Source organism: Pseudophryne corroboree, chromosome 1 (assembly GCF_028390025.1).
Source record: "Pseudophryne corroboree isolate aPseCor3 chromosome 1, aPseCor3.hap2, whole genome shotgun sequence".
Classification (NCBI taxonomy): domain Eukaryota; kingdom Metazoa; phylum Chordata; class Amphibia; order Anura; family Myobatrachidae; genus Pseudophryne; species Pseudophryne corroboree.
In genome coordinates, this window is record NC_086444.1 from 442201462 (window position 1) to 442273550 (window position 72089).

At 41.7% G+C, this 72089-nt stretch overlaps 1 long non-coding RNA gene and 1 pseudogene across 2 annotated transcripts; one reads left to right on the forward strand and one right to left on the reverse strand.

Annotated features, from left to right (window-relative positions):
• The first annotated feature begins 6800 nt into the window (after positions 1-6800).
• Positions 6801-31624, forward strand: LOC134898589 (uncharacterized). Of its 2 annotated transcripts, none has more exons than XR_010172333.1 (4): positions 6801-7035; positions 7893-7957; positions 8041-8122; positions 31011-31624. It is a non-coding gene; the product is annotated as an uncharacterized LOC134898589 (long non-coding RNA). The 2 variants fall into 2 exon arrangements; XR_010172384.1 differs by lacking the exon at positions 6801-7035 and adding an exon at positions 7046-7294.
• A 22031-nt stretch (positions 31625-53655) lies between these two features.
• Positions 53656-53774, reverse strand: LOC134944618 (5S ribosomal RNA; annotated as a pseudogene).
• Positions 53775-72089: the final 18315 nt, after the last annotated feature.

Here is a 72089-nt window from a genome sequence, read left to right on the forward strand (position 1 = left end):
CTATGACCCTCCTCCAAGCCTCAGTTAGGATACTGTGCCCGGACGAGCGTACACAATAAGGAAGGATTTTGAATCCCGGGTAAGACTCATACCAGCCACACCAATCACACTGTACAACTTGTGATCTGAACCCAGTTAACAGCATGATAACAGAGGAGCCTCTAGAAAAGATGGCTCACTACACAATAACCCGATTTTTTGGTAACAATAACTATGTACCAGTATTGCAGACAATCCGCACTTGGGATGGGCGCCCAGCATCCACTACGGACTACGAGAAATAGAATTATCGGTAAGTAAATTCTTATTTTCTCTAACGTCCTAAGTGGATGCTGGGGACTCCGTAAGGACCATGGGGATTATACCAAAGCTCCCAAACGGGCGGGAGAGTGCGGATGACTCTGCAGCACCAAATGAGAGAACTCCAGGTCCTCCTCAGCCAGAGTATCAATTTTGTAGAATTTTACAAACGTATTTGCTCCTGACCAAGTAGCTGCTCGGCAAAGCTGTAAAGCCGAGACCCCTCGGGCAGCCGCCCAAGATGAGCCCACCTTCCTTGTGGAGTGGGCATTTACAGATTTTTGGCTGTGGCAGGCCTGCCACAGAATGTGCAAGCTGAATTGTACTACAAATCCAACGAGCAATAGTCTGCTTAGAAGCAGGAGCACCCAGCTTGTTGGGTGCATACAGGATAAACAGCGAGTCAGTTTTCCTGACTCCAGCCGTCCTGGAAACATATATTTTCAGGGCCCTGACAACGTCTAGCAACTTGGAGTCCTCCAAGTCCCTAGTAGCCACAGGCACCACAATAGGTTGGTTCAGGTGAAACGCTGAAACCACCTTAGGGAGAAACTGAGGACGAGTCCTCAATTCCACCCTGTCCGAATGGAAAATCAGATAAGGGCTTTTACAGGATAAAGCCGCCAATTCTGACACGCGCCTGGCCCAGGCCAGGGCCAACAGCATGACCACTTTCCATGTGAGATATTTTAACTCCACAGATTTAAGTGGTTCAAACCAATGTGACTTTTGGAACCCAAAAACTACATTGAGATCCCAAAGTGCCACTGAAGGCACAAAAGGAGGCTGTATATGCAGTAACCCTTTTACAAACGTCTGAACTTCAGGGACTGAAGCTAGTTCTTTTTGGAAGAAAATTGACAGGGCCGAAATTTTAACCTTAATGGACCCCAATTTCAGGCCCATAGACACTCCTGTTTGCAGGAAATGTAGGAATCGACCCAGTTGAATTTCCTCCGTCGGGCCTTACTGGCCTCGCACCACGCAACATATTTTCGCCAAATGCGGTGATAATGTTTTGCGGTTACATCCTTCCTGGCTTTGATCAGGATAGGGATGACTTCATCCGGAATGCCTTTTTTCCTTTAGGATCCGGCGTTCAACCGCCATGCCGTCAAACGCAGCCGCGGTAAGTCTTGGAACAGACAGGGTCCTTGCTGGAGCAGGTCCCTTCTTAGAGGTAGAGGCCACGGATCCTCCGTGAGCATCTCTTGAAGTTCCGGTTACCAAGTCCTTCTTGGCCAATCCGGAGCCACGAATATAGTGCTTACTCCTCTCCATCTTATCAATCTCAGTACCTTGGGTATGAGAGGCAGAGGAGGGAACACATACACTGACTGGTACACCCACGGTGTTACCAGAGCGTCTACAGCTATTGCCTGAGGGTCCCTTGACCTGGCGCAATACCTGTCGAGTTTTTCCCAACGGTTTATAATCATGTGGAAGACTTCTGGGTGAAGTCTCCACTCTCCCGGGTGGAGGTTGTGCTGAGGAAGTCTGCTTCCCAGTTGTCCACTCCCGGAATGAATACTGTTGACAGTGCTATCACATGATTTTCCGCCCAGCGAAGAATCCTTGCAGCTTCTGCCATTGCCCTCCTGCTTCTTGTGCCACCCTGTCTGTTTACGTGGGTGACTGCCGTGATGTTGTCCAACTGGATCAACACCGGCTGACCTTGAAGCAGAGGTCTTGCTAAGCTTAGAGCATTGTAAATGGCCCTTAGCTTCAGGATATTTATGTGAAGTGATGTCTCCAGGCTTGACCATAAGCCCTGGATATTCCTTCCCTGTGTGACTGCTCCCCAGCCTCGCAGGCTGGCATCCGTGGTCATCAGGACCCAGTCCTGAATGCCGAATCTGCGGCCCTCTAGAAGATGAGCACTCTGCAACCACCACAGGAGGGACACCCTTGTCCTTGGTGACATGGTTATCCGCTGATGCATCTGAAGATGCGACCCGGACCATTTGTCCAGCAGGTCCCACTGGAAAGTTCTTGCGTGGAATCTGCCGAATGGGATTGCTTCGTAGGAAGCCACCATTTTACCCAGAACCCTTGTGTACTGAGACTTGGCTCGGTTTTAGGAGGTTCCTGACTAGCTCGGATAACTCCCTTGCTTTCTCCTCCGGGAGAAACACCTTTTTCTGGACTGTGTCCAGGATCATCCCTAGGAACAGAAGACAAGTCGTCGGAACCAGCTGCGATTTTGGAATATTGAGAATCCAATCGTGCTGCCGCAACACTACCTGAGATAGTGCTACACCGACCTCCAACTGTTCCCTGGATCTTACCCTTATCAGGGAATCGTCCAAGTAAGGGATAACTAAAATTCCCTTCCTTCGAAGGAATATCATCATTTCGGCCATTACCTTGGTAAAGACCCGGGGTGCCGTGGACCATCCATACGGCAGCGTCTGAACTGATAGTGACAGTTCTGTACCATAAACCTGAGGTACCCTTGGTGAGAAGGGTAAATTTTGACATGAAGGTAAGCATCCTTGATGTCCCGAGACATCATGTAGTCCCCTTCTTCCAGGTTCGCAATCACTGCTCTGAGTGACTCAATCTTGAATTTGAACCTCTGTATGTAAGTGTTCAAAGATTTTAGATTTAGAATCGGTCTCACCGAGCCGTCCGGCTTCGGTACCACAACAGTGTGGAATAATACCCCGTACCCTGTTGCAGGAGGGGTACCTTGATTATCACCTGCTGGGAATACAGCTTGTGAATGGCTTCCAAAACTGTCTCCCTGTCAGAAGGAGACATCGGTAAAGCCGACTTTAGGAAACGGCGAAGGGGAGACGTCTCGAATTCTAATTTGTACCCCTGAGATATCACCTGAAGGATCCAGGGGTCTACTTGCGAGTGAGCCCACTGCGCGCTGAAATTCATTGAGACGGGCCCCCCACCGTGCCTGATTCTGCTTGTAAAGCCCCAGCGTCATACTGAGGGCTTGGCAGAGGCGGGAGAGGGTTTCTGTTCCTGGGAACTGGCTGATTTCTGCAGCCTTTTTCCTCTCCCTCTGTCACGGGGCAGAAATGAGGAACCTTTTGCCTGCTTGTCCACGAAAAGACTGCGCCTGATAACACGGCGTCTTCTCATGTTGAGAGGCGACCTGGGGTACAAACGTGGATTTCCCAGCTGTTGCCGTGGCCACCAGGTCTGAAAGACCGACCCCAAATAACTCCTCCCCTTAATAAGGCAATACTTCCAAATGCCGTTTGGAATACGCTTCACCTGACCACTGACGTGTCCATAACCCTCTACTGGTAGAAATGGACAACGCACTTAAACTTGATGCCAGTCGGCAAATATTCCGCTGTGCATCACGCATATATAGAAATGCATCTTTTAAATGCTCTATAGGCAGAAATATACTGTCCCTATCTAGGGTATCAATATTTTCAGTCAGGGAATCAGACCACGCCAAGCCAGCACTGCACATCCAGGCTGAGGCGATTGCTGGTCGCAGTATAACACCAGTATGTGTGTAAATACATTTTAGGATACCCTCCTGCTTTCTATCAGCAGGATCCTTAAGGGCGGCCATCTCAGGAGAGGGTAGAGCCCTTACAAGCGTGTGAGCGCTTTATCCACCCTAGGGGGTGTTTCCCAACGCACCCTAACCTCTGGCGGGAAAGGATATAATGCCAATAACATTTTAGAAATTATCAGTTGTTATCGGGGGAAAACCACGCATCATCACACACCTCATTTAATTTCTCAGATTCAGGAAAACTACAGGTAGTTTTTCCTCACCGAACATAATACCCCTTCTTGGTGGTACTCGTATTATCAGAAATGTGTAAAACATTTTTCATTGCCTCAATCATGTAACGTGTGGCCCTACTGGAAGTCACATTTGTCTCTTCACCGTCGACACTGGAGTCAGTATCCGTGTCGGCGTCTATATCTGCCATCTGAGGTAACGGGCGCTTTAGAGCCCCTGACGGCCTATGAGACGTCTGGACAGGCACAAGCTGAGTAGCCGGCTGTCTCATGTCAACCACTGTCTTTTATACAGAGCTGACACTGTCACGTATTCCTTCCAACAGTTCATCCACTCAGGTGTCGACCCCCTAGGGGGTGACATCACTATTACAGGCAATCTGCTCCGTCTCCACATCATTTTTCTCCTCATACATGTCGACACAAAAGTACCGACATACAGCACACACACAGGGAATGCTCTGATAGAGGACAGGACCCCACTAGCCCTTTGGGGAGACAGAGGGAGAGTTTGCCAGCACACACCAGAGCGCTATATATATACAGGGATAACCTTATATAAGTGTTTTTCCCTTTATAGCTGCTGTATGTTTAATACTGCGCGTAATTAGTGCCCCCCCTCTCTTTTTTAACCCTTTCTGTAGTGTAGTGACTGCAGGGGAGAGACAGGGAGCTTCCCTCCAACGGAGCTGTGAGGGAAAATGGCGCCAGTGTGCTGAGGAGATAGGCTCCGCCCCCTTATCGGCGGCCTTATCTCCCGTTTTTCTATGTATTCTGGCAGGGGTTAAATGCATCCATATAGCCCAGGAGCTATATGTGATGCATTTTTTGCCATCCAAGGTGTTTTTTATTGCGTCTCAGGGCGCCCCCCCCCAGCGCCCTGCACCCTCAGTGACCGGAGTGTGAAGTGTGCTGAGAGCAATGGCGCACAGCTGCAGTGCTGTGCGCTACCTTGTTGAAGACAGGACGTCTTCTGCCGCCGATTTTCCGGACCTCTTCTGCCTTCTGGCTCTGTAAGGGGGCCGGCGGCGCGGCTCCGGGACCCATCCAGGCTGGGCCTGTGATCGTCCCTCTGGAGCTAATGTCCAGTAGCCTAAGAAGCCCAATCCACTCTGCACGCAGGTGAGTTCGCTTCTTCTCCCCTTAGTCCCTCGATGCAGTGAGCCTGTTGCCAGCAGGTCTCACTGAAAATAAAAAACCTAATCTAAAACTTTCACTAAGAAGCTCAGGAGAGCCCCTAGTGTGCACCCTTCTCGTTCGGGCACAGAGATCTAACTGAGGCTTGGAGGAGGGTCATAGGGGGAGGAGCCAGTGCACAGCAGATAGTCCTAAAGCTTTCTTTAGAGGTGCCCAGTCTCCTGCGGAGCCGCTATTCCCCATGGTCCTTACGGAGTCCCCAGCATCCACTTAGGACGTTAGAGAAACAGCTAAAATAACAGAATGCTGTCGCCCATATAATCCTCCACCATTCTTTCAATGGTGACAGCATCATATGCAGTGACAGCAGACATGTCAGTAATCGTTGGCAGGTCCTTTAGTCCAGACCAGATGTCAACACTTGCTCCTGACTGCCTTGCATCACCGGCAGTGGGTGAGCTCGGAAATTTTAGCCTTTTCCTCACAGTCCCAGTTCCTACAATCAAAAATCGGGTGTCGACCCTGTAATAAATGTATTTGCTGCAAATATTTAGAAAAAATCCCTTTTTGTACATACTGCAGACAATGGTTACACCTACAGATTAAAAAACAGTGTTAACTGCAACTCAGATTTTGTTATCTACAGAATCACATGCGGCTGCAAATTGTTATATGTTGGGAAAACCAAAAGATTCCTAAAAGTACGTATACAAGAGCACTAACGTAACATTAAAAATAAGATCAAAATCTCACAGTCTACCAAGACATTTTGCGGAATGTCACAACTCAGAGATTAGGGATTTCTCATTTACCATTTTAGAACAAATCAGACCTAACCCCAGGGGATGGGGGGGGGGGGGGGGGGGGTGATAGGGAATTGGCACTTTCAAGAAGAGAATCCTTTTGGATTTTTACCCTTTCCCCAAAAGGTTTAAACAAGAGTATAGACAGTGTCTCCTTTTTGTAAGCACTGTGATACTGTAGTAGTCATCTAATGAACATCTATTGTTATAAATTTGTTACACCATGAAATTTGATGTTGTCTATGTAAAACCATGAGTGAGTGCTGACTTCTAAGTGGATTCTTATTGTTTAATTTTTTTTAAATGAATCTACAATACCTACAACTAATGATCATATGATTAGATATAAAAAGATTTGTAGTCTGATTACTGTCATAGAACTTCTATCTGTTATACATATAAATAAAACTATTTTGATGTTAATAAGATAGTTAAAGATCCCTTCCTTCATAGTCCCCATTTATCACACTGGCTAGCTGTTTGACAGCTTTGTATAATGGTTGCCTAGCAACACTATGAATATGTGCTGCGGGCGTGACCATTTGTAATCAAAGGACGTTCTTAACTGTGAAATTCCAGGTATGACATTTACACCCCAGTTTGGGAGGGTGGGGCGTCTACTCAGTACATTTCATGTATATGTCTGTCTCCCGCTGTGGGGGCGTGATACGGCTTAGAAGCCCTGTCAGTGACGTATGCGCTACACTTTGTGTTGGGACACGCACGATCACTATGTGGGTCCAGAGGTGATGCGCGCGCTCCATCCGGGGGGGGGGCGCTCCATCCGGGGGGGGGGGGGGGAGGTTGCACGTGCACATGTAGGGGAGTGATTGCTCTCCAGTGCGGCACAGGTTTCTCATTACAGTTGGAACGCACACTTCATGCAAGGGTGGAACACAAACAGGAAGCACGTTCCCGTGCTCCTGTTTAAAGTCCACCGTGAGTTTACAGTAGATGCTAGAATCAAGTGGGCTAAGGGACCTTTTCCGTCTGGGGGAGGAGTCACAAAACAAGGGGGAGGAACAAGGCCAGTGGGATAGTTCCTCTACTATCCACGCCAGAATCAACCGTGAGTTTACATCCCCTTAAGATGTGATTCTAATACTCTATTAAGTTTAATACAGACTAGAGGGTGGTAGATCCATATATTCCAGTGGGAAGTAATTTAGAACATTGGAAGAACCAATTAATTAAACTCCATTGATTACTAACAATCTTAAGTGATATAATATAACAATCCAGATATAAGGAGCCTTTTTTGAGCTCCTAGATCTTTCCTCTCTCCCTGACTGACGTGAATGGTTAATCCAGTGATAAACTGCAGTAGAGTAAGTTTTTATTAATGCCGCCTTTGTTTTCCATTTTGTATTCTGACCTCACTCATGGTTATATATGATATATATGTCTGTACTTTTGGTGGTTGATATAATTATATGTAGATATAGTCTCTTGTATATATCAGATTATGGTACTTTACTATTTTGACCGTGTTTAGTTATGAAATGCTGCGGTTCTCAGTAATGGTACATTTGTAAATGCAGTGGTTATCGGTAATGCTACATTTTGTAATTAAATACTAGCTTCTTGTATTTATCTAGTTCCTTGGCAACATGAAAAATGTGTGTATTGATTATTTATAGAATGATGTAATCATTATAGAATTCAATACACCTAATAAGATTATCCAATCTGAGTATCTTTGTTTATTGAATGCTGTAGCTATTTTTGTTATACTGCCATACAGCCAAACATATAATAAATTATTGGCTAAAATCCATGCATGCGTGGAATACTGACCATTTCTAAAATAAATATAAATATGGATTAATATACAACAATGCGGAATTTAATGTTTTAAAAGAGATTATGTAAGGATTAGTATTATAATTCTATATAATTGAAGAAATATTGTCTCTGTCATTTAAGGTGTTATCCACTGGACTTTTTTTCTTGTACACATTTCTACATATAAATCAGTCATTTATGCTGTGGTATGTATGCTATGAATTTATTTTTTATATTAGTTTATAATAAAATCGATAAACATTACGTATATGCTCTTCTCCCATTATAGAGAAGAGGAAGCTTTTTTCCAAATTGTTTCCAAGATTTCCGATTGGGTCTGGTTTGACCTTCTGTTGCTGATACAGACCTTGGTATGGATATTTGCTTATTTTCACTAATACATTCTCACAATTACACATTATACACATTATACACTCCCTCTCTTCTTTAGTCTAGTGGGATCCTCCACATTTTTTACATTGTCTAAATCCAGACCTTTTATTGGGGACGTCTATCATGGATCTCCTATAGGTACGAATTGATTGTTATTTTTTTAATTTTGGATACACATATGCAAAACATTCACTTATGTATATATTTTCTTTTGTAGAAGTAGGAACCGTCTCCAAAGTCACTACGGTTTGGGAAATATAGTGGTTCACTAAAGTTTTTGAGCAACCCACATTAAAACTTTAGGTTAGTAAGAGTTAATGACATATTTTAATATAATTATTATTGATAAAGAAATCACATATTCACTTTCTTTATTACAGAGGTAGTAATTAGCCTCAAAAATTACTATGGTCTGAATCATACAACTAACAATATTGAGTCTGACCATTCTGGTCCGAACTTTTATTGAAATTTTAGGTTAGTATTAATTGTTTCACTATTATTGATATAATAGTATATGAATATACATTTACTAACAAAAAATAACAAAAAATAAATTTATATTTAATAGATCTATCTATATGTACCATATTGGTCCTTTTTGAATCCAAAAAAATCTGGTAGTTCCCCTTGTGGCTCTCCATTGGCTAAGGCTTTAGGTGGGTACCTACTCTATAAGTATGTCCTCCATAAACCCATCCTATACATTTTTTTTACATTTTTAAAAATGTTTACATTTCTTTCACCCAGACATTATTTTATCCCCTGAAGAAGTCCATCAGGATGAAACGTGTAGGGTTCATCGATTATTGCACACTATCATCTTGCTTTGAATACCCTCCTTTGAGCTCACACCGTTAAGGTGAGGAGGCTATCCCACTGTACCATCTAAGCAATTTGGTGTGTGTCTAATTGATTATGTACGTTTTAAAAGGCATGTTTTGTAATATCATGCATTCGAGACGTTTTAATCAAAGTTCTGTTATTAATTGGTTGTATCTTTTGTCGGGTGAATATCTTTCTCTGATAAGTGGGTTTCTGTAGGCCCCAAATGGGAAGTCACTAAGAGGAACAGAATTCAAGAGAACCTTCGATCACGATTCGTGAATTGAATTGAATAATATTCAATCTATGTATATGTTATAGCGCACTCTGTTTTCCATTTTATATATATATATATATATATATATATATATATAGCATGTATAATCCTGCACTCGCATCAAGAAATAAAGAACAACGGTGGGGTGCTCCTAGTGGGAATCTCCATACAATGGTAGACCCACAATATTTAGACAAGAGTCCAGCAATGTGGAGGTGCACTCATCCAATCAAATGATTTCCAGCAACTTCACTTTTTCACAATAACTTTATTTCAGTCGAGATTCGGCTTATTTGGTCGACGTTTCGATCCTCAGTTTAGGATCTTTATCAAGATAAGCTTCCAGTTATACACAATATTTTGAAAGCATCATATATTGATTACTGAAAAAACAAAGAATAAAATAAAAATACATACAATGAAAAGAAACAAAAAGCAAAAAAACATCAGTGGACCACCACGCCCATCAGGCTAATTATCAGAAGTGCTCATTAGACACCATATGTGGGTCAAAAACTCAAACCCATGTCACTGTGTATAATCACCATGAGTGGACACCTACACCAGAGGCGTGAATCACCATGCATTGATACAAAGTATTCAAACCTATAAAGTATTATACAACTAGCTTAACGATGTCAATAACATCGTACACTTACTCAGATAAATCAATATGTCAGGTTCAGACAATGTAAGAAAGAAAACAGACAACTGCTTCTACAGCGCCTCAAGTGCAAAAGGCTGATAATCAAATTCCCTGATACATGCGCGGCTGAAAACACTATGTGGGTGTTGGGTTGGGGAATGTAGAAACAGAAAAAATCAGCTGCGCAAAGTATCAGGGGAAAGGGCAGTGCAAATTATAAGAGAGCCGATGTATGTATAAATTAATTTATTAGCTGAAAATGCATAAAAATAGCATAGTTAAAATGACAATATATTAATGAATATAAAGAAAGCACACCTTGACTCAGTTTATCCGTTTAAACAGACACCAAATTGTGTCAGTTCTCTAAATAAGCGTCCCCAGATAGATGTAAAGTCCAGCTGTTATTGGAAAGCAATAAGTGGTAATAGCCGTGAGGTAGGATGATGAAGATGGATGTATGATACAGCAGATATCTCATATAATAATTTTAAGGAGTGATCCAGTATTAATTGATGTTCAAAATACCTCTCCTTAGGTGGGCTGGTCCAAAGCCGAGCGTCCTCGGCGATGTGTCCTGCAATGCCCACTGTGCGGATGCCGCAGGGGAGAGGGAGCCGTGGATTCACTGTAGATTATGAGCCGTGTACTGATATGGCCGGCTGGCGGAAAGCCGTATATTGCTGTGAGCGGCTCGAGAAATCAGGTCCGTGGCTATTCTGGAATCACTGTACAAATGAATAACGGCTAGCGGGGAGCACAAATCCGCTGATGCTATCAAATCGGATACCTCGGCAGGTGTGCAGACAGGAGGCGTGGCCTAACGCGTTTCGTCACGTGACCCGTGACTTTCTCAAAGGAGTATATACTCCTTTGAGAAAGTCACGGGTCACGTGACGAAACGCGTTAGGCCACGCCTCCTGTCTGCACACCTGCCGAGGTATCCGATTTGATAGCATCAGCGGATTTGTGCTCCCCGCTAGCCGTTATTCATTTGTACAGTGATTCCAGAATAGCCACGGACCTGATTTCTCGAGCAAGTTGCCAATTGTGTATGTACAGTATCTACATACGTGATTTTATACTTTTGAGAATATTGAAGACTATATGCTTGCAGTTTTATATACATTGACTGTTGGTAAAATAAATAATTAAGATTACAATTACTTGCTTTATGTGTTTTCACCCACACCAGTGTATAATTTGACTATTAGTGCAAGGTGTTACATTGTGGTTTTTTTTAGGGCTGCAAATATAAAAAAAAATTTTTACATTTATGCTTGCCAGGTCAACAACATAAAAATCATAACTTTGCTTCTAGTTGTGGTAGAACTTTCATGTTAGTCGTTTTTTGAAGCTAAGGGACCACAGGTTTCATACAAAATAGTTTTAGATTTTAATAATGACATTTACATTTCAAGGTCACATGATGTGACATTTGACCTTAAATATCTAGTGTACATTTAATTTTTTTGTACATAAAGTATGTTATACAGTTAAATACAATGTCTCTTTGGAATATGTTTCACTTTGGGATGCCTTTGGGAACAGGCGGAAAAAAAATCTGAAGATTATACATATCACATTCAGTGAAATTCCTGATTGTGACTAAGATTTCGGCAGTGGCAAATTTCCCATTAGGCACATGAGGTACATGGGAGGGGGGGGGGGGGGCTTGTGTAGGTACTGTCATCCCAAAATGTACCAGTAACTGTAAAATATTTCCACTGTACTGTACCACATGCCTTCTTGATCAGAGTGTAAGTGGGTAGGCTGTCCTACTAGTAAATATGTACACATACAGTAATTAAAAATCATAGTTAGTGGCTATTACTGTTGTGCCTAGGGGCAACCTCACCCCTAAATCCATGCCTGGATTTCTGTACTATAGAACAGTGGCGTAACTAGAAATTTTTCTCCCCAAGCCAAAAAATTCTTTGGTAACCCCAACCTCCCATAATTGGCACTAGCAAAGTGAAGAATTTGCACGCACCAAAGGCGCATGCGCCAAAAAATGGTGTGGCTTCATTAAAATGGGTGTGGATTTGCTGAAAGTGGCGTGGTGTTGAACGAAAAGACTACCTTATACCCCAGTTTGCAACCTGCACACCAAGACATTGGCGACCACATTATTTGTCATTATTCCTCATTATAGTAATGCCCCTTATACATTTTGCCACACACTGCAATGGCCCTTAGACATTATGCCACACACCATAATGCCTGTGACACATTATGCCACACCGCAATGCCCGTTATAAATTATGCCACACACTGCAGTGTCCCTGAGACATTATACCACACACCATAATGCCTCTGACACATTATGACACACACTGTAGTGCCCCTAAGACTTTATGCCACATACAATGCCAGTGATACAGTACACCACACGCCGTCATGTCTGTGACACATTATGACACACACCGCAATACCAGTTATACATTATAACACACAATGCAATGCCCCAAAGACATTATGCCACATACAATGCCCGTGATACAGTATTCCACACACCGTCATGACTGTGACACATTATGACACACAACGCAATGCCCGGTATACATTATACCACATGCCACAACGTCCGTGATATATTATGCCACACACCGCAATGCCCATTATATATTGTGCCACACACCGCAATGCCCATTACCCATTAAGCCCTACAGTAATGCTTCTAATTACTTTTAAATTACTTGATCATTGCCATGGGTTTCATGATCTTGGTTCCATGCATGGTGCCAGGGGTTTTCATGCTCAGGGTGTCATGCTCGTTGCCAGAGGTTTCATGCGCTGGGTGTCAAGCTCGTTGCCAGGGGGTAATGCACTGGGTGTAAGGTGGAGTGATATCTCCCAAAGCGCTCCCCACTTTATAGTGTGCCACAATCACAGCTGCCCGATCCTCCTGTTGCTGCTGCTGCCGCAGCGCCAGGATAGCGGAGTGGCAGGGCTGCAGGGTGCCGCCGGCTACGGCCAGCGCTATGCGCTCCCATGGGTCCCGGCAGCTCTTAGACACTAGAGGTCAAGTATGACCTCTAGCATGTCTCCTCCATGGCGGCAGCCATTTTGGAAGGGACAGTTAGCATATTTACATGCAGACGACTAGTCCGCATGTCAATCTGCTCTGAATCAGTGGTGGCACCCCCGCAGCTCTACGCCTCCAAGCCTCCGCAGTGGCTGCGGGGGCAGTAATTACGCCACTGCCATAGAATGATGTATAATGTTATATCTGCCCCCCCTGCAGTGCACATTGTTTTGCTCATTAGAGAACAAATTTACTGCTGTGATCAGGTCTGAATTAGGGCCATGCTGTGGCACACTTGCCTACTTTTCAAAAAACATTTCAGGAGATTTTGAAAGCAACACCTACAGTATGAGCATGGTGTTAAAGTAGACATGTACTGCTCTGTCTGAGAGCCGTGTAAGAAAATTGACTTACTGTAAATACAAATGTAATTGAGCCTCAAAGTTGTTACATATTTTCCACATATAATGGGTATACGAACCCTTATTTTAAAATGATGATCCCCCTTGAAAGTATATACTTTATCTTTGATTTCTTTATTTTTTTCAACCCTATTAAAGCTACTGTACATAATGGGGCTAAGGGGCAATCAGGGAGACTGCTAGACACTTCAGGGAGTCAGGGGTATTGCTACAATTTGGCAAGTGGCAAGTATGAGCTGCAGAGAATGGGGCGTTGTCTCCTCTGATGGTGCCAGGATGGCACTTGAAGGCCTTGATGTAGCAACAGAAATCCTGGGAACAACTTTCGTAAGCGCAGAAGACGGGCCTAAAAAATTAATGCAAAAAAAACATTGTTTTTAAAATTAATTAGCTGTCTAATCATCATTCCCATGCCGCTGTCTTGCTGCAGGTCTGTGGGCAGACTTCTTCTAAACTGGAAAAAAAAATAAACGTGATTGCAATAAAAAGTAAATGACACTAAAAAAACAGTTGAATAAACAATTACTAAAACCAGGAGCGGTTTTAGGTGTGGGCAAGCAGGGCGACCGCCCGAGGTGGTTCCGGTATGAAAGATAGATAGTGTCTAGTTAGACAGTCAATAGATAGACACCATATGTTAGACAGACATTAGGTCGACAGGGTCAAAAGGTCGACAGGGTCAAAAGGTCGACATGGAAAAGGTCGACAGGTCAAACTGTCGACATGGAAAAGGTTGATAGGTCAAAAGGTCGACATGAAAATAGTCGACATGAAAAAGGTAGACACCATGTTTTTTGCATTTTTGTGCTTTGTGTGGATAGTTTTGTCATCTGGCACCCCAATTGCAGATAGGCATACCCTCGCGGGGCTCGCTTCGCTCGCCACGCTGCGCTCGCCACAAGGTTTATAACCAACTCTATGCCGACATGGATAGAGAAAGTATGAAATAATCCAAAAACATGTTAAATTAAAAAAACACATTTGTCTATCTTTTTTATGTCGACAATTATCATGTCAACCTTTTGACCTGTCGACCTTTTCCATGTCGACCTTTTGACCTGTCGACCTTTTCCATGTCGACCTTTTGACCCTGTCGACCTTTTGACCCTGTCGACCTAATGTCTTTCTAATATATGGTGTCTATCTATTGACTGTCTAACTAGACACTGTCTATCTACTAAACGGATAGGGCCCAAGGTGCTGTGGACTAAGGGCACGGCCGCAGGCACCCAGGTGCAGCAGGCGCTGTGGGCTGCGTGGGTGCCCGCTGCAGCCGACACCATTGAGGGAAACGGTCAGAAGCTAGAGGTCCCACTTGACATCTAGCATCTGTCTCCGTACTCTCCAGACTCTAGAGGTCAAATAGGACCTCTAGCGTCTGACTGTCTCCCTTATTGGTGTCGGCAGCAGTGAGCACCCACACAGCCCATGATGCCTGCTGCAGCCGGTGTGCAGGGTGCAGTATGTGTGCAGCTGGCTGGTGGAGAAGATGCAGAAATGCATCTTCTCACATGTAGACCCTGTGGCAATAAGCAGGAAATCCCTGGCAATGAGCATGAGATGACTGCCAATGAGCATGAAACCCCTGGCAACAATAAGCTAAACCCTGGTAATGAGCATGGAACCCCTGGCAATGAGCATGGAACCCAGAACATGAAATCCTTGACTATAAGCATGAAATCTTTGGCAATGAACATAAGACACCTGGCAATGAGTATTAGACCCATGGCAATGAGCAGGTAATTTAAAAGTAATTAGAAGCCTTACCTTTGGGCAAATTTTTTAAGGGACATTATTGTATGTGGAGCATAAAATGGAGTCAATGACACACCTCGCAATGAGCAGGAAACTCCTGGAAATGAGCATGGAACCCAGAGAAGTAAACACTTGGCAATTAGCATGAGTCCCCTGGAATAGAGCATTGGACCCCTGACAACAAGCATGGAAACGAGAGCAGAAAACCCTTGGCAACAAGCATGAGATTCCTGGCAACAAGCATTAGATCCATGGCAATGAGCAGGAAATTTAAAAGTAATTAGAGGCCTTACTGTGGGGCAAAATTTGCAAGGGACATTATTGTATGTGGAGCATAAAATGGTGTCACAGTCATAACTGCATGTGGCATAATGTGTAATGGGCATTACAATGTATGGAAAATGTGTGGCATAACGTGTTCTGGGAATTACGGTGTGTGGCAAAATTTGAAATGGGCATTACAGTGTGTGGCATAACATGTAATGGGCATTATGGTTTGTGACATAAGTTGGAATAGACATTACAGTGCATGTCATAAAATGTGATGGGCATTATGGTGTGTGCCATAACGTGTAATGGGCATTATAGTTTGTGTCATAAGTTGGAATAGGCATTACAGTGTGTGGCATAATGTGTAATGGGCATTACGGTGTGTGGCATAATGCCTAATGGACATTACGGTGTGCAGAATAATGTGTAATGGGCATTATGGTGTGTGGCATAATGTGTAATGGGCATTACTATAAGGAGGAAAAATTATAAATAATATAAAAGGCATGAATCAGGGTTTTTTTCTCTGTTTTTGTTGTTGTATAAGGGGCTCTAACTGGCGTAATGTGTATAAGGGGTACTACTGTGTGGTGTAATGTGATTGATGGACACTACTGTGCGGTGTAACGTGAATTGGTACAATTATGTGGCCACACCCCTTTCCCATGAAGCCACGCCCCTAGTTTTTTACGTGCACCAATGGCACGCACTAACCCTGTTTTGGTGAACAGGTAAAGTAAGTGCAATAGGGTGCGCTAAATGCGGAAATAGGTGAACAGATCTGATTGACCTTTGTGTGTAATATTAAAAGTTGATACTTCCCTTAATATCACCTATATGCATATACTTCTTGAGTCCGTTCCACATATAAAAGAGAATAAATAGATGCATATAGTGTAGTATATTTCAAATGGGACAAAATTTAATACAATCAATTCTCAGATTTAAACATTAAAAGATGCACATAAAATGCAAAATTTTAATTCCTAAAAACACTTATTTTCACCCAAATGCGGGGTAATAAAGGTGGAGGATTACCAGATGAAAGTGATCAGTGAGCGTATCAGATGTAACCTTAGGGTAACTGGCTCCGGAACCGGGTTCCCTCGTCCACGTCCCAATCGTCTGGTCAGCCTTACACCTGTTGATAATTCAATGGGTACTCCACTCTCCTGCTGCTACGCGTTTCGGGAATGTCCCTTCATCAGGCAGTGAGAGTGAAGTGAAAAGCTTGCCTTTTTGTACCCTCAGCCTGGATTGCTTCCAGGTTAAAGGTTAAAACTTAAAAATTATTAACATATACCAAACAATGTCAAAAAGTTTACCTATATAAAAAATCCATAATTAAAAAAATCCATAATTAAAATTGCATAATAAATGACAGGACTATCAATATTTAAAAGCCAGAATGCAGAAAATCACGCTATATTAACCGGAAGTGACGTTAACGTGACCTCCGTTTTTTTCTATAGTTAATAGCATCGTGAAATAGACCTCATAAATTAATACAACAAAAATGAGTCCAAGATTGTCCAAACTGTTTACTAATTCTTAATTACAAGAAGTCCTGCGAGTGTATAGGGAAAAGTTCAGTTTTTCGATGTTGCTGGAACGCATTTGGAATGCAAAGCGACTTCCGGCGGCATACTTCCGGTCCGGTGGAACGCACTTGAAGCGCATCAGATCTTTGGTGATGTACTTCCGGTTGCGGCAATCAGGAAAAGTTCCGTTTTACGATGTTACTGGAACACATTTGGAACGCAAAGCGACTTCCGGCGGCATACTTCCGGTCCGGTGGAACGCACTTGAAGCGCATCAGATCTTTAGTGATGTACTTCTGGTTGCGGCAATCAGCGTGTAGAAGCGGAATAACTTCTTATTAGAAGATTACCCTGTTTGTCCTTTATGTCAACTAGAGTCCATTAAGCAGTCCTCAAATTCTGTATATACTAAACAGGGGACAGAAATCGTCCAAATTTCGAAAGTTTTTTTCATGCTGGTATTTCCTGTATTTCGGTTCCATTTTACTTGTGGGCTACCATGCCCATACTGCAAACTTAAATAAAATAACAATTAGACTCTTGTTACATGATAATATGAACTAATTAATGATTAACACTAACCAGCTTATAGGGACTACTTTGAAAAGAAAGGAGGTGAAAGACAATTTAAAAGTTATACCGAAATACAAAAAAATTGGAAGTGAGATCTATAGGAACCACTTTAACTCAAAATCTGAGTTGAGTCCATACGGGGTGAGGCTTTTAACTTTATGGATCCATTTCATCTCACTTTTAGCCAAACGTGTTGCCTCATCTCTATACCTCCAGTTGTTCTTAACATTCTCTATAGCTAAAAAGCGGATGATGTTATTGGTGGAGCAGTTATGGACTTCTCTAAAGTGATTAGATAGAGAATGTGTAATTAGGCCCTTCTTGATGTTACGGAGGTGTTCACTTAGTCTAGTTTTCAGTGCCCTGCTTGTTCGGCCTATGTAGACCAGGTTGCAGCTACATTCAATTAAATAAACCACGTTGGTGGTATGGCATGTCATGAAATGTTGTGATTTATATTTAATATCCTTCACTGTAAATTCTTCATATTTAGAACTTTCCGATTTGATTTCTCGACAAGCCTGGCACGTCCCGCATCTAAAGAAGCCTTTATTCCTTATCGGATGGTAGTCCTGATGTGGCAAGGCGCTTCTAGTAAGTTTGTCTTTAAGATTCGGGGCTTTTCTATAAATGAAGCGTGGTAATTGTGGTAATACACCTTTTAAAACTGGATCTTTTAAGAGAAGGTGCCAGTGTCTACGCACTATGGATTCCATTTTCTTGTGTTGGCTGTTGTATTGTGTGATAAAAGCAAACTGAGTTTTTGCCTCCTTTTCTTTCCCCATTTTCTTCTTGCTCTCCAGAAGTTCAGCCCGGTTTTTTTGGAGGGTTTCATTTTTGAATTCTATTAGTTTATTTCTATCGTAACCTTTATTTATGAAACCCATTTTCATGGTGTCTATTTGTTCTTCACATACTGTTTTTTTGCTACAATTCCGTCTGAGTCTCAGGAATTGACTCTTAGGGATGCTGGTGAGCCAATTGAGATGATGTTCGCTAGTTGTTGCAATATAATTATTTGCGTCCGTCGGTTTTCTATAACATTTGGTCTCCAATTTTCCATCTTCGATGTATAGCGAAAGATCTAAGAAGCTTAATTCTGTTTGGCTACAGTTAACGCTTAATTTGATGTTAAGATCATTGGAATTAAGTTCTTCTGAGAAAGTACATAAAGCTTCTTTATTCCCTTTCCAAAAGAAAATGACATCGTCAATATATCGATACCACAAAATGAGCTCTTTTCCAAATGTTTGGTTGGTTTTTATGTTCTTTTCTTCCCAGTAGGACATAAATAAATTCGCGAAACTTGGGGCGAATTTGGTCCCCATTGCGGTTCCAATGAGTTGGTTATAGTACGACCCATCGAAGTAAAAATAGTTATTTTTGAGTATGAATCTTATTCCTTCCAGCAGAAATTCTTTCTTATCCTCAGAGTAGTCTGTTTTATCAAGATAGTATCTGACTGCTTCAATACCTTTTTCATGTATGTTTGTGTACAATGCTTCCACATCAGCCGTCGCCATCCACATTCCCTCTGTCCACTCAAATGTGTTGATTTTCTGAAGTATATCGGTCGTATCCTTGAGATGGAAATCTGTCTTTGATGTCAGTGGTTGTAGGTGTGAGTCAATGAATTCCGACAGGTTAGCCGTGAGGCTACCCACGCCTGCCACAATAGGTCTTCCTGGGGGATTTGCTGGATCCTTATGTACCTTAGGAAGTACGTAGATGGTTGGTGTGGTTGGATCCAAAACATTCAGGTACTCAAATTCTTTCTCAGTGATTGTTTTCTTATCTAGGTGTGTCTTTAATAATTGGTTAAGGGCAGTTTTCATTCTGTTAGTGGGGTCACTTCTTAGTTTTGAATATGTGCCGCCATCTTCCAATTGGCGGTAGATTTCTTTTATATAGTCCGTCTTATTGAGTATAGCCACTCCCCCTCCTTTATCGCACGGTTTAATCACAATGCTGTCATCTTTCTGAAGTGCCTTCAACGCCATACGTTCCTTTTTTGTCAAATTCCACTTCTTTATTTTGTTTTTATCCAGTTTTTCCATATCTTCAAGGACTGATTTATGGAAGCTATCAACTAAACTTCCCTTCAAATGTTTCGGATAGAACGTTGATTTTTTCTTAAATTGTTCTTTCGTACTATCCGTCTCTTTAGGGTCCGCCTGATTTTTTGTCAGGAAGAATTTTTTAACTGTAAGTTTTCTAATAAACTTTTCCACATCTATAAATACATCGAAGGGGGAAGGTTTGTTTGTTGGTGCGTATTTAAGCCCTTTAAGTAACAGTTTTTCCTCTATATCAGTGAGGTTCCTATCACTTAAGTTGAAGATTTTTCCTTGTATTAATTGAGTAGTTTCAGTTTCCATAGTCATCAATGTTGGATCCATAATTTTAGGTTTGTTTGTGGTTTTTTTCCTCCTTTTTTTAACTACTCAATTAATACAAGGAAAAATCTTCAACTTAAGTGATAGGAACCTCACTGATATAGGTGATATAGGTAATGAAGATCCAACTATTGAATATGGGGATGAATTGCATAAGTTGTTGAATAGAGCATTTAACAAGGGAATTATATGCAAAGATGAGTTCGATTATCTGTACAATAGAAAACCTCGAGTCCCAGTGTTCTACCATTTACCGAAAGTCCACAAAGGTGTATTCCCGCCCCCAGGTAGACCCATAGTGGCGGGAGTGGATTCCTTAACGTCCAATTTGTCTCACTTCATCGATCTAAAATTACAGCCGTATGTGAAAGAACAGCCCTCATTCTTGAAGGATTCAACCAGTCTCCTTAGGATACTTAATGAATTCCAATGGCAGCCTACTTATAGATGGGCAACAATTGACGTCCAGGCCCTGTATACCTCCATCCCACATTCTAAGGGACTTGAAGCTGTCAATGACATCTTAACTGAAGACAACAGTGTGGTCGTGGAAGAAAGAATCTTTCTATTGGAAAGCATAAAATTCATTCTGAATCATAACTACTTTGAGTTTGAAGGGGAATATTACCTACAGGAACAGGGCACAGCGATGGGGACCAAGTTTGCCCCATCATATGCCAATATCTATATGGACAGCTGGGAACGTGAGACCATCTATGCGGATAGTAATTTTCGTTGTTCAAACATCAAATTCTATAAGAGGTATATCGACGACTTGATCCTCATTTGGGACGGAGGGGTGGAGAATTTGGAAGATTTTGTTTCGGAGATCCAAAATAATGCTTTTAATCTCAAGTTTACTTCAAAACAACACCCTGTAGTTATCGATTACCTAGATGTTCTATTAAGTATTGATGATAAGGGCATTCTCAATACCAAAACATTTTTCAAGGAAACGGACGCAAATAGTTTCATACCAGCAGACAGTTGCCATCTGTCTAGATGGAAAACCTCGGTACCTTATTCACAGTTTGTGAGAGTCTGGAAAAACTGTAGCCGTTTAGAAGAATACTGGGAACAGTCTTCCGTCTTGGTTGAACAATTCATTGATAGGGGCTATAATGAGACTCACCTAAAAAGTGACCAGATCCGTGCATCCAAAATTGATAGGAATAGCCTATTAGAAGCTAAAACAAACAAGAGAGAAAAATGCCCCACTGAAAGACCTTTCATCACGCAGTATAACCAAGAGAGTACCAAGATCAAGTACATCATGAACCGACATTGGCATCTTCTTCTAAAAGATCCATTATTGGGTCCACATTTATCCACTAGACCCAATATAATTTTTAGGAAATCTAGGAACCTTAAGAGCATACTGGCTCCCAGTCAACTACAGAAAGGCAGAGACAAAGATGAGATCCTGGTTGAACATCCAGTAATGAAGAGATCAGGGCTTTTTCCGTGTAACAAATGTAAATGTTGTCGCTTCATAGACAAGAAAGGTTTCTGTTGGAGAGATGACAGCAAACGTATCTTCAAGTTGAGGACCATAGTTACCTGCAATACCAACTATGTTGTTTACAAAATAGACTGTAGTTGCAAACTCTCTTATATAGGTAAAACTAAAAGATGTCTTAAGATTAGAATACAGGAGCATTTACGAAATATTACTAATAAGGTTCAAAATCATAGTCTACCACGACATTTCCAGGAGAAACATAATTCTGAAGTTTCAGGTCTTTCATTCACGGTCGTTGAACACATTTTGTTAGATAAGAGAGGAGGTGATAGGGATAGACGGTTAGCCCAGCGTGAATCCTTTTGGATTTATACATTGAATACCCTTATCCCTTTTGGCCTAAATGAAAGTATAGATATGGTGGCATTCTTGTAGGGGTTCATGTATAGATTTTACACATTTCATATTTTATACTTTTTGTAATAAGTACCTATTTAATTATTTTTGAATACCAAGATACCATTTAATTAATGTCTTCTTGTAAAAATGGAGCCAATTTTTGGGGATGGTGCTTTAACACCTTGATAGGTAGTTCTTATTAGATAGGATATTATTAAGTATAATATTATTCATTGAGTAATATTTTCCATTCATCACTATTAGAGTTATTGGGGTATTTGGGATATAATAGTGGGTGTAGTTTAATAGTTTAATAATTTAATAATTATGGGGTGTGTCAATGATTATATTTATTGAGTATATTTATTAATTATATTTATTATATTTATTTTATTATATTAAATATACATTTTACACTTAATATATGTTTATTATCACACTAATGATGTTATGTATACACTGATAATTAGTAAAAAAAGGATAAAAAAAAAAAAAAAAATATATTACATTTTAATTTTTTTTTTTTTTTTTTTATTTAATTTTTTTTTTTTTTATAACATTGTATAATTAGTCCTTCACGAATATCAACCATATTAGTTATAACCTCAGCGGTCTCCTAGGTTACAGAGGGGAACGCGTCTATTGGCCGTCCGGATCACATGTCCACTAGTTCTATTGGTGAACATTGCTGTCAATCATGAAACACCTAGTCCCGGTCCTTGCTGTCAATCATGAAACACCTAGTCCCGGTTCAAAGATGCATCATGGGACACATTCATCCTTCCAATCACTGCACTAATGGGAAGTGATGTCATCACCTTCCCCCTATTTAAGGGTAAAAATTAGAACACAGTTTCATTCCACTGGAACTGAGCTGAACACTGCTGATCTGCTGGAGGGTAAGGACTATTTTATGTGATACTATGTAGGCATCACCCTAAAATATGGCTCCATTTACTATTTTGATTGGTCTGTAATTATTCCCACATCTTTTATGGTATTATGTTACTGTGAATTAGAATTCATATAGACAATGAGGGAAGTTAATTGTAATACCAGTACTATATATATAAATAAATAAAACGGTTTGAGTCTAAGATTTGTGTTGAGGCGGTTTAGATTGGTAGATATTCCCTATCAAAATTCTGCATTTTTAATGTCCTAGAGAATATAAATTTACTTGGTAAGCCTCTTGAATTTATATAGACCAGTGAGATTCTCTCTCTAATTGGCTAATATCAATAATTTTATCAGGTCACACATCTATATGAACCCTTGTTAGACCTGTGTATTTGAACTTGTCAGTCAAGCATTTGAAATAAAAGGTATGTGTTCCCATTCACCAGCACACTGATTGATTTATAAATTAGTTATTATGTACATATCATGTGGTTTTAAAGTTACTAAAACTAATATTTCCCTAACTAGGCCCAATCTATTTTTCATCTATATATCCCACTGATGTGTGGGTAGTATTCAAGTATCCTGAACGCCTATGTGTTAATTCATGTGACAGTCTATCAATTTTTATCAAGCATTCGAGGTATGTCATATGAAGTTTCCTTGACATGTTCTGATGTTCTCATTCTTCTTCTATTTCTTTCTCTTTTCTTCTGTGTATAATCATTAACCTTTGTGACTCATTGTCAACTTATTTGAAAGTACTTTACTGTAGTAAGTGTTCCCGATTGGTGTAGATTTGCACTTTATTATCCAGCTCTGTTTTTGCATGTTCCTGTACCTTTTTCATCTATTGACATGTTCCCATTTTTTATATCTTTATTTTTGTATATATGTATAGTTAGTGGAATATTCTGATAAATTATTTTACGCTTATAGATATACCCCTGATGAAGTCTTTGAGCAAGACGAAACGCATTGGGTTTTTCTATTTGTCACACCAATCTCCAAACTTGCTATAAGGAGAAGGAGGAGTCTGTAAAAGTTATTCTACTTGTCCTCTGTATAATTGTTCGGTGTCATTTGTTAAGGATGGATACTTAATTCATTGTACCATTGCTTGTGTTTTTATGTTTTAATAAATTTTATATGGAACATGTTAATGTGATTTTTATGCTCTAAAATATTGAGCAAACATATATTAATATACGTCTAGAGATTCCTGCTGAATCCTATTTATTATTGGGAGGAAATACATCCCAAAGGCGCCTATTCCTCTATTGCTACATATTCCTATTTTTAGTCCCTCCTAACAAGGGACTTAGCGGAATTTGGGCAGCCATATCTAATTCCCCATTTTCTTGTTGTGTTAAAGCGCAGAGGGAGAGTATTTGTCTTTGTGTATAGTGCTTTTTTGTTAGTTACTCTCCATTTGCTGCTAGGTGATATGCCTTTATTCAATGATCGTAAGAGTAGGAGTCAGAAATGCAAAACCATTTTCTTAGAGGACATGCAAGACATTGAGCAAACGGAGGATGATGATGAATACTTTCATCTACTTAATAATATGGAAAAGCTGGCTACCAGGGAGCTTAAAAGTTGGTATGACCTCATTACACTCGAGAAATATTTAGAAGTTGGACGTATTCCCAGAGGCTTGAGGTTAAATAAAACCCCGATTATGGGGTCACAGAATGATGATTTTAATAAAAGTTGGAATAAGATTTTGGATGAGAGCGCAGCCAGATTAGTAGAATTGATTGTGAAGGAGAGAAAGAAAGAGTTGGGAATTTTGGAGGAAGATCTAGCTAAATTGGAGGCCCTACTTACTAAATTCAATGAAGATGAGGAATTCAAAAGGGATGTGGCGGATCTCCAGTATAAACTTGATTCATTAGAAAAAGAGATTATTCTGCGTAAGCAAAAAAAGTTTACAAGGGATAAACTCGATTATGAGAGTGGTAAAATACACGATTGGAGTAATCATATAAATCAGAAATCTGATCAGAGAAGATTCCCTGACCAGGGTGGTTGGAGAAGAGAGGCTGAGATATTGGATGACGAAGTGTTCCATCGGAAACGGGAATATGCCCCCTCCCACCACCAAGGCCAACGAGGAGGCTACAGTATGAGGAGGAAAAGTTCATATACCTCCCCTCGTCGTAGATACGGGAGGATTTCCTCTTATCGTAATCAGTATTCCCCCACAGGGAAACAGCAAAGGCTTGCACAACGTAACAGGTATGAACAACTTAGACACGAATCCCCCAGGAGCAAGGCTTTTTTAGGGGAGAGAAAAAGAACGGTATTACCACATCTCCAAGAAAGGGAACATCTCCACACCAGGTTAGATTCCCCACAAGGTGTGAAAAGACAACTTTACCCAGGAGAAGAGGGACAAGAGGTGGAAGAAAGATCACCAAACAAAAAACGAAGAGCGATCAACTTCACTCAAGAACCGACGAATCAAGCATCATCAACCTTTCTAAGAAGGAATTATCAGCCCCACAGATCTCGGTACTAAATAAAGGTCTAAAATTCGCACCTAACCAGCATGTAGACAAGTTTAACCTTTTTGTGGACCTTAATAAGTACGTACGCAGTCTAACCTTGAAAAGACATTTTTTGAAAAATCCCACACCCAAATTGTCATACGAATCTAAGAACAAACCTTTGGTAGCACCGCCATCTAGGTATTATCCTGTTGAGTCGAGAGGGAATCATATCGATTTCTTCTTTGATGCAGTTAAGGAAGATTTTAGGAAATTAAAAGTTCAGAGTGATAAGTATTGTGGTAATCTTAATCCGCAGGAGAGGCATGCCGTCAAACAGCTTAAGAAAGATAACGAAATAGTTATCAAAACGGCAGATAAGGGAGGAGCTGTGGTCATTCAGGAGAGGACAGCCTATATTAAAGAAGCCATGACTCAAATTAGAGATGCCGCAACATACAGAGTATTAAATGAAGATCCAACTATTGAATATGGGGATGAATTGCATAAGTTGTTGAATAGAGCATTTAACAAGGGAATTATATGCAAAGATGAGTTCGATTATCTGTACAATAGAAAACCTCGAGTCCCAGTGTTCTACCATTTACCGAAAGTCCACAAAGGTGTATTCCCGCCCCCAGGTAGACCCATAGTGGCGGGAGTGGATTCCTTAACGTCCAATTTGTCTCACTTCATCGATCTAAAATTACAGCCGTATGTGAAAGAACAGCCCTCATTCTTGAAGGATTCAACCAGTCTCCTTAGGATACTTAATGAATTCCAATGGCAGCCTACTTATAGATGGGCAACAATTGACGTCCAGGCCCTGTATACCTCCATCCCACATTCTAAGGGACTTGAAGCTGTCAATGACATCTTAACTGAAGACAACAGTGTGGTCGTGGAAGAAAGAATCTTTCTATTGGAAAGCATAAAATTCATTCTGAATCATAACTACTTTGAGTTTGAAGGGGAATATTACCTACAGGAACAGGGCACAGCGATGGGGACCAAGTTTGCCCCATCATATGCCAATATCTATATGGACAGCTGGGAACGTGAGACCATCTATGCGGATAGTAATTTTCGTTGTTCAAACATCAAATTCTATAAGAGGTATATCGACGACTTGATCCTCATTTGGGACGGAGGGGTGGAGAATTTGGAAGATTTTGTTTCGGAGATCCAAAATAATGCTTTTAATCTCAAGTTTACTTCAAAACAACACCCTGTAGTTATCGATTACCTAGATGTTCTATTAAGTATTGATGATAAGGGCATTCTCAATACCAAAACATTTTTCAAGGAAACGGACGCAAATAGTTTCATACCAGCAGACAGTTGCCATCTGTCTAGATGGAAAACCTCGGTACCTTATTCACAGTTTGTGAGAGTCCGGAAAAACTGTAGCCGTTTAGAAGAATACTGGGAACAGTCTTCCGTCTTGGTTGAACAATTCATTGATAGGGGCTATAATGAGACTCACCTAAAAAGTGACCAGATCCGTGCATCCAAAATTGATAGGAATAGCCTATTAGAAGCTAAAACAAACAAGAGAGAAAAATGCCCCACTGAAAGACCTTTCATCACGCAGTATAACCAAGAGAGTACCAAGATCAAGTACATCATGAACCGACATTGGCATCTTCTTCTAAAAGATCCATTATTGGGTCCACATTTATCCACTAGACCCAATATAATTTTTAGGAAATCTAGGAACCTTAAGAGCATACTGGCTCCCAGTCAACTACAGAAAGGCAGAGACAAAGATGAGATCCTGGTTGAACATCCAGTAATGAAGAGATCAGGGCTTTTTCCGTGTAACAAATGTAAATGTTGTCGCTTCATAGACAAGAAAGGTTTCTGTTGGAGAGATGACAGCAAACGTATCTTCAAGTTGAGGACCATAGTTACCTGCAATACCAACTATGTTGTTTACAAAATAGACTGTAGTTGCAAACTCTCTTATATAGGTAAAACTAAAAGATGTCTTAAGATTAGAATACAGGAGCATTTACGAAATATTACTAATAAGGTTCAAAATCATAGTCTACCACGACATTTCCAGGAGAAACATAATTCTGAAGTTTCAGGTCTTTCATTCACGGTCGTTGAACACATTTTGTTAGATAAGAGAGGAGGTGATAGGGATAGACGGTTAGCCCAGCGTGAATCCTTTTGGATTTATACATTGAATACCCTTATCCCTTTTGGCCTAAATGAAAGTATAGATATGGTGGCATTCTTGTAGGGGTTCATGTATAGATTTTACACATTTCATATTTTATACTTTTTGTAATAAGTACCTATTTAATTATTTTTGAATACCAAGATACCATTTAATTAATGTCTTCTTGTAAAAATGGAGCCAATTTTTGGGGATGGTGCTTTAACACCTTGATAGGTAGTTCTTATTAGATAGGATATTATTAAGTATAATATTATTCATTGAGTAATATTTTCCATTCATCACTATTAGAGTTATTGGGGTATTTGGGATATAATAGTGGGTGTAGTTTAATAGTTTAATAATTTAATAATTATGGGGTGTGTCAATGATTATATTTATTGAGTATATTTATTAATTATATTTATTATATTTATTTTATTATATTAAATATACATTTTACACTTAATATATGTTTATTATCACACTAATGATGTTATGTATACACTGATAATTAGTAAAAAAAGGATAAAAAAAAAAAAAAAAATATATTACATTTTAATTTTTTTTTTTTTTATTTAATTTTTTTTATTTTTATAACATTGTATAATTAGTCCTTCACGAATATCAACCATATTAGTTATAACCTCAGCGGTCTCCTAGGTTACAGAGGGGAACGCGTCTATTGGCCGTCCGGATCACATGTCCACTAGTTCTATTGGTGAACATTGCTGTCAATCATGAAACACCTAGTCCCGGTCCTTGCTGTCAATCATGAAACACCTAGTCCCGGTTCAAAGATGCATCATGGGACACATTCATCCTTCCAATCACTGCACTAATGGGAAGTGATGTCATCACCTTCCCCCTATTTAAGGGTAAAAATTAGAACACAGTTTCATTCCACTGGAACTGAGCTGAACACTGCTGATCTGCTGGAGGGTAAGGACTATTTTATGTGATACTATGTAGGCATCACCCTAAAATATGGCTCCATTTACTATTTTGATTGGTCTGTAATTATTCCCACATCTTTTATGGTATTATGTTACTGTGAATTAGAATTCATATAGACAATGAGGGAAGTTAATTGTAATACCAGTACTATATATATAAATAAATAAAACGGTTTGAGTCTAAGATTTGTGTTGAGGCGGTTTAGATTGGTAGATATTCCCTATCAAAATTCTGCATTTTTAATGTCCTAGAGAATATAAATTTACTTGGTAAGCCTCTTGAATTTATATAGACCAGTGAGATTCTCTCTCTAATTGGCTAATATCAATAATTTTATCAGGTCACACATCTATATGAACCCTTGTTAGACCTGTGTATTTGAACTTGTCAGTCAAGCATTTGAAATAAAAGGTATGTGTTCCCATTCACCAGCACACTGATTGATTTATAAATTAGTTATTATGTACATATCATGTGGTTTTAAAGTTACTAAAACTAATATTTCCCTAACTAGGCCCAATCTATTTTCCATCTATATATCCCACTGATGTGTGGGTAGTATTCAAGTATCCTGAACGCCTATGTGTTAATTCATGTGACAGTCTATCAATTTTTATCAAGCATTCGAGGTATGTCATATGAAGTTTCCTTGACATGTTCTGATGTTCTCATTCTTCTTCTATTTCTTTCTCTTTTCTTCTGTGTATAATCATTAACCTTTGTGACTCATTGTCAACTTATTTGAAAGTACTTTACTGTAGTAAGTGTTCCCGATTGGTGTAGATTTGCACTTTATTATCCAGCTCTGTTTTTGCATGTTCCTGTACCTTTTTCATCTATTGACATGTTCCCATTTTTTATATCTTTATTTTTGTATATATGTATAGTTAGTGGAATATTCTGATAAATTATTTTACGCTTATAGATATACCCCTGATGAAGTCTTTGAGCAAGACGAAACGCGTTGGGTTTTTCTATTTGTCACACCAATCTCCAAACTTGCTATAAGGAGAAGGAGGAGTCTGTAAAAGTTATTCTACTTGTCCTCTGTATAATTGTTCGGTGTCATTTGTTAAGGATGGATACTTAATTCATTGTACCATTGCTTGTGTTTTTATGTTTTAATAAATTTTATATGGAACATGTTAATGTGATTTTTATGCTCTAAAATATTGAGCAAACATATATTAATATACGTCTAGAGATTCCTGCTGAATCCTATTTATTATTGGGAGGAAATACATCCCAAAGGCGCCTATTCCTCTATTGCTACATATTGTTTGGTATATGTTAATAATTTTTAAGTTTTAACCTTTAACCTGGAAGCAATCCAGGCTGAGGGTACAAAAAGGCAAGCTTTTCACTTCACTCTCACTGCCTGATGAAGGGACATTCCCGAAACGCGTAGCAGCAGGAGAGTGGAGTACCCATTGAATTATCAACAGGTGTAAGGCTGACCAGACGATTGGGACGTGGACGAGGAAACCCGGTTCCGGAGCCAGTTACCCTAAGGTTACATCTGATACGCTCACTGATCACTTTCATCTGGTAATCCTCCACCTTTATTACCCCGCATTTGGGTGAAAATAAGTGTTTTTAGGAATTAAAATTTTGCATTTTATGTGCATCTTTTAATGTTTAAATCTGAGAATTGATTGTATTAAATTTTGTCCCATTTGAAATATACTACACTATATGCATCTATTTATTCTCTTTTATATGTGGAACGGACTCAAGAAGTATATGCATATAGGTGATATTAAGGGAAGTATCAACTTTTAATATTACACACAAAGGTCAATCAGATCTGTTCACCTATTTCCGCATTTAGCGCACCCTATTGCACTTACTTTACCTGTTCACTGTCTCATATTGGTACAAGGGATTACCACTGGTGCAAAGGGGTTGCTGCTTGTTGCTTTGGCGCCATTCGTGTTCTCTATAAATTCTTTACACTAACCCTGTTTTGACTGTGGGGTGGGGGTGCCAAAGGAAACTTTTGCCTTGGGCGCCATAAGGTCTAGAACTGGCCCTGACTAAAACTGTGATAATACTATTTTGAAAACATGACATTAGGGCAGTGGTTCTAAAACTGTGTGCTTGTGGCACCCTTGGGTGCCTCAGGACACTTGCAAGGGTGCTCTTGGTTTGTGGTCCAGGACCAATTAAAATTATTTATGGTCAATGTAGTAGGCAAAACCAGTGCTGGTGGCTGTCAATCATAACATATGTGGCCAACAGAAACAAACCTTGTCCCTCGCCACACAATTAAACATAAGGATGACATATACTGTAAACACAATATACTCAATTTAATACTTCTTTCTAAATTTCTCCATAAGAAAAATATTCTGATACTCTAGGGCGCCATAATTCAAAAACATTTGAGAACCACTGTATTAGGGGATATTCAGAGTCCATAGCAGTTTTTGCTACTTTAGCAAAAATTGCTACAGATAAACTTGCATCCTTTCGAAATGCGAATGCATAGTAAAATCCTGCGTATGCAGCGCATACACAGATGGCAGCTACACACTCATTTGTGATTTTTTTTTTTAAAGATTGTGTCCACCTCTAAATATAAAAAAACTAAACCATTGCATATTACAATTATTAATTTACTTTTTGAGGGGGTTAGGGGTGTCCTTGCTAGCTTTCTTTTTTCTTTTTTATTCAGACAGCACAATTGGTATGTCTGCTATGTGTCCGTTTGTATTTGTACCATTTACTCATACTGACCTCATGTTTTTCTATAGCCTCACAAAGTAACAAGCCTCTATCTCCAAGAGTTGACCCTCTGGAAAGAGAAGATGATGGGCATTCACTTTACATTTGTTTCCCGACACACCACTGCAGCCCCAAACTTTGAGTCCACCCAGCACAGACTTACAGGAGCCAACAAGACAAGCAGGAGCTGATGCTGCCTCTAACTTACTGTCCTACATGGCTTCAGTCCATGAGCGGCATATTGTACTCTTAGACACAGGAATGAAGCACTTGTCACAAATTTGTTGTCAGTTGCGAAAAAGTGAAAGTACTCTTTCTCAAATGAATGCAAATTTCATGGTTTGAAATGAAAATGTTTATACTCAAAATCAAAATGTCAGCCAGATTAAGGGGTATATTCAATTGAAGTTGAAAACTGCCTTCTGTCGAAAAGACGTCAGTTTTCGACTTTTTAAGGTCGAATCCTGATTCGATCTATTCAATATATCCCTAAATTTTTCGACAAGTCGAATTCATTGGAATAGCTGCCAATCCACATGCTTGTGTCGAAAATGGGGCAATAACCAACAGGTTTTGGCCCCCTTTTCGACCATCTCAGTCCGACATCAAAAAGATGTCGGACTGTGATGCGGACCCAGAGGAGGCGAGGGGGGGGAGCCGCAGGGAGATGGGGAGACAGCCGGCGGGCATACAGGGAGAGCAGTGCTACAGTAGTGCTGCAGCTGGATGTCACTCAGCCGCCTGACCTCATGGCAGCTTCCACCCGGCCCCAGCACGCTGCTGGAGCCGGGTGGAAGCTGTCATGAGGTCGGGCGGCTGTGTGACATCCTGCTGCAGCGCTACTGTAGCGCTGCTCTCCCTGTATGCCCGCCGGCTGTCCCCCCGCTGGTTTCCCTGCGGCACGCCCCCCTTCTCCTCCTCTGCGTCCCACCTCAATTCGAATTGAAAAAGTCGAATTAAGATGGGATTGAATAGGGGTTGTCGGATCCATTCCGACAAATACAAGTCGGAATGGATGCGACTTAAATTGAATATACCCCTAAAACCAATTTGACAGAGTTTTGCTGTAATAACCAAAATCTCACAGGCACAAACAATTCTAATATGGCCTTTCAACACAATTGTTGTGGCCCATACTCGAGGTGCTGGTACTATTCCATGCCGCTTCTCGTCCTCTCCTAGCCTCCATCTAAAAGGAGACGTTGTCAACAAGTTGTGTAAATATCTTACACAATTACATTACATTACATTGCATTATTATGCTTGCTTAAAAGAAAACCTTTATTTTTATTTTTGTTCCTAAACAAAAGCAATTAATATTTTCTTGTTTTGTCAGTCTTTAAAAAATAATTACAACAAAAATGTTCTGGTGTACAAAAACAATGTTAGCACTGCTGCATATAAAGTTTGTGATGTTATGGTAAGTTTGCAGCATTTAAGGCTATGTTGGCCTGATTATTGCAGATTTCATTTCAGGATTTATTAGCATTCTGATTGGTTTAGCGTTAATTACAATGGATTTCACATGTTGCTTTTTTGGAAGTGGTGCATTGAGGTGCGACTTTGTTCGGATTCTTGTTCAATTTTGTTAGTGCTTTTGATGAGTCTTAGCCAAAAAAAAATTCCATGTGAAAACACTAAAAAAATTATTGCATTGCATTACTTGCATTGAGGTGCGACTTTGTCGCAATTTTGGTGTGAAGTAGTGTGATTTGTTAAAAATGATTTTTAGTAAATTAGAGATTTTCAATGATACCAATGTTATTTGGACGATGTTTGCATCAGTGGTGAATTGCTGCAATTTGGAGTACAAACTCCTATTTGACATGCAATTTAATCTTAGTAAATTAGCAAATCACATAATTTTCACACACAAAAAAAAGCAAATCTCCCAAAATCAACCCTTAGCAAATTATCGCCACCCAGGTGCTTGGAAAGCCCAACCCTATGCACCAATGGCATGTGCCGAAAAGGGGGTGTAACTTTATGGGGCATGATCAACCCCCATTTTCATCACTACAGTGGCGTGCCCAGCATTCCCGGAGATGCTGGAGCCTGGGCTACCCCCGGAGACTCCTACACTGTGACAGGAGCCAAGTTCTGGATCCATTGCAGCACCCAGCTCCTTGTTACAGAGGAGGAGCTGGCATTTTGGTGTCATCCTTCTGAAGGTGACATCATGGTGTAGCCTGTACCCGTCCGCACACACCTCTAATGACATCACTGACATATGCATATACTTTATCAAACAAACAAAAAAACAACAATGCATCAACACAAAGTAATTACTATATTTTCATTTAGATACAGTATGTTCACCTGCATAAAAGAAAACAAAAACATTATATACAGTAGCATGAGCATAACACTTTTAACATTCTCTGCAGAATACTAAAAAAGCAAAGATTCCTTTTCCCCCATTTTGCTTTTAACCATTAACTTTGTAATACATTTCATGATATTAAGCAAATAGAGAGACCAGGTTGATTACATAAAGCAGCTATACTATATAGCTATTACTGTATTAGGTGTTTTTCTTTTTTTCAATCTTGACCTGTTGCTGCTACTCTGCTAGAGAAAAATGGTATCTGCAGTTAGGTTGAAGTTCCATCAAACCACAATAATTAGGCTGGTATCCGGTCTTTAGGTCGACAACACTTAGGTCGACACTCATTAGGTTGATCACTATTGGTCAACATGCATTAGGTCGACATGGTCACTAGGTCAACATGGTCACTAGGTCAACATGGCAAATGTCGACACATGAAAAGGTTGACCTGAGTTTTTCACATTTCTTTACATTTTTTTGAACTTTGACATACTTTACGATCCACGTGTATTACGATTGGGAATAGTAACATTGCCCGAAGCATAGCGAGCAAAGCAAACCATACAGTATGAGGGGACACGGTGCACTAATTGGGGTTCCCGGTCACTTTACGAAGAGAACGACACCCATTAAATGTAAAAAAATCATGTCAACCTTTTTCCATGTCGACCTAATGACCATGTCGACCTATTTCAGGTGTCGACCTAGTCACTGACAACCAATAGTGTTCGAACCAATGACTGTCGACCTAGTTACTGTCGAACCAATGATCCACACCCAATTAGGCTATCCTCACTCCTATGGACTTTTACTTCTATTGCATCTCTTCCTAGTACTGTATTTCAAAACATCTTGTATTCCAACACTTAAATTTCACATTTCCATACATACTATACAATTTGCAAAAATCCAGGAATCTCCAAATTCTCCAATAATGAATTCAGAGTCTCCTGCAGTGATTTACCATTTACAGTATAATTGGTTCCAGAAATCAGCTTTAATGCAGTAGTACTACACTAGGCAATATGATATAAAGTTGTTGTTTTTTTACTTTATCAATGTGATACCTCCCTTGGGATCATTGTAAAACACACCTGTTTTAAAGTGAATAATAATGTCAATCCCGCTATTGTATTGTGTTATGAATTTAGTACTGTGACATGGGTAACTGATCTTTAAACCAGAATCAGCACAAACACGCAACAAAAACATTGTATATAAAATATATACTCCACATAATTATAATTGCCAAATACGATATATTGTACCTTAGGCAGACTTACTCAGAGTTGTATCAGCGAGAAGTATACAAAGTCATACAAATGTTATAGAAATGGGGATTCTCAGTAAGAAATAATCTTCCTCACCATGGTCATTATTTTCAACATCACCAGTCAAGCCAAATCCATGCTTATTCATGTCTCCAGTGAAACCATCTTGGTTGGACCTCCAAAAATATTATAGATATAATTTCATTCAATAATGAAAGTCTGAACAAAGAAGGCTTAGAAAAGTTTCTGTAGGAACTCAGCCTAAGCAGATATTAAGACCAATTACATTCAAGGTTTACACCTTAAGCGAACATTATGTTTATTGCTTCATAATTCTAAAGCAATCATACAAAATGTACTGCATTGTGGAAAAGTTTTGGCATGGACTGGACAAGAAAACTGTACCAGTATTTATTTCCTACATGTTTTTTTTAACAGTGCCTGAACCTGTTCTGAATATACATCTTTTTGTTTTGTTTTTAACTCTGCAGTAAGTAACAGAAGGGTGGCACCTACTTAATGTTATTATTTTACGTACTGTGCCTTAACAATAACACGTTTCTTTTTTTTAAACACTGCAATAAATAAAGGATGGGTGGCACCTACTGAATTATATTTTTTTAAATGCAGTGTCCAAACAACAGCACACACATTTAATTTTTTTAATAATTGTGATTTTCCTAAGGGTGACAGTGGCACAGTGTCCCACTGCCCTTAATCAAAGTCACAGTAGCTCTTCTTCATTATTATTTATAGTCACAGTAGCCATTAATCACACTGCAGCCCACAGCCCTTCACTGATCACACTGAGTCTAAAGGTGACACTTTCTCACTGCCTTTAATCACAGTCACAGTAGCTCTTATTCAGGGGCAAACGCAGGATTTCTAGAGTTTGGTTTCCAAATGCAATCCACAAACTCCCACTCCGCAGAACATTGGAGCAAGCGCAGGAGTCTGGGGAAGCAGTAGAAGAACCTAGTACTGACCCTAGACGATAATGTACACATTGGTCCTTTTATACACTAGATGCTGTACTAAATATAGTATTTATATTCAATACTATAAATGGTCTATATTATAGGCTGTATTAAACATATTTAACCAATATAAATAAGACAAGTGGCCAGATGCCATAAAGAATAAATACATACTCAAACATAACAGAACCAGGAGGAGACAAAGCTGCACAATATAAGCACACATTATCCCACCTCATGGTAAGGCTCCTGTCTCTTTTTCCTGGCAGCTACTCTCTGGTCCATTGCACTGATTGAGGGTTCAGATCCACACACACACACACACACACACACACACACACACACACACACACACACACACACACACAGTAAACTTGATAAAAAAAGCTCTTACCACTGGGCATGTGCAGCAGTTCCACTCTGTCCCTTACAATGCATGATGTGGCAGCAGTTCTAGTAATTGTATTATATGCCATTGCTATTGTTGTCATAATCTGCATTGCTGGCCAAGAGTAGGGGGGGTTTCCAGATAGCCACATACATTTGTATATGCTTATTAACAGTCACAGTAGCCCTTAAACACCATTAATGACACTGCAGCCTGCCCCATACGTCTCCCTCCAGTGTTCTGTGTGAAATGGCGCCCAAACCACAAGGGATGGGCTTTTACTAAAAATTCAAAACAGGCGAGATCTGATGCTAGGAGTATGACATTTTGCCTAATTTTCAGGCATAAACTTGGTGGGAAATACTATGCACAAAATGGTAAGCTGCTCAATCAGATTGTGATGTCACTCAGGTGCTAAAAGGGAGGGGTTATTCTGTGTAGGAAAAAACAATGTGTTCCCTAATGCACAGCGAGGGAAAAATATTACTACATAATAGTCAGATAATACGGAGATCTTAGTTGCGTATATCTGCAGATATAGGGTTAAGCCCCCAGGCCGATCGACAAGGCTTCTCCGTCACTGGGGGTCCCTAATACTAGGTATGGGTCTGGGGTGCAGGACCCCATAACGTCGGCACAGGTCGGCTACCCCAGGTCAGCACACAGGTGAGAATTAATAAGGGTTAATAAGAAGCACAGAAGTGCTATGTAAGTGGTGTGATTAAAATAATACAAAAATATATACAAAGTGATAGGGAAAATCATAAGTGTTAATAAAGTGTTAGGGTGTGCTGAACTGAAGCAGCCCAGTCATACCGACACAGGGGCCACCGCACCCCATACCCACCCCATAAATAATTACAAATATGTCTGGGTTAAATTCCCAGTGTAAGGCCACATGGTTATGGCTCCTACAGCATCTGAGAGCTAGCTTACCTGGAGATACCCCTAGCTTCTATGGCACTCTGGAGTCAGCAATCCCTCCTAATGCTGACCCATCCATGCCTCTCTAAATACAATGCACAAAATGGTAAGCTGCTCAATCAGATTGTGATGTCACTCAGGTGCTAAAAGGGAGGGGTAATTCTGTGTAGGAAAAAGCAATGTGTTCCCTAATGCACACCGAGTGAAAAATATTACTACATAATAGTCAGATAATACGGAGATCTTAGTTGCGTATATCTGCAGATATAGGGTTAAGCCCCCAGGCCGATCGACAAGGCTTCTCCGTCACTGGGGGTCCCTAATACTAGGTATGGATCCGGGGTGCAGGACCCCATAACGTCGGCACAGGTCGGCTACCCCAGGTCAGCACACAGGTGAGAACTAATAAGGGTTAATAAGAAGCACAGAAGTGCTATGTAAGTGGTGTGATTAAAATAATACAAAAATATATACAAAGTGATAGGGAAAATCATAAGTGTTAATAAAGTGTTAGGGTGTGCCGACCTGAAGCAGCCCAGCCATACCGACACAGGGGCCACTGCAACCCACACTCACCCCATAAATAATTACAAATATGTCTGGGTTAAATTCCCAGTGTAAGGCCACATGGTTATGGCTCCTACAGCATCTGAGAGCCAGCTTACCTGGAGATACCCCTAGCTTCTCTTATGGCACTCTGGAGTCAGCAATCCCTCCTAATGCTGACCCATCCATGCCTCTCTAAATACAATGCACAAAATGGTAAGCTGCTCAATCAGATTGTGATGTCACTCAGGTGCTAAAAGGGAGGGGTAATTCTGTGTAGGAAAAAACAATGTGTTCCCTAATGCACACCGAGTGAAAAATATTACTACATAATAGTAAGATAATACGGAGATCTTAGTTGCGTATATCTGCAGATATAGGGTTAAGCCCCCAGGACAATCGACAAGGCTCCTCCATCACGGGGGGTCCCTAATACTGCCCTGGCTAGAAAATACTCAGTTCAGGTAGTTTCAAGGAAACTGAACCACACATCTGTATTTAAAAAATGTAAATGGGCACTTTTTAAAATTAATTTATATCTGTTTTTTTTGCCTGCAAATGTTAGATAGTAATATTAACAGTGATTCCTCCTTTTATTACTCCTTTTTAGAGATGAGCGGGTTCGGTTTGTTGAGATCCGAACCCCCCCGAACTTCACCCATTTTACATGGGTCCGAGGCAGCCTCAGATCTTCCCGCCTTGCTCGGTTAACCAGAACACGTCCGAACGTCATCATCCTGCTGTCGGATTCTCGCAAGATTCGTATTCTATATAAGGAGCCATGCGTCGCCGCCATTTTCACTCGTGCATTGGAGATTGAACGGAGAGGACGTGGCAGCGTTCTCTCCCCTGAAAAACTCCGTAATCTGTGTTCAGTGTGCTGAAAATAATCTGTGCTCAGTGTGCTGAAAATATCTATGTTCTCTGCCTGAAAACGTTCCATATCTGTGCTCAGTGTGCTGCAAATCTATACTGCTTGTCAGGACACATGTGTCACAGTTACACCGCTCTGTACTGATATATATATACAGTAAATGTAATATATATACTATTCTATAGCTTCTATACTGCTTGTCAGGACACATGTGTCACAGTTACACCACTCTGTACTGATATATACAATAATATATATACTTTTCTATAGTTTCTATACTGCTTGTCAGGACACATGGGTCGCGGTTACACCGCTCTATACTGATATATACAATAATATATATACTTTTCTATAGCTTCTAGTATTACAGTGCAGCATTTTGGTGACCAACAGTATACATATATAGTACAGTACAGTAGGCCATTGCTATTGATATATTACTGGCATAAAATTCCACACATTTAAAAATGGAGAACAAAAATGTAAAATGTAAAATAGGGAAAGATCAAGATCCACTTCCAACTCGTGCTGAAGCTGCTACCACTAGTCATGGCCGAGACGATGAAATGCCATCAACGTCGTCTGCCAAGGCCGATGCCCAATGTCATAGTAGAGAGCATGTAAAATCCAAAAAACAAAAGTTCAGTAAAATGACCCAAAAATCTAAATTAAAAGCGTCTGAGGAGAAGCATAAACTTGCCAATATGCCATTTACGACACGGAGTGGCAAAGAACGGCTGAGGCCCTGGCCTATGTTCATGGCTAGTGGTTCATCTTCACATGAGGATGGAAGCACTCATCCTCCCGCTAGAAAAATGAAAAGACATAAGCTGGCAAAAGCACAGCAAAGAACTGTACGTTCTTCTAAATCACAAATCCCCAAGGAGAGTCCAATTGTGTCGGTTGCGATGCCTGACCTTCCCAACACTGGACGGGAAGAGGTGGCGCCTTCCACCATTTGCACGCCCCCTGCAAGTGATGGAAGGATCACCCGCAGTCCAGTTCCTGATAGTCAAATTGAAGATGTCACTGTTGAAGTACACTAGGATGAGGATGTGGGTGTTGCTGGCGGTGAGGAGGAAATTGACAAGGAGGATTCTGATGGTGAGGTGGTTTGTTTAAGTCAGGCACCCGGGGAGACACCTGTTGTCCGTGGGACGAATATGGCCATTGACATGCCTGGTCAAATGACAAAAAAAAATCACCTCTTCGGTGTGGAATTATTTTAACAGAAATGCGGACAACAGGTGTCAAGCCATGTGTTACCTTTTTCAAGCTGTAATAAGGACGTTAACCACCTAGGAACATCCTCCCTTATACGTCACCTGGAGCACATTCATCAGAAGTCATTGACAAGTTCAAAAACTTTGGGTGACAGCGGAAGCAGTCCACAGACAACTAAATCCCTTCCTCTTGTAACCAAGCTCCTGCAAACCACACCACCAACTCCCTCAGTGTCAATTTCCTCCTTAGACAGGAGAGCCAATAGTCCTGCAGGCCATGTCACTGGCAAGTCTGACGAGTCCTCTTCTGACTGGGATTCCTCTGATGCATCCTTGAGTGTAACGCCTACTGCTGCTGGCGCTGCTGTTGTTGCTGCTGGGAGTCGATCGTCATCCCAGAGGGGAAGTCGGAAAACCACTTGTACTACTTTCAGTAAGCAATTGACTGTCCAACAGTCATTTGCGAGGTAGATGAAATATCACAGCAGTCATCCTGCTGCAAAGCGGATAACTCAGGTCTTGGCAGCTGCGGTGGTGTTAAATGTGTGTCCAGTATCCACCGTTAATTCACCGGGAATTAGATAATTGATTGAGGTACTGTGTCCCCGGTACCAAATACCATCTAGGTTCCATTTCTCTAGGCAGGCGATACCGAGAATGTACACAGACGTCAGAAAAAGAGTCATCAGTGTCCTAAAAAATGCAGTTGTACCCAATGTCCACTTAACCACGGACATGTGGATAAGTGGAGCAGGGCAGACTCAGGACTATATGACAGTGACAGCCCACTGGGTAGATGTATTGCCTCCCGCAGCAAGAACAGCAGCGGCGGCACCAGTAGCAGCATCTCGCAAATGCCAACTTGTTCATAGGCAGGCTATGCTTTGTATCACCGCTTTCCATAAGAGGCACACAGCTGACAACCTCTTATGGAAACTGAGGAACATCATCGCAGAATGGCTTACCCCAATTGGACTCTCCTGGGGATTTGTGACATCGGACAATGCCAGCAATATTGTGCGTGCATTACATGTGGGCAAATTCCAGCATGTCCCATGTTTTGCACATACATTGAATTTGGTGGTGCAGAATTTTTTAAAAAATGACAGGGGCGTGCAAGAGATGCTGTCGGTGGCCCGAAGAATTGCGGGCCACTTTCAGCATTCAGCCACCGCGTGCCGAAGCCTGGAGCACCAGCAAACACTCCTGAACCTGCCCCACCATCACCTGAAGCAAGAGGTGGTAATGAGGTGGAATTCAACCCTCTATATGCTTCAGAGGATGGAGGAGCAGCAAAAGGCTATTCAAGCCTATACATCTGCCTATGATATAGACAAAGGAGGGAGAATGCACCTGACTCAAGCGCAGTGGAGAATGATTTCAACGTTGTGCAAGGTTCTGCAACCCTTTGAACTTGCCACACGTGAAGTCAGTTCAGACACTGCCAGCTTGAGTCAAGTCATTCCCCTCATCAGACTTTTGCAGAAGATGCTGGAGAAATTGAAGGAGGAGCTAAAACGGAGCGATTCCGCTAAGTATGTGGGATTTGTGGATGGAGCCCTTAATTCGCTTAACCAGGATTCACGGATGGTCAATCTGTTGAAATCAGAGCACTACATTTTGGCCACCGTACTCGATCCTAGGTTTAAAGCCTACGTTGTATCTCTCTTTCCAGAAAACACAAGTCTGCTGAGGTGCAAAGACCTGCTGGTGAGACACTTGTCAAGTCAAGCGGAACGTGACCCATCAACAGCTCCTCCTTCACATTCTCCCGCAACTGGGGCTGCGAGGAAAAGGCTAAAAATTCCGAGCCCGCCCACTGGCGGTGATGAGGGCAGTCTGGAGCGAGTGCTGATATCTGGTCCGGACTGAAGGACCTGCCAATGATTACTGACATGTCGTCTACTGTCACTGCGTATGATTCTGTCACCATTGAAAGAATGGTGGAGGATTATATGAGTGACTGCATCCAAGTAGGCACGTCAGACAGTCCGTACGTATACTGGCAGGAAAAAGGCAATTTGGAGGCCCTTGCACAAACTGGCTTTATTTTACCTAAGTTGCCCCTCCTCCAGTGTGTACTCCAAAAGAGTGTTTAGTGCAGCCGCTCACCTTGTCAGCAATCGGCGTACGAGGTTACTTCCAGAAAATGTGGAGAAGATGATGTTCATCAAAATTAATTATAATCAATTCCTCCGTGGAGACATTCACCAGCAGCAATTGCCTCCAGAAAGTACACAGGGATCTGAGATGGTGGATTCCAGTGTGGACGAATTAATAATTTGTGAGGAGGGGGATGTACACAGTGAAAGGGGTGAGGAATCGGAGGATGAGGAGGAGATGGACATCTTGCCTCTGTAGAGCCAGTTTGTGCAAGGAGAGATTGATTGCTTCTTTTTTGGTGGGGGCCCAAACCAACCAGTCATTTCAGTCACAGTCATGTGGCAGACCCTGTCACTGAAATGATGGGTTTGTTAAAGTGTGCATGTCCTGTTTATACAACATAAGGGTGGGTGGGAGGGCCCAAGGACAATTCCATCTTGCACCTCTTTTTTCTTTAATTTATATTTGCATCATGTGATGTTTGGGGCCAATTTTTTTTTAAGTGCTATCCTGTCTGACACTGCAATGCCACTCCTAGATGGGCCAGGTGTTTGTGCCGGCCACTTGGGTCACTTAGCTTAGTCATCCAGCGATCTCGGTGCAAATTTTAGGACTAAAAATAATATTGTGAGGTGTGAGGTGTTCAGAATAGACTGGAAATTAGTGATGAGCGGGTTCGGTTCCTCGGAATCCGAACCCGCCCGAACTTCACATTTTTTTGCACGGTTCCGAGCAACTCAGATCCTCCCGCCTTGCTAAGTTAACCCGATCGCACCCGAATGTCATCATCCCGCGGTCGGATTCTCACGAGATTCGTATTCTAAATAAGGAGCCGCACGTCGCCGCCATTTCTTACTCGTGCATTGGAGATGATCGTGAGAGGACGTGGCTGGCGTCTTCTCAGTTTCTATGTTCAGTGTGCTGCAAATATCTGTGCTCAGTGTGCTGCAAATATCTGTGCTCAGTGTGCTGCAAGTGCAAATATCTACGTTCTCTGCCTGTAAAACGCTCCATATCTGTGCTCAGTGTGCTGCAAATATCTGTGCTCAGTGTGCTGCAAATATCTGTGCTCAGTGTGCTGCAAGTGCAAATATCTACGTTCTCTGCCTGAAAAACGCTCCATATCTGTGCTCAGTGTGCTGCAAATATCTGTGCTCAGTGTTCTGCAAATATATGTGCTCAGTGTGCTGCAAGTGCAAATATCTACGTTCTCTGCCTGAAAAATGCTCCATATCTGTGCTCAGTGTGCTGCAAATATCTGTGCTCAGTGTGCTAATTGCTTTATTGTGGGGACCAGCAGTATTATATAGTAGGAGAACAGTGCAGAGTTTTGCTGACCAGTGACCACCAGTATTATACGTTCTCTGCTTGAAAAACGCTCCTTATCTGTGCTGCATTGTAGAATATAGTAGGAGGACAGTGCAGAATTTTGCTGACCACCAGTATAACTATATATATATAGCAGTACAGTACAGTAGTCCACTGCTCTACCTCTGTGTCATCAAGTATACTATCCATCCATACCTGTGGTGCATTTCAGTTATGCGCAGTATATATAGTAGTAGGCCATTGCTATTGATATATTACTGGCATATAATTCCACACATTAAAAAATGGAGAACAAAAATGTGGAGGGTAAAATAGGGAAAGATCAAGATCTACTTCCACCTCGTGCTGAAGCTGCTGCCACTAGTCATGGCCAAGATGATGAAATGCCATCAACGTCGTCTGCCAAGGCCGATGCCCAATGTCATAGTAGAGAGCATGTAAAATCCAAAAAAATAAAGCTCAGTAAAATGACCCAAAAATCTAAATCAAAATCGTCTGAGGAGAAGCGTAAACTTGCCAATATGCCATTTACGACACGGAGTGGCAAGGAACGGCTGATGGCCTGGTTTATGTTCATGGCTAGTGGTTCAGCTTCACATGAGGATGGAAGCACTCATCCTCCTGCTAGAAAACTTAAAAGAGTTAAGATGGCAAAAGCACAGCAAAGAACTGTGCGTTCTTCTAAATCACAAACCCCAAGGAGAGTCCAATTGTGTCGGCCACTTGGGTCGCTTAGCTTAGTCACACAGCTACCTCATTGGGCCTCTTTTTTTCTTTGCATCATGTGCTGTTTGGGGACTATTTTTTGAAGTGCCATCCTGTCGGACACTGCAGTGCCACTCCTAGATGGGCCAGGTGTTTGTGTCGGCCACTTGTGTCGCTTAGCTTGGCCATCCAGCGATCTTGGTGCACCTCTTTTTTTCTTTGCATCATGTGCTATGTGTGGACTATTTTTTGAAGTGCCATCCTGTCTGACACTGCAGTGCCACTCCTAGATGGGCCGTGTGTTTGTGTCGGCCACTTGGGTCACTTAGCCTAGTCATCCAGCGACCTTGGTGCACCTCTTTTTTTCTTTGCATCATGTGCTGTTTGGGGACTATTTTTTGAAGTGCCATCCTGTCAGACACTGCAGTGCCACTCCTAGATGGGACAGGTGTTTGTGTCGGCCACTTGGGTTGCTTAACTTAGTCATCCAGCGACCTCGGTGCAAATTTTAGGACTAAAAATAATATTGTGAGGTGTTCAGAATAGACTGAAAATTAGTGTAAATTATGGTTATTGAAGTTAATAATACTATGGGATCAAAATGACCCCCAAAATCTATGACTTGAGGGGTTTTTGAAAAAAAAAACACCCGAATCCAAAACACACCCGAATCCGACAAAAAATTTTCAGGGAGGTTTTGCCAAAACGCGTCCGAATCCAAAACACGGCCGCGGAACCGAATCCAAAACCAAATCACAAAACCCGAAAAATGTCCGGTGCACATCTCTACTCCTTTTTATGTGCTGTACTATACAGTACAAACAGATTTTAAACTCTTTATAAGTAAATCGTTATCTTGGCAGAGTTTAATAAGATTAGTGATTGTTTTCCTAGGCAAGAAACAGACTAAACTTTGCTCACATATACTCTGCTTGTCACCATGCTTCATAAAATGAAAAAACAGGGGACAGACAACACACACTCACACACACAGAAACACACACACACACACACACACACACACACACACACACACACACACACCACTCTCACTCTACCTAGGATAATGTGTATTAGGGGTTCTACCTAGCATAATGTATATCAGGGGTTCTACCAGGCATAATGGGGGCTCTACCTGACATACTGTGTGAGCTTCCTGGCATACTGTATATCAGGGCCTCTACGTGGCATAATGGGGGCTCTACCTGGCATAATGTATATCAATGGCTATACCTGGCATAATGTGGGCTTTATCTAGCATTATGTGTATCTACCTGGCATAATGTGTATCAGGGCCTCTACTGTGGTGTAATGTGTGTAAGGGGCTCTATGGGGCATAATGTGTATCAGGGACTCAACCTGGGATAATGTGGGCTCTACCTGGCATAATGTATATCAATGGCTATACCTGGCATAATGTGGGCTCTATCTAGCATTATGTGTATCTACCTGGCATAATGTGTATCAGGGCCTCTACTGTGGTGTAATGTGTGTAAGGGGCTCTATGGGGCATAATGTGCATCAGGGACTCTACTGTGGTGTAATGTGTGTGTAAGTGGTACTACTGTGTGGTGTAATGTTTATAATGCACACTACTGTGCCATGTCATATGAAAAGGTACTATTCTGTGGCCATGCCCCTTCCCCATAAAGACACATCCCTATATTTTACGGGCTTTCTTTTGGCACACAATGGGGGTCATTCTGACCTGATCGCACACTGCCATTCATCACAGCGCAGCGATCAGGTCAGAAGTGCGCCAGTGCATGCCAGACAGCCAATGGCTGCCGGAGGCCAGCGATATCCTCTGCCTCATTGACAGGCAGAGGCGGGAGGGGGCGGCATGGCAGTGTTTGGCCGCCATTTTGTGGGCACAGTCCGACCAATGCAGGCGTGGCCAGACCATGAGGGGGGTGGGCTGCATCGGCTGCATGATATCACACGCAGCCGCTGCAACCATCGCAACGATGAGTAACTCACAGCCAGCACGCAGGAGCTGCGCTGGCTGGGAGTTATTCTTCAAGTACAAAAGCATCGCCGCTGTGCGATGCTTTTGTGCTTTTTGTGTTGTCACTATGTTGTTATAAAGACTCCCCTAAATGGCCAAAATATGTGCATTTGGTGGTGTTTTGCCTCAGCCATGCTTGTCAGCAGAGAGTACTGCAGTTGACTATGTTACCTTATATAAGCATCCCAATTGATTTGTGCTAATTAAAATGGTATTCACATGTCAACATGATTTTTAAAACAAGTGCATTTAGTTCTGATTTGGGTGCGAATTTGATCAATATTGCAAACCTGATTCTTAGTAAATCTGTGATTTGCATTGGGGCCAATGTTCTTCTGACTGATAGTAAAAAAAAGAAAAAGTGATTCACTTGCACTGTCTAGTGTACCCAATACAGCAATAATGGAGATAGTCAATTTCTAATAAGAGTATTAGTGTAGTGGGAATAAAGATATAGAGCTTTTAAGGGTAAACTTCTAAAAAAAAATCTGATAGATATTACCAATGAAACTATTCAGTATTCATTAATTACTGTATAATGATGCTGCTGATAAAAATATTGGTTCAACATTTAATAAGACAAAAAAAATACAAAAGAAAAAAATCAAACAAAAAACACTGGGATGTTCCACATGAAAGATCATTGTTACAACAGCAAATTAGAACATATTCAAATATGCAGAACAATATATCAGTGCAAAACAGTGAATTCAGGTCTGGTTTGTAGCCACATATATGAACTGCTAATCTCCCAGCAATATGATATATCAGTCCTGATATGCCGTTTCCCATTAGGGATATTTAGAAATTATGATTTTTGCAGTTTTTATGAAAAAAAAAAATACAGATCCAAAACCAAAACATAAGAGGGTGGTTTGGGCAAAACCAAAGCATGAAGTTAATACTGATACAAAACCAGAACAAGGGTATCGGCACACATCTCTACTTTTAACATTGACCTTTTATGTTGAGCATCCCATTGTTTTGTTGTTGTTGTTTTTTTAAATGTTGAATCATTACTTTTATCAGATGCACCATTATTCTAATAATCTGATAAAGTTTGCTTTGATGCCACGATTTAGTCTGCAAAGTCACGTTTGACATGCAATATTGGACATTAGTAAATTCTTGATTTGCAAAATCAAAACTTTACCACTGGAAAACATCAAATGAACCAAGCATGATTCTTAGTAAATTTCCTACTATGTTTATTTTTTATCAGCCAATTAAACTATCAGTATATTTTTTGTTATAGGGACCATGTAATATTCCAGTATTCCCAGCAGAGCTGGATTATGGGAGGGGCAACGGGGTGATCGTCCCTGGGCCCCCACACATTAAGGGCCCCCACACACTGGCATTACTAACAACCGTATGTTCATTTATTCTACTGGCTGGGCCCCCGTGAGCACGTATTTGCAGCTGAGCATCGGTGCAGACTGCTGCTGTGTGTGCTGCTGGAAGGGGTCAGGAGGAGGGGTGTTGTGCCGCCCACCGTCGCTTCCGCTGTTCTGTGGAGGTGGAGAGGAGAACATTCCGGCGTTCACTCTGAATGGTGAGGGTGAGGGGGTGGCGGCCACCGCTGCTCTGTGGATGGGAGTTTACCAGATTTCCGTTGAGTGTGCGGGGGCAACGGGGGGAGCAGCAGTTTTCCATATGCTGGGAGGGTCTGTTGCTCCTGATGCTGTGCCCTCCTAGCCCTCCTTAGATGTAGTATATGTGTGTATATATATATATATACATATACACACACACACACACACTCTGCTTTTATATATATATATTAGTGATGAGCGGGTTTGGTTCCTCCGGATCCGAACACCCCCCCCCCCCCCCCGAACTTCACCCATTTTACACGGTTCCGAGGCAGACTCGGATCTTTCCGCCTTGCTTGGTCAACCCGAGCGCGCCCGAACGTCATCATCCCGCTGTCGGATTCTCGTGAGATTTGTATTCTATATAAGGAGCCGCGCGTCACCGCCATTTTCACTCGTTCTTTGGAGATGATAGCGAGAGGACGTGGCTGCGTTCTCTCAGTTTCTGTGTTCAGTGTGCTGCAAATATCTGTGCTCAGTGTGCTTGCAAATATCTGTGCTCAGTGTGCTGAAAATATGTACATTCTCTGCCTGAAAAACACTCCATATCTGTGCTGCATTGTAGTATATTGTAGGAGGACAGTGCAGAATTTTGCTGTGACCACCAGTATATATATAGCAGTACGGTACAGTAGTCCACTGCTCTACCTCTGTGTCGTCAAGTATACTATGCATCCATACCTGTGCTACATTTTAGTTGTGAGCAGTATATAGTAGGAGGACAGTGCAGAATTTTGCTGACCACCAGTGTATATATATATAGCAGTACGGTACAGTAGTCCACTGCTCTACCTCTGTGTCGTCACGTATACTATGCATCCATACCTGTGCTGCATTTTAGTTGTGAGCAGTATATAGTAGGAGGACAGTGCAGAATTTTGCTGACCACCAGTGTATATATATATAGCAGTACGGTACAGTAGTCCACTGCTCTACCTCTGTGTCGTCACGTATACTATGCATCCATACCTGTGCTGCATTTTAGTTGTGAGCAGTATATAGTAGGAGGACAGTGCAGAATTTTGCTGACCACCAGTGTATATATATAGCAGTACGGTACAGTAGTCCACTGCTCTACCTCTGTGTCGTCAAGTATACTATGCATCCATACCTGTGCTGCATTTTAGTTGTGAGCAGTATATAGTAGGAGGACAGTGCAGAATTTTGCTGACCACCAGTGTATATATATATAGCAGTACGGTACAGTAGTCCACTGCTCTACCTCTGTGTCGTCACGTATACTATGCATCCAAACCTGTGCTGCATTTTAGTTGTGAGCAGTATATAGTAGGAGGACAGTGCAGAATTTTGCTGACCACCAGTATATATATAGCAGTACGGTACAGTAGTCCACTGCTCTACCTCTGTGACGTCAAGTATACTATGCATCCATACCTGTGCTGCATTTTAGTTGTGCACAGTATATAGTAGGAGGACAGTGCAGAATTTTGATGACAATCAATATATATATATAGCAGTATGGTACAGTAGTCCACTGCTCTACCTCTGTGTCGTCAAGTATACTACAAAAGTTCAGTAAAATGACCAAAAAATCAAAATTAAAAGTGTCTGATGAGCAGCGTAAACTTGCCAATATGCCATTTACGACACGGAGTGGCAAGAAACGGCTGAGGCACTGGCCTATGTTCATGGCTAGGGGTTCAGATTCACATGAGGATGGAAGCACTCATCCTCTCGCTAGAAAACTGCAGTGCCACTCCTAGATGGGCCAGGTGTTTGTGTCGGCCACTTGGGTCGCTTAGCTTAGCCATCCAGCGACCTTGGTGCACCTCCTTTTTTCTTTGCATCATGTGCTGTTAGGGGACTATTTTTTAAATCTGCCATCCTGTCTGACACTGCAGTGCCACTCCTAGATGGGCCAGGTGTTTGTGTCGGCCACTTGGGTCGCTTAGCTTAGCCATCCAGCGACCTTGGTGCGCCTCTTTTTTTCTTTGCATCATGTGCTGTTTGGGGACTATTTTTTAAATCTGCCATCCTGTCTGACACTGCAGTGCCACTCCTAGATGGGCCAGGTGTTTGTGTCGGCCACTTGGGTCGCTTAGCTTAGCCATCCAGCGACCTCGGTGCAAATTTTAGGACTAAAAATAATATTGTGAGGTGTGAGGTGTTCAGAGTAGACTGGAAATGAGTGGAAATTATGTTTATTGAAGTGAATAATACTATGGGATGAAAATGACCCCCCAAAAAACACCCGAATTCAAAACACACCCGAATCCGACAAAACATTTTCATGGAGGTTTTGCAAAAACACGTCCGAATCCAAAACACGGCCGCGGAACCGAATCCAAAACCAAAACACAAAATCCGAAAAATGTCCGGTGCACATCTCTACTCCTTTTTATGTGCTCTACTATACAGTACAAACAGATTTTAAACTCTTTATAAGTTAATCGTTATCTTGGCAGAGTTTAATAAGATTAGTGATTGTCCAAAGATATGCACTCTCCAAACTTTAGATAAGCTTCAAGGTAGTTTTAATCCAATACTCATAAATACAATTCATTGTCCCTGGGCCCCCACAAGCCTTAATCCAGGACTGATTCCCAGGGTTTCCCGGAGACCATTCCAATTCTGTTGAATCAAAGTTAAAACTTCTCCTGTACAAAACAGTGTGCTAATTTCTATAAGTTCATTATATTAAATGATGAATTAACAGTTGGTGATTTATTGTCGGATTCTAATAATAAACCTTACATAATTCAATTTATATAAGGAAAAAATTAAAACTTTGCGTTTAGCATTACCCAGCATTAGTTACTGAACAAAGCATTAGGTAGAAAGTATAGCATTTAACAACATGTACTTCAATGTAAACATTGAAAGTAAAACGAATCATATTTTATTGTTTCTTTTGTATTGAGAATGTCATTTTGGGCTGCCTGCACAGTCTATATATATTTTTTTTTTGCGATGCCGATCCCGTGGGACCGCGTATCGGCATCGTAAGCTGTGTACACATGGTGCGACATGCGCTAACTTTCCTTACGATTTTTACTATATATTAAAAACCGTAAGGAAAGTTAAGTGCATATTGCGCCGTGTGTATGCACTCTAAGTCTTATCAAAACACACAAACCCCCCCCCCCTAACAAACATTAAGCTAAAAGCTGTAACTGACACATAAACATATGTGCAAAATGAGTCTACAATAACTTTTCTTTAATGCTTTTAACTGGCATAAGATAATTTGAGAATCTATGACAGCATTGTGCCTTTCACAGCATGTCTTATACATTCCTTCACCTTCTCATTTCTTAATGTATAAATAAATGGATTTAATAAAGGGGCCAGAACTGTGCTTACCAGATTCACAACTTTGTCTGTTTCCACTGAATAGTTTCTTGATGGTCTTATTAATATGAATATGGAACTACCCAAAGTTATTGACAACATGGTCAGGTGAGAAAGGCATGTAGAAAATGTCTTCTGCCGACCTGTATCTGATGGCATTCTAATTACAGTGACCACAATTATAATATATGATAGTGTTATAATAAATATACACCCAATCAACAGAATAACTGATGTAATGATTGTATTTAGTTTGATTAAACTATTGTCTACACAGACCAGTTTCAGTATAGCTGTAGTTTCACAAAAGAAATGATCCAGCACATGAGCACAAAATGGCAGTTTAGATATCATTATTGTAGGGTATAGAACTAATAAAAATGAAGTAATTAAGCAACTAATTATCAGTGTGATACAAAAGCTGTTAAGCATAATGGAGGAATACCTGAGTGGATAACAGATAGCCACACATCGATCAATGGACATAACAGTCAAGATTAGTAAATCTGATGTGCTTGCAAAATAATACATGTAAGACTGTGTAAAGCATCCAGTCCAAGAAATAGTTGTTCTCTCTGTAATAAGGATTACTGAAAGCTTAGGAAGCACAGTAGAAATCCCAATTATTTCCATGAAAGACAGAGAAACTAAGAATAAGTACATTGGTGAGTGAAGACGATGATCCCTACAAATTACAAAAATTATTAAGAAATTTCCAGCCAATGTAACAATGTAGACCAGGATCAGTGCTACAGGCATAATTGTGTGTAGTACAGAGTGACCAGGGAATCCTTTCAGGACAAACTCTTCTAATAGTGTTCTGTTTATCTCTTCCATTAAAGATGAGCAATTTATGAAAACAGTACAGAAATGATCAGCATTTAAACCTGTGTTCCCTTGGAAAAATCAGGACCTTGGCTAATTTTATTTAAATAATATTTACAATTTGGATTTCATGAAAAGAATGTGTGACTGATCGCCAAAAGAAGAGCATGTTACCAGTAAAGCATAGAATTTAGCAATCTTTTGTCAGTTATGAAATAAGATAAGCAAATGTCGATTCATTTCATAGCTATTGTAAATAACTCTTCATTAACTCAAAATCACTGAGGTCTTTGTGCAGTAATTTACTGTATTGTGATTTTATGAAATAATATCACTAATGACTGAGAGTGCAATCCCTTAATGCTTGTCAATTCTTCTAACAGTCATTAACAAAACTCCAGTTTTGCTACTCGGAAATGTACTGTACATTAAGCAGATTTTGTGAAGTATTATTAGAACAGGTGTGCAACCAATCATACAGTATAAGTAAACATCAAGTAATAAAAAACTTGGAAGAGTTTTTGTTACCAAACTTACCTGATCTAAAGCCTTCCTGCAAAAGCCAGACATCAGTACGTGCTGGTCCTTGCAATGCCACTTATAACAACACAGCATATGTAGCACTGGGATTATTTCTTCATCAATATGATTTTAGGCCAGTTCTTTGGGGAGCAGATTCATAAAGAATAAATCTCTCCAGAGAAACTTTCCTAATTAATTTTTATTTATGTTAATTACTAGACATTGCAGTCAGGGTTATTTTTGTAACTACTTAATGACCAGTGCAAACTGTTAGCTTCAATTTAACTATTTTAAGAACCTTTTATATTGTGTTAGTGGGCAAGAAAATGCTATTTTAAAAAAAAAAATTGTTTTTGTTGTTGATGCTTTTTGTTTTTAAAGTAATGTGTTGGGCTTAAGTTTGGTAAAATACTGAAAAATATATTTGCTCAATTAAAGCATAAGTATTTTATATGCTTTTAATTATTTCATATCACTGTATTCAATCATAACAACTGATTCTGTGCCTTCTGCTATCTACATGCAATGCCGATACTCACTTAATTGAGTGATTTGCATGAAAATTTGTATGATGTATGCAAGGCCGGTGCTAGGGAGTTCGCCCCCCCCCCCTTCCACCCGCAAACTATACATTTGCGCCCTCCCATACTTTAAAAAGGGACAGCGTGCGTTGAAAAAGGGTTGTGGTCTCACAATAGTACCCCTATTTAAAACGCCCCCAGTAGTTGCGCTGATTACACATAACGCCCCAGTTGTAGCACAGCTTACACATTACGCCCCAGTAGTAGTGCCACTTACACATAACGACCCCAGTAGTAGCACCGCTTACACATAACGACCCCAGTAGTAGTGCCGCTTACACATAATAAACCCAGTAGCAGCGCAGCTTACACATAATGCACAAATAGTAGCGCAGCTTACACATAATGCCGTCAGTAGTAGCGCAGCTTACACGAAACGCCACCAGTAGTAGCACAGCTTACACATAACACACCCAGTAGTAGCACCGCTTACACGTAACGCCCATGTAGTAGTGCGGCTTACACATAATGACCCAGTAGTAGCGCAGCTTACACATAACAAAACCATCAAAAGGAAGAGCGACCAGGCACTGGTGTATGATAGATTACAAAAGAATTATGAGAAACCAAAAGTGGACAATTAGAATTGCTGGAAAGGGAAATTGAAGCCTTTCAATTGTAGTCCCTATTGGTGGTGCGCCCAGAGCTAGAAAGTACGAGTACCGACAAGGGGAGAGAGAGAAAGCTCTTGTGTGGGCGCACTCTTATGAAAAGAAGAATTATCATTCAATTATGAAAGGAAAATTAAAACGTATGTTTATTATTCAAAATTAAATAGTTACCCCTCTGCGATCCAAAGAAAAGTGTGAACATAACAAAGATGTGAGAAAATATTAAAATGTTCTGGTCTGTTTAATCACACGAGAAGGATTAGAAAGGCTGCAGACACCTGACAGTCTGACACCCATTTCTCCTGACCAGTACAGACATTCTGTATTAATGAGACCAACCAAGGAGGTCAGTATTGTGTCTTAGAGGACCACATAGATTGGGTTAATACTAAGCAATTAGCTATTCACCCGTTAATCCATTTTTACACAAATTGGAAATGTCTATGTTGGCATGACCTGAATGCTGGTAAGGGTAAAGAAATGTTAGAAAGAACAAATAGTGGTAATACTGCTGTTGGTGTCCACCCTTCAAAAGAAGGGGAATAGTCCCTACTCTACAACACCGGGTATTCCCAGGGAGTCTCATCTCAAGGTACTGACCTGGCCCGACGCTGTTTGGCTTTCAAGATCGGACGAGATCGGGCATTAGCAGCGTGGTATGATAGTAGAGAGGCTATCTACCAATGAGAGTGCACCTATATAGGAATGGTAAGAAGAAGAAATTATAGAAAAGATGAGGCTATTTAGTGTGTGGATCTGCTTTCCACGTTAGGCAAGGTAAAACCATTGCCACTCAGTGGCGTAGTAAACCCTGGATCGTGGATGAGAGTACACAGAAAAATAGTGAGCAATGGAAAAGAGAAGAAAGAAATATAAGAAGGATTTTATGCTGAATCGGATTCAGCTATTGGGAGGTGTCCCTGGGGAGAGACCAAATCGCAAAATATGAAGCGTCAGGTGAGTTTGTGAATCCAAACATAAATCACATATACATTCCTGTTGTGCAAAAGACACTCATGAGTACAGTGTCAGAAAATCATTACTTTGGGTAAGGGATGACACCAACCTATCAAGTGTACCACACTAAAAAAATTGAGCAGTGTGCAACGAATAGGTCTAACAATGTAATGTTCATAAAGCCTCATGTATATTTGTATTTATATTAGACAAAGTTAATTGGCACAAAACTAGTCAGGTTCAAATTACATCAACAGAATATAATTTTGGTAATATTAAAGCGTCTTTATACCAGCTTTTTTATTATTCGTGAGTGTCGCTCCCCTTTCATAAAAGTGCATTCAACTCTTGAGTAATTTGAACCTGACTAGTTTTGTGCCAATTAACGTTGTCTAATATAAATACAAATATACATGATGCTTTATGAACATCTACATTTATCACAGAGTATATCTCGGGACGGAGCTTTTTGGCACAAAATATAATGATTTTTAGTGTCGAGAGACCATACCATGGTTATACATATGGACCATGTGATCCATTAAGAATCATTAATTATATAAAATTACCCTGACTATTGAAAAATTGGAGTATTTATTTATTCATTAGAATATGATCAACTGTCATCTATTAGTATTAGAGCCTGCGTATTATAAAAGTTATAAAAATTATAAAAATTAAAAGTGATTTAATTTTCAGAAAAATTATGATCTAAATACAATAACTAATTTTGTTTAAGTTAATAACATATATACTGTCTCTGCAAACACTCTGGTTCCATTAAAATAGAATGTCTGGGATAATATTTAAAGAATTTTTGATGGCAGATTATGTACTATGGCTATATATGTTGACCACGATATTCATCAAAAATTATTTGCATAGTACTATCAGGAATAGAAGAAAAATATTTGTGACCATGAAGAATTAGATTTTTTAGATTTTTTATTTTTCTAATTTTATTTTATTTTTCTAATTTTCTATTCATGTATTTATTAAAATGCGACTAATTTCTATATCTGGTAATACTATGAGGGTGGTGTCAATTCGGAGGGGAGGGGGACGTGAGGTGTTCATCATGACAGTTAGGCGGCCCAGTGACTCGCTGGACGACGCTTCCCCTCCGACAGTGACATCACACACATACTCTTTTACACGCCCGTAATATCACGGGCGTCCAGCGCTGCTAAACTATAGGACACAGGTTTACCATATGACCAGAAACAGGGTCATGTGATTTAGCAAAGATTACTTCAGTTCCACTATCTAGAGAATGAGTCCGGGGTCTAAATACAGTTTTTTTACTGTTGCCTAGCGACGAAGCAAACTATCGTAACATCATGGGCGTCCAGCGTTGCTTAACTACAGGACGTAGGTTAATCACATGACCGTAAACATAGCCATGTGATCTAGTAAAGATGACTTCAGCTGCCCTACTGAGAAAATATGTCCGGGGTCTAAATAAAGCTTTGTATTGTTGCCTAGTAATGAAGTAACCAACTCGGTCACGTGATCGGACTTCGGTCACGTGACTTATTATGACTGGATATGTGACCTCTCCGGTATTAGAGTGAAAAAGAGGCTTGACACGCACGCCGGAATCTCTTCCTACTTCCGGGAATAGCGATCATGTGACTTTTATAAATAGTGCTTTTTAAGCAATTTATACACCTCGTTTTTACTAATGTTTAATAGGACTGTCTTCTGGTATTTGATTAAACTCTATAATTAAATCAGTGTTTAAATTTGATAATTTTATTAATTGATTGACAATTGCACATCTGTGGCACATTATGATCAACACTGCTATTTAAGGGCTCTCTGTACACTGCATATACACCTTGAAAAAGCTGCGTTAGCAGTGAAACGCGTTGGTGATAAGACTGGGACTCCTAAACTACAAGACGTGCCATTAATCCGCTTATTGGGAACGGTGACCATTATGGACTAACTTCTGGGAAGATAATCACATCAGGACCTTGCTATGGCCCAATTCCCACACCAATACCAGCAAAGGATAACAAAATAAGTGAGAGGATCTCCATTTCCACGGAGTGCTAACCGATTGGAGGACTCGCCACAAGTGAACTGGTAACACCATATATCTATTTCCCCAGGATAAGGCCTCTTGTAACATACCCAGCATTTCAGGAATTTTTTCTTCAAAATTAAGCAGTGTTGATCTTGGCCCTATTTTTTCATTTTTTAATTTTTAATTTTTGAATTTTGGTACCATTATTACCTTACCATTATTATCTGTTGCAGCAGTTACTATTTGTCAATATACATGAAATTGATGTCATATGTTCTTAATAAATATTTTATTATTATCTAACTAGTTAGTAGCGCTGAATTGTTTTTATCTTCCTTGAACGGATGGCTCCTGCCTGGTACCGCTTAGTCTGTGCTGCTGCTGGACAGTGAGATGGGACCCACTAGTGCTGCAGATGGCTGAATATCATGAGTGTGCCCCTGACCACAGGCCATTGTCACACAGCATATCAGGAGCCCTGCCAATTCACTGAGTGCCTCTGTCCCTGTAGACCAGCTGAGAGTGCCATCTGTATAATTCTGTAAATCGTGTACATATATATACTGTATAGATACTGACTGCACACTGAGGACAGAGACCACCATCAGCCACCAAATTCAAATAATTGAACTTCATTATTGGGCAGCTTTTTATTCCTGGAGTCCTGGTGACGGTAACCAGAGCTTGTTAAGCTGACTCAGAAAGAACCATCCAAAACAAAAGGTCAACAAATACGTGGCCACCAATTAATGCAGGAGTCCTGGTGACTATGCAGTAGTCCAGGTATGGATAAAAGTAACCTGAATTTACAAAGCTGTACATTCTTGGAAACTGGTGTAAGAAACATCTAATCCCTAGATTACTAAAATAAATAAAACTATATTGTCTGGATATGAATATCCAATAATTCAAAACTAACACCCCTGAAGAAGTTGCCACAGATGAAATGCATTGGATGAAACCTTTTGTCATTTGCTATTTTAACAAAATCATTTGACAATTGCCCATTTCTTGCCATATGCTGACACCAAAGGGTGTTTTTGTACTGTCTACAAGAAAATAAGAATGTGTATAGCAGGGATGTAGTTGCCACCCCGGTGGTCGGGAACCCAATGGCCAGAATAACAACACCAGGATCCTGGCCGTCAGACTGCTGGCAGCGGCACCAGAGCTATTCCCACTCGTTGATGTCCACGACACCCATAGAGTGGGAATAGAACCTGTGGCAAGCACAAACAGCCACCGATCCCACAGCATGGCAAGTGTAGTGAGCCCGCAAGGAGCTTTCTAGCATTCGCCATGCTGCCGGCATTCTGACCACCATGACTCTGACCCCAGAGATACCATACCCAACGCATACAGCATTTGTGAATTGTTTTTTATTGAATCTTTTTGATATTAAATAATTTTTAAAGTACACATATATATATACATATATATATATATAGCTTGAAAAAAGGACTGCGGCACTCAGGGTCTTGTAATTGTAGAAAATTTATTAAAAATACACAGCAAAGAACATCAACGTTTCGGGGTGTCTAAACCCTTTGTCAAAGGGGTTAGACACCCCGAAACGTTGATGTTCTTTGCTGTGTATTTTTAATACATTTTCTACAATTACAAGACCCTGAGTGCCACAGTCCTTTTTTCAAGCTGTCAATCACCTTTGCTGAGGGCACCGGGGCACATCATTTTTAGGAGGAGTGCCAGGCTTTGTATGCTGTATATATATATATATATATAAAAGAATACGTATATGTATATGTATAAGAAAACAGGTTAAAAGGAATGAGCATCACATTCACATCATACATGAGGACATTACCTTTGGTCTAAAAACAACCAGTGAGAACTTAGTTCCAAAAGGTAGTAATAGAGCACTCCCAGGAAATAACAATTTATTCATCTCTTTAATCTTTGGGCCCATACTGGCAAAGGGCCATTTTTGGGGTAGCTGCCACTAAAAGACAATAACTTGCCCAATAATCAAAATATTCTAAAACAAGAATATATAATATTGTCTTTATATAATAATATTTTTTTTTATTAGGCTGAGTACAATATTCATCTAAATAAGTGCACTGAGGTTATATATATATAGATAGATAGATAGATAAACAGTTTCTTACATAGCGCAACAAATTACGTTGTGCTTTATAACTGGAAACTGAGATAACATGAAGCAAAATAACTTTTAAACAGTCATAGAAGTAGGAAAGCCCTGAATGCAAGCTTATAGTTAGGTCACTCACATGGTGTAAAAGCAGTTCACAGCAGGTTACAGGTCACAGCATAGCTTTCCATGTTCTGACAATCACATTTTGTACAGACTCCAATATATTATTATTATTATTATTATTATTATTATCCTTTATTTATATGGCGCCACAAGGGTTCCGCAGCGCCCAATTACAGAGTACATATGCACATAATCAAAACAGGAAAACAGTGACTTACAGTTGATGACAATTTAGGACAAGTAAAGGGTAACTAAGCATAACTACACCAGGAAATGACAGAGAAGTTCCAGGTGGCCAAAAAACTGCTTGATTTAGGCAGTTGAGGATTATTAAAGTAAGAAAAGGATAATCACATGAGGGAAGAGGGCCCTACTCGTGAGAGCTTACAATCTAAGGGGAGGGGTAGACAGACAGGGGTAACACAGATGGGGTACATAGAGAGCGTAGAACAGAGGGTTAGGATGAGATTTGGCTGGGTTTGGTAAAGAAATGGGTCTTAAGAGCACGTTTGAAGTTTTGTAGAGAGGTGGAGAGTCTGAGGGGGAGAGGTAAAGAATTCCAGAGGAAGGGAGCAGCACGTGAAAAATCTTGGAGATAGGAGTGGGAGGAAGTTATCAGAAGACAGGAGAGCCGTCGTGCATTAGCAGAGCGAAGAGGACAGGTGGGAGAGTAAAGGGAGATAAGGTCAGAGATGTAAACGGGAGAGGAGTGGGTGAGTGCTTTGTAAGTGAGAGTGAGAAGTTTGAATTGAATTCTGAATGGGAAGGGAAGCCAGTGAAGGGCTTGTAGGAGAGGGGAGGTGGACGTAGTTCGTTTGGTGAGGAAGATAAGCCGGGCAGCAGCATTGAGGATAGATTGGAGTGGAGAGAGGTAATTGTCAGGGAGGCCAGTCAGGAGGAGATTACAGTAGTCCAGTCTGGAAATAATCAGTGAGTGAATAATGATCTTAGTGGCATCCTGGGTGAGAAACGGTCTGATCCTGGAAATGTTTTTGAGATGAAAATGACAGGTTTGTGAGAGGTACTGAATGTGTGGTTTGAAGGAGAGGGAGGAGTCAAGGATTACACCAAGACAGTGTACTTGGGGGCTAGAGGAGATAGTCGTGCCATCAATGGATAATGAAATTGTGGGAGGTGAGGTTGTGCGGGAGGGTGGGAATATGATCAGCTCGGTCTTAGACATGTTGAGTTTAAGAAAGCGCTGGGACATCCAGGAAGAGATAGCAGAGAGACAGTTAGAGGCACGAGTGAGGAGAGCCGTGGACAGATCAGGGGAGGAGAGGTAGATTTGAGTGTCATCAGCATAGAGGTGATACTGGAAATTAAAAGAACTAATGAGTTCACCTAAAGAGGACGTATAGAGAGAGAAAAGGAGGGGACCAAGAACAGAACCTTGTGGGACACCAACAGTTAGTGGAAGTGGGGGCGAGGTAGCATCATGAGAGGAGACAGAGAAGGAACGATCAGAGAGGTAGGAGGACAGCCAGGAGAGGGCAGTATCGCGTAGACCAAGAGAGTGAAGGATTTGCAGAAGGAGAGGGTGGTCCACAGTGTCAAAAGCAGCAGAGATTGTTCTGAGCGTAAACCCACACCCCCAGTCTATCGCCTGGGCAGCTTGTCTACCATCAAGAGCTTTTCTAGGGGCCAAATTCAGACCTGATCACTGCTGCAAATTTGTTAGTAGATGGGCAAAACCATGTGCACTGCAGGTGTTGCAAATATAACAGTTACAGATAGAGTTAGATTTGGGTGGGTTTTTTTTGTTCCTGTGCAGAGTAAATACTGGCTGCTTTATTTTTACATTGCAGATTGAACACTCCCCACCCAAACCTAACTCTATCTGCAAATGTTATATCCCCCCCCCCCCCCCACCCCCTGCAGTGCACATGGTTTTGCCCAACTCCTAACAAATTTGCAGCAGCGATTAGGTCTGAATTAGGCCCTTGGTGCTGTTAATCAGTTTAGCTGCAGTTCATCTCTGACCTAAATAAAACCTGTACTATATCCATGTGCAACTGCTGTTCCACATTTACACAGGTGAAATCCTGTTGTCCCTGACACACTCCTCCCCCCTAAGCTTCAACCATCTTAATGAAGCTAAGAATTTTCAGGCGAGCTACCTGCCTCATCTACTTCTATTTGTGCCACCCTCCCAGGAACACACCCCTCCACCATCCTCCAGAGTTCCACTTCTTCACCCTCTTCCTCCTCCTCCTCCCTCAGCTTCACCACAAGGTTGTGAGGAAGATCGTGACCCACAAACATTCTGGAAAGGGCAATTGCATTTAGGTGCTGTTTCTCTGGATGATGCTGCACAATTTAACTGGCTGTAAGAACAAAAATTAACGGGTCACACAAGCATTTATTCTTCGTTCGTGTGTATACATTGCAAGGGTGCATGGTCTGTGACTAGCCAAAATTCCCACCCCAGCAAATAATATTTAAGCAGTACTACTGCCCATTTCATCGCCAAGCACTCTTGTTCCACAGATGAGTATTTGCATTCTCTGGGCAGTAATTTCCGGCTATGGAAGAGAATGGGTTTCTTCTTCCAATCTACCTCTTGGGATATGACTGCACCTAACACTGTCCCAGAGGCATGCATCTGCAGTATAAACTGCTTCTTGAAATCAGGAGACTGTAAAATAATCTGTGCACACAAGGCATGCCTTAAATTCTGCCAAGCAGCATCTGCTGGTCTAGACCATATTATTTTGTCTGGGGATTGTTTCTTCAGACACTCAGTTAGTGGTGCCACACTGATCCTGCGATAATAGCCTACTAGACCAAGAAATGTGCTGCATTGTGACTTACATTTCAGTTTAGGCCATTTGAGCCCTGCTTCTACTTTATTAGGTTGAGGCTTAACTTGTCCTCTGCCTACTATATAACCCAAATACTTTGGCTCCACCATTCCGATGGCACACTTCTCTGGGTTAGCTGTGAAAACATGTGCTTGAAAAGACTGTAGCACCACCTCCACCTTTGAAAGGTGCAAATTCCAGTCAAAGTTTAAAATGACAATGTCATCTAACTATAAATATGTTGCAGCTTATTCGCTATGAGGCAGTCACAACTTGTTCATAGCTCTTAGATGGTGGCAGAGACTCCTTGTAAACCAAAGGGCAGTACCTTATGCTGAAAGAGACCATCTGGTGTGTAAAAGGCTACCTTGGCAGATTCAGTCAATGTAATTTGCTAGTACCCTTTTGTTAAGTCTAGAGTGGTGAGGAAATGGAAGTCTTTGGCGCTATGGTGGGTAGTGTTATGTAATGTAATGTATGTCAGCAGCCACTAATAAAAGGGAGTTGCAAGTCAATAAAAACAGAATGAACAATGATAATAAATCCAAGTGGTGCTTTACAGTACAAATGAATTTAAAACATTTATTAAAGAAAGGCACAATATCAGTGAACCTTTCAGGGGTTTGATACATATTAATTCACATCAATATAAAAAATACATACAACTTAAAAATACAATGTGTGCTAAAGCTAACCAGAGTATCTGATTATTGTATGTTCATATTGAATGTCACAGTATGTAGCAATCAGTATTTGGAAACTCTTATTCCATGAGATACAAATTACCTCCAATGTAACGCAATAATGCAGAGGCTCCAATCATATTGCGTGATTTAAAGTGATATATGGCACAAGGTTATTTCAGATGTAAAACATGTCACTCACTGTAGTGTATAGAAGCCAGGGGCAGTCCAGTTCCAATAATACAGTATGTGCACCGAGTCCAGTGCTCCAATAGGAAAAGAACCCCAATAGGCAGCGGTGGTGGAGCTGTGGTGATGTGTGCGCATTTGGCCGGTTACGAGTGCCGCTAAAGGCAGGATGCGGCTACTGGTCATGCTGTATTGCAGTGAGGGCTAGCGGTAGCCCAAGGTCAATACAAATAAATTAAATGTATAGTTGCGCATACACTGTTGTCATGGTTACATATACAGAATATTTAACCTTTCTTTCTACAAGTGCATAAAAAATGAGACAAGTTTCCTGTTTTTTAGGAGCAGGATGAGTTCCTCTAGGAGAATCCAAACAGTGGGATAAAATAGAACTGAAACAAAAGCAAGAGTGAGATTTAATTTTTAGATTTATGTATTTATGTTGAAGACAGTACTCTTAAAACAAAAACTTTTAGGAAGGTAACTGATTCAAATGGTTATATAGAAAGGGATAGTTTTCATCATCCCAACTGGCTGGATGGAATACCGTTCAGCCAGTATACACAAATAAAAAGAAACTGCAGTGACCAAGTAGTTTGTGATGAACAAATAATAGAAACCACAAATAGATTTCTCGGCAAGCGCTATTCTGATACATATTTAAAGAAAGTAAAGAAAGCACAAAACATAATAGAGAATATAAAGAGAGAAGATTTATTGACTTGTAAAAGAGGTATAAATAATGATAATAAAAGTAAGTGGGCATTCATAAGTCAATATAATTCTCTACATAAAGAAATTGAAAAAAAAAGCTGGTACCTGTTAAAGAAGGATCCCATACTAATTCAAGAAGTGCCTTCATTTATATATAGGAAAGCTCCATCTCTGAGATACAAATTGGTAAGGAGCACATTAGATGATGGCACTAGAATGAGTAATAGGACAAAAGGGTTTCATCGATGTGGCCAATGTTTGATGTATAGAGCAGTAAAGAGTCCATTGAGTAAAATCATTGATTTTTCAATCAATGGGGACACTTATAGAATAAATTATTTTATTACATGTCAATCAAAATTTTTTATTTATGCCATAGAGTGTACCGGTGGCCTCTTATATATTGGCAGGAAGAGTAGAAACCTTGAGACTCGTCTTGCAGAACATATTTACAACATAGGTAAGGGGCTAGATACACATTCCCTTTCAGCCCATTTTAAGTTTAAACATGATACGAAGGAATGTTGTATTAAAACGTTTTGGGGGATAGAACAGATAAAACTCACATGGAGAACAAGAGATATGGAAAGCAGATTAGCAAAGACAGAAATTAAATGGATTTTTTAATTGGGCTTCCGTCAACCTAAAGGATTAAATACAGATTTTGAGATGAAGTAGTTTTTAAAATGAAATGTATTGTGTGTTTATCACTTTTTAATTATTTATTAAATATGGTACTAAAAACTGTCCATGATAAATTAGGTATGAATTGATTTATGAACTATATATGATATTATATCCTTCACCATACAATGTTTAATGCTTCCCTCCTCTCCCCTTTTTGTATTCCCATTTATGATTCAACTCTGGACTGTATAAATACTGGAGAGAACAGTGGGGATCTTTTAGGCCTTATAAGAAATGTTTTCTCCGGCTATTATTGAACAGATTGACAATGGACAGCGCAGGATGCTTCTGTATACATTCAGAATACTGGTGGAATGCATAACGGACTTTGGAATGCAAACTTCTGGTCAGAGAACAAATCCTGGTATTGTGCTACTAAATCTACAACTTCATGATTCTTGCTGGCAGTCAAGGTGACTTTCATAGGAACCTGTCAATCTGGGGCCACTAAGGAGAGCTGACTGGTATTTTCTTTTCAGGGTTTTAGTAAATTAACATGGTAGATTTAGATTTCCTTCCTTCTACCACCTTTCCAAACCTTATAGTTAACAGGTCCCACCACCTTCAACTTCTTGATTCTGGCTGGCAGTCAAGGTGACTTCCATAGGAACCTGTCAATCTGGGGCCATTAAGGAGGGCTAACTGGTATTTTCTTTTCAGGGTTTTAGTAAGTTCACATGATAGATTTAGATTTCCTTCCTTCTACCATCTTTCCAAACCTTATAGTTAACAGGTCCCACCACCTTTATGATTTCATAAGGCTTCACCACTGGGCATAAAATTTACTTTCAGTGGTGGGTACGAGAACCAGTACCTTATCTCCTGGTTTAAAAGACTGGTTAACTGCAGTAATGTCATAACTATGTTTTTGACTCTGTTGTGCCCTAATGATGTACTCATTCAGAAGTGGCACAATTGCCTTAAACAGTTACACAGTTGGCCAAAAACTTAATGATGTTAGACCCCTGGGGTGACTGCTTCTCTCACCCTTCCTTTACCAGATCTAAAATACCTCTGGGTTGTCTACCATAGAGAAGTTTTAAGGGGGTAAACCCCAATGAGGCTTAGAGAACCTCTCAAACTTCAAACAACAGAGAGAGTAAGAGTAAGTCCCTATCATGCTTTGCCAGAAACACCACTTTTCACAATTTTATAAAGAGTTTACTTAAGGGGCATGGCCACGGCGGCAACCGGGTAGGAAGCAAGGCACTGGAGCTCCCCGGGCAATTAATCCTCCTCTCTTCCTGATCCCCTTTCTGGAGCTGCACTGACACGATTACTGCCTTTTGTGTCCGTGGAGAAAGCGGCAGGCATCCTTAGCCACCTCCCGTGAGCGTCTCCTGGCCACGCAGGCTGCCGCCCGCACTTCAAGCCTAGGCCGCCGGAGCATCCCTGGCCTTGATTTGGTGGCGCCTCGCCGCACTGCTGCGAGCGCATGCAGGCGCATACCCGCGGTGAACACTAGCAGTGCACACAGCCTGGAGAACACGGCAGCCCCTGCACCCTTTAAAACACTTTACCTGCTCCTGTTCCCTGGTGCCTGGGCTTCATAGCTTGCTGAAGGAGGGGGGAGGCTGTGGGCCCGGTGGCCATTTTGGAAGTAGCTCCCTCTGCAATTCCCCTACTGTATTGCACTGGGACTCAGAGGAGGCTGTGGGGCTGGTTGGAGTGACTCTGGGCACGCTGCCCTGCTCTCCAATAAACTACCATCCATTGTTTATATATACCCTTGTGTCCTCCTGGCCCACCTCTCCTGTTCCATCACTGGCTGTTTGGGGCACATTTGATACTATATTCCTTGCTCACTACTGGGCTTTCTGACACTGAATATTTGGGACCTGCGTGCCGACTGAGCCCGATTGGACCCGTGTTTGTACCTGGTCGGTGGTTTCAACTTTGCTAATATGGTGAAAGACAGTCAATGCACGGCTGCGGCTAAATTGGAGAAGTTTGTCCGCCAGTCTACCACCCAGCCGGCGCAGTCATCTCCTAAATCGTCCCCTCCTACCCGTCCTGATCTCCCGGCCAGGGCCGACTCGGATGCGGCTATGCAGCCCTCTGCTTCATCCATTCAGCAGGTGCTGGAGGCTAGAGCGGCTAGCGAACAACGCTTGTCAAACAAAATGGAGAAAGTGCAGTGCGATCTTTCCTTATTGCGTCAGGATGTCCAACGTATCCGGGAGAGAGTGGGTGAGGCCGAAACGCGGGTTTCTAATTTGGAGGATCTCTGCGGCCCCCTGAAGCAATCTGTGTCGGCTGTCTTTCAGCAAGTTTCAACAATGCAAACTAAGCTTCTGGATATGGAGGGGCGCCTCCGTAGAAATAATGTGCGGTTTGTGGGCCTGCTTGAAAGGGAAGAAGGGGCACATGCTGAGGATTTCTTGGAGTCATGGCTCAAGGAGGCATATGGTGCAGAATTCTTTACCTCCCAGCTTGCGGTGTAACGGGCTCACAGGGTACCTTTCCGGCCTTTACCTCCTGGTGCCCCACCTGGCAGTCAAGGTGACTTGACAAGGTGACCACGAACTTTCATCGCCAAATTTTTGCATTACAAAGACCAGGACTCTGTTTTACGTCTGGACCGCACAAAGAGCCCCCTGCTTCGGAATGGTGTCCGGGTGTCAGCATTCCCAGACTTTGCAGCGGACGTCCAAAAAGACCGGGCCCAATTCCTGCCTATCAAGCGGCGTATTCATAACTGTTATGAGCCACGGCTGTGGCTCATTCCTGTTTTGCAGTTTTGTTCTGTATTTTATGTTTATAAAGTTGTCTTGCATGCCAGGATTTCCTGTTGCTCTGTTTTAGAATACTCTTGTCTGCTGCCGCTGGTAAGTCTGTGTAATTGCAGCTTGTTCCCATGTGTTCAGCCTCACCTGGCTGCTAATTGCATCTTGTCAGTTTGGAATCATGCAACAGGGCAGCTGCATGGGATTATTAATTAGGCCTCTCTGTTATATGCTGGCTGACTGCAATTCACAGGTGCTGGTGATATTTCTTGGTTTTCAGTCTGCTTGAAGTCTGACCTGGTTCCTGCCAGTCCCTGAGCTCCTGTATAGCAGTGTCTGACTAGCTGCTTCCTGTGTTGATTCCTGTGTCAGTCCCTGTGTCGATTCCTGTGTCTGTTCCCGTGTCCTGCTGTGAGGCGTTCCTGCCCTGAGGTCCAGTGGCTTTGCCTATCCCTGGTCAAGTTCCTGGTTTCCTGGTGTCCACCGGTCTGTCGTTTGGGATTCTGCCTGTCCTCCAGTTCTGAGAGTGTGTGTCGGCATCATTGAGGGTTCCTGTCCGTTTGCCAGTATTCGTACCGGTTCCGTGAGTAGCGGCTCTCCCGCGTCCGTTGGCCTAGGCCGCTGTATTTCATTATTGTTTCTGTCCCTGGTGTTTTGCAGAGGGTTCTACTTATGCTGTCACCGCCGGTACACAAAGGTATTGTGTCGGCGTGTGATCAGCATTTCCTTTGTTGTTATTTTCCTTTGGCGGTTTCTCCGCACATACTTTAGGTTTTTAGTTAGCTTGTAGCCCCTGGCCTGTTTGCTTAGTTAGAGGGCCTCTTGTTATCATCCTGTCTCGGATTTCCCTTTGTCTCTCATTAAGACCGGGGGGCATCGGAGTTGGGCAGACATAATCCGCCCTTCAAACGCGGCTGCCAAGGGCTCAAGAAACCATAGTCTCGCAAGGGATTTCTGACAGCACGGGTGAGACAACAGAGTTAGGGCGCCAGGGGCTATTCCCTTTCCATTCCCCTTTCCCAGCGTTACGTCCTGGTGCTCTGGACTCACTGCATGATCATCTCCCTTGTTCTGAGCACCAGGAACCTAACATTATCACCAGCCATACCACAAAAAAGAAATAAAACTTTTTTTTTCTTTTTTGGCCCAGTCCAGTGTCTAGTCTAGAATCCAGTCCTGTCTAGAATTCAGTGTGCAGAATCCAATCCGGTGTTTAGAATCCAGTCTTGTCTAGAATTCAGTGTGCAGAATCCAATCCGGTGTTTAGAATCCAGTCCTGTCTAGAATTCAGTGTGCAGAATCCAGTCCGGTGTTTAGAATCCTGTCCGGTGTTTAAAAAAAAAAAAAAAAGTCTTGTTTTGTTTAGCAAAATTTAGTCTTGCCTTGTCTTGTCTTGTCTTGTCTAGTTTTAAATCCTCCTATGTCTACTATGCAAGCCCTGCAGGCATCTCTCGCAGCCCTGAACTCTGTTTTCAGTGCTTTGAGACCAGAGCGACTAGAAGTTTTGCAGCAATCCCTAAAGCAACTGCAAAACCTTCTGACTAAAATCTTGCTCATCTTGCCAGAAGTCGTTGAGAGTACATCTATCTCTAAAGAGACTCTTGTTCACAGTATGGTGACAAGAGAATCCTCTGGTTTAATTGAAGAGAAAAGGTTTAAAAGTTTTCTGCGGCCCAGGCTCTCAGAAGAGGAGCGTCTGTGTCGCAGAAACTTAAACTTATGCCTATATTGTGGGGGTTTAGGCCACTATCTGCAGACCTGTGAGTTGCGTAAGCCAAAGTGTGGTGACGAGTCTTGCCCTCTGGCCAAGTTGAGTCAGGATACAAGACCTACTCCTGTCTCTACTGTGGCAGAGGTACTTGTCACACAACCCACACTAAAAAGCTCTCTGTCCTATAATTGGGGTCCTTGGGCAAGGGAGCCCCATTATAGATTCAGGAATCAAAAGAGAATGTTTCTCTCCTCTCTTGAGGTTCCTGTGGAAGCGGAGTTGCAAGCCCCTGGAGTGGTGCCCGATGCCCAGGTTCCTGGAGTGGTGCCCGATGCCCAGGTTCCTGGAGTGGTGCCCGATGCCCAGATTCCTGGAGTGGTGCCCGATGCCCAGGGTCCTGGAGTGGTGCCCGATGCCCAGGGTCCTGGAGTGGTGCCCGATGCCCAGGGTCCTGGAGTGGTGCCCGATGCCCAGGGTCCTGGAGTGGTGCCCGTAGCCCATGGTCCTGGAGTGGTGCCTGTAGCCCAGGGTCCTGGAGTGGTGCCCGTAGCCCAGGGTCCTGGAGTGGTGCCCGTAGCCCAGGATCTTGGTGCGGTACCTGATGCCCAGAGTGCTGGTGCGGTACCTGATGCCCAGAGTGCTGGTGCGGTACCTGATGCCCAGAGTGCTGGTGCGGTACCTGATGCCCAGAGTGCTGGTGCGGTACCTGATGCCCAGAGTGCTGGTGCGGTACCTGATGCCCAGAGTGCTGGTGCGGTACCTGATGCCCAGAGTGCTGGTGCGGTACCCGATGCCCAGAGTGCTGGTGCGGTACCCGATGCCCAAGCTTATAGAGGGACATCAAATATTGTAGTTCAGGTGTCCATACCAGAAGGGGTCTCAGAAGCTGTTACCCCAGGTAGGGACTTGAAGAGCGCAACCCTAGAAAGGGTCTCTAAAACCATAGTTCTTGAAGGGAACTCGAGAAGCAAAACCCCAGAAGGGATCTTTGAAGTAATATCCCCAAGTGGGGTCTCGAGAGACGCAGCCCCAAAGAAGGGTCTAGAAGTCGCTTCCCCAGGAAAGAACTTAAGAAGCATAGCATTAGTGGAGGATCTGAACGTTATTGCTTCAGCAAAAGTCCCGGAAGTCATAGTCCCGGGAGAACTTTCGATAATTATCGACTCGGAGAGGGAGGCCGATGGCCCGATCCCAGTCAGGGAGGCCAACGGCCCGGTCCCAGTAAAAGAATCCGAGGTGCTGACCCCAGCGGGGTTCCCGGAGGCCACTGCCCCAGCGGGGTTCCCGGAGGCCACTGCCCCAGCGGGGTTCCCGGAGGCCACTGCCCCGGGTGGGGTTCAGAAAGTCACTGCCCCGGGTGGGGTTCAGAAAGTCACTGCCCCGGGTGGGGTTCAGAAAGTCACTGCCCCGGGTGGGGTTCAGAGAGTCTCAGCCTCGAGTAAGGTCAATAGTGACCAGGTCCTAGCAAAGCACTCCAGTCAGTCAGATGAGAAGGAAACAGATCCTGACTCTGATATCTCAACATCCATAACCTTTGATGGGGACTTAGCCTAATTTCTGGCGCTTTTCAAACACTATTACACTATTATGTTGTCTAGACCATTTCTGGGCATCACTTCAGAAAACCTTGGGCTCTATCTGATTTATTCTTTTAGAGGAGAGCCTTTTGAGTGGGCGACCAGCCTAATGAAAGCTGAAGATCCCATTCTTCAGGATCCCCTAGCATTCAGTGATGCAATTATTAAAAGATATGGTTCCAAAGAAATTGGTTCAGGTTCCTCTAGGTCACCCGTCTTATATGCTGAGAGTCCACCAAATACTGTAAACTCAGCACAAGAGTCTCAGCCCGTTGTTTTGACTGCAGGATGTGCTTTTCTGACTTCTTCTTCTAATAATAGTACTTTACCAGAAAGTTCAGCTCCCAAGGGTAAGAGACCTGTCTCTGATTTGAACGCAGCCTTGCTGGGTGGTACCATCAGTTCAGACAATGTGTGGGGAATTACCTTGGTCAGACCTAAAGAGCTTTGTAAAAAGAAGAAGAAGAAGAAAAAGAAATAATTTTTGACTCTTGCCTTGATAAAAAAAAAAAAAAAGATTTTTTTTTATCCCTTGTCTTGTGTCCAGTGGCAAGGGGAGGGCACTGTTACAAGTTGTTGCTACAGCTTGTTTTTGTTTTCTTGTCTGTTAGACCAGTGTGTCAGGTTTTTTTTTGTATCCCTTGTTCTGGATAGTCTGAATTTTGGGGTCTTTTGACCCCTCCTCAAGGGGGGGGGGTAATGTTATGAGCCACGGCTGTGGCTCATTCCTGTTTTGCAGTTTTGTTCTGTATTTTATGTTTATAAAGTTGTCTTGCATGCCAGGATTTCCTGTTGCTCTGTTTTAGAATACTCTTGTCTGCTGCCGCTGGTGAGTCTGTGTAATTGCAGCTTGTTCCCATGTGTTCAGCCTCACCTGGCTGCTAATTGCATCTTGTCAGTTTGGAATCATGCAACAGGGCAGCTGCATGGGATTATTAATTAGGCCTCTCTGTTATATGCTGGCTGACTGCAATTCACAGGTGCTGGTGATATTTCTTGGTTTTCAGTCTGCTTGAAGTCTGACCTGGTTCCTGCCAGTCCCTGAGCTCCTGTATAGCAGTGTCTGGCTAGCTGCTTCCTGTGTTGATTCCTGTGTCAGTCCCTGTGTCGATTCCTGTGTCTGTTCCCGTGTCCTGCTGTGAGGCGTTCCTGCCCTGAGGTCCAGTGGCTTTGCCTATCCCTGTTCAAGTTCCTGGTTTCCTGGTGTCCACCGGTCTGTCGTTTGGGATTCTGCCTGTCCTCCTGTTCTGAGAGTGTGTGTCGGCATCATTGAGGGTTCCTGTCCGTTTGCCAGTATTCGTACCGGTTCCGTGAGTAGCGGCTCTCCCGCGTCCGTTGGCCTAGGCCGCTGTATTTCATTATTGTTTCTGTCCCTGGTGTTTTGCAGAGGGTTCTGCTTATGCTGTCACCGCCGATACACAAAGGTATTGTGTCGGCGTGTGATCAGCATTTCCTTTGTTGTTATTTTCCTTTGGCGGTTTCTCCGCACATACTTTAGGTTTTTAGTTAGCTTGTAGCCCCTGGCCTGTTTGCTTAGTTAGAGGGCCTCTTGTTATCATCCTGTCTCGGATTTCCCTTTGTCTCTCATTAAGACCGGGGGGCATCGGAGTTGGGCAGACATAATCCGCCCTTCAAACGCGGCTGCCAAGGGCTCAAGAAACCATAGTCTCGCAAGGGATTTCTGACAGCACGGGTGAGACAACAGAGTTAGGGCGCCAGGGGCTATTCCCTTTCCATTCCCCTTTCCCAGCGTTACGTCCTGGTGCTCTGGACTCACTTCATGAACATCTCCCTTGTTCTGAGCACCAGGAACCTAACAATAACTTGAATCTCCCCTACTCGATGCTGTTCCTCTCCAGACTGCGTGTGGTGGCAGACTGGGAAACTAAGTTCTTCAGTTTTCCAAGAGAGGCGGCAGCCTGGCTGGACAGATATGCTCCGGGTGTCCGTCAACTGGCTCTGGACTGATATCCAGTTGTCTCTCCTACACGGGCCTAAAGCTTGCAAGTATATGTCCAGGGAGCACCCTCTTGTTTTGGTGGTTCTGGACTTTGTTGCGTAGTGTTATATACACATAGGTTTTTTGCACTGGGACTTTAGGTCTTTATGCTACGCATAGGTTTGCCGTAGGCACTTGGATCTCCAGGGTTAGGGTTTTGTTAGGGATATGTGTATGCCACTGTTTGGGGAGGTATACGGGGAGGGGGGTTGGTGTCTGGGTATTGTTTGTTTCTATATGGGTTCTGTTTTTCTTTCTTCAGTTTATTGTGTTCTATATTTCTGTTTTTTATATGTGAGGTGCTGATGTGTTGTTTTGACTGGCTTGTCTCGTGGCTCGGGGACTGCGGATGGCACGGTCTACGGGATAGCGCTTTGCATGGGCGAGTGGGTGCATGGACAATCTTGATTACAGGGTTCCTTATCCACCCTGTCTGGTATATATGCGATGTGTCCCAGATGGCCATATGGACGCCATGTGAAAAGAATACCAAGTTGCGCTCAACAATCAAATGTAAAAAACATTTATTTTTGTATATAAAATATGATGATGGTTACAACAAATCTCCCGGGAGTATAATTATAACAATTCAACATAAAAATACCTTTTCCCTATGCCGAGATAATTAATAATTTTCTTTTGACTAAATTAATATTCCTGTTATTCC